The sequence below is a fragment of the Psittacula echo genome, assembly GCF_963264785.1.
Source record: "Psittacula echo genome assembly, chromosome: Z".
Taxonomy (NCBI): Eukaryota; Metazoa; Chordata; class Aves; order Psittaciformes; family Psittacidae; genus Psittacula; species Psittacula echo.
This window is the reverse complement of record NC_137742.1, coordinates 86791843-86863931: the sequence shown is the minus strand read 5'-3', so window position 1 is coordinate 86863931 and position 72089 is coordinate 86791843. Positions and strand designations below refer to the sequence as shown.

At 39.3% G+C, this 72089-nt stretch overlaps 2 protein-coding genes across 2 annotated transcripts; one reads left to right on the top strand and one right to left on the bottom strand.

Moving 5' to 3' along the window:
- Nucleotides 1-26426: 26426 nt before the first annotated feature.
- LOC308231616 (leukotriene B4 receptor 1-like) lies at nt 26427-27437 on the bottom strand (the record flags this gene model as incomplete). The annotated part of the gene is made up of 1 exon (XM_080637243.1): nt 26427-27437. The coding sequence occupies one exon, from the start codon at nt 27435-27437 to the stop codon at nt 26427-26429; it is 1011 nt and encodes a 336-aa protein (XP_080493369.1).
- Nucleotides 27438-43318: 15881 nt separating this feature from the next.
- PLA2G15 (phospholipase A2 group XV) lies at nt 43319-63694 on the top strand. Its single transcript, XM_080637713.1, has 6 exons — nt 43319-43514; nt 51417-51573; nt 52863-52981; nt 54538-54636; nt 55103-55327; nt 59011-63694. Exons 1-6 carry the CDS (start codon nt 43376-43378, stop codon nt 59520-59522), a joined length of 1251 nt encoding a protein of 416 aa, XP_080493839.1. The 5' UTR covers nt 43319-43375; the 3' UTR covers nt 59523-63694.
- Nucleotides 63695-72089: the final 8395 nt, after the last annotated feature.

Sequence of the window (72089 nt, the reverse complement as noted above, 5' to 3'; positions counted from 1 at the left end):
TGAAGAACTGCAACCATGCAACTCAAAGCGTCTCTGCTTGTGAATCTGAGCTCTCAGTCATCCTTTGAGTGAAGACAGTAGCAGACACACAGATCTAGAGATATCATCAGCCAGCTGAAGCTAGACTGGACCAGATCCTTAAACCAAGTCTTAAGGCAAAGTGAAAAACAGAACCAAGTAATTTTCTTCTCATTGTATGCTCATATGCTCTAGTTCACATGTAAAAACTAGTGATAATCACAGTGAGAAAGGAAAGCTGTATTTAAAGTATCTACTTATAATCCCTTTGGCAACCTGAAACTTAAAACTCTCAAAACCTCTAACCATTTTGTTCAGTTTGGTTAGGATTCTGACAAAAGATTTTTCAGCTGATTCTCTTAATTTACATCCTAAATTGACACAAAGGGAAGAGCCAGCTTCATCTCTAGCCTGGTTAAAATTACTGTTGAAGCAAGCACTTTCCAGCTGCAATTACTCACTGAGAAGGACATGTTTTTACTTACAACCTAAGATCCACCAACCCTGCCCCAAGGGGAAAACAGCTACTCCACCTGTCAGCATGCAAATATGTGTGGTATGTTCAGTCACATTCACTGGAAAGCATGTGATCCCACTAACAAAAAGGTGAAGGTTTCCGATTATTTTGAGACACATTTTCAAGAGATCAAAACAGTGGACCAAAGAGGTATTCTAAAACTGGGAAGCCAAATTTGCAAGATTTTACACTTCTATAAAAGATATGCGGAAGCCATATTAAAAAAAAAAAAAGAAGTCTTTTTTGAGCTTCTGAAATCCATTGTGGCCTCAGGCTGTTAATTCAGGCTCATCAAAAATACAAAACTGCCTTCAGGTGACACAAGTTTCATGTTCTTAGATTATTTCATAACATTCTGGAATAATCTTTCATCAATCTAGAATTATTAAATATCTTCAAAAATTGTATTTGTGCTAAGTTAAAGAGCATTTCTGTTGTCATTGTTTTGTTCTTCATATTTCTTGATATCCCAAGCTAGTAGGCTGGGATATTCTCCCGAGTTAGGAAGGTAAAGGAAAGTCGGCCATCCAAGATCTGGGAAACGAAATTATTAAATATCGGGACTTTCATGAAATTGTGGAATGCAAATGGGATCACAGAACAGAAAACTGTTCAACAGTCTTCTCTGCAGAGTGATGTTACCACATGTTTGCATCCTTCTAATTTGGGAAATATGAGACTTCACCCACCAGACCTGTGTGCTCCATTCTTCACTTCCATTCTTCTCCCTTTCTTCCTCAATAAAGATGCGGGGGTACAGTGGTGGCATTAAATAGCACATGCTGTGACTGTAAACATTAGCCTTGTTCTTACTATCATATAGTAATCGTGCCTCCCAACTACAGCAAAGCTTGGTTAGTGTATCAAAAGAATACAACGTAACTATAACGTATTTTTGATCCTACCTTGGAGACCTAAATAAGGAAGTTATTTTAGAAGGCATAAAATTTTCAAGGCTGAATGTGTGTACAGAGGAAATAAAACATAATCTGTAACAGTCCAGGCCAGATTCAAAATTCACATCCCTTAAGCTACAACTCTCTCTGCTGATGCTGAAAATGGAAGGGCCGGTTAAGAAAGATTTTAATTTGCAGCAAGAACATGTAAGGATAAGCATTATCTATTAAAAACTTCTAGCGGCACGCAAACCAGATTGTAATCTACTTCATATTTTAAGACGAACCAACAAATTTCCAATTAGTGAAACTCTCTCACAAGCAATGATTTGCTCTTGCAGAAAAGAACACTAAGCCTTTCAAACTGGTGAATTGTTCTTTATGATGATGGTTAAGCACTTGTTTAAACTTGTGAATGGAATAGATGTATTTTTGAAGGTCACTGAAAAGAAATAACCTGCAAAAGTACATGTGAAAATGTGTACAGTCTATTTGCAATTGTACCAAGAAAACAAGGCAAGTCATGTTCCAGTTCTACATTTTTACAATAATTACCTGACTGATCATCTTGATGTCAATTTACCAGTTACATTTACAACTGACCACTCTTGAAATAATTGCTGTAGCCAAGTCTGTTTAGAGTTCCCTACCCTACTCTGGGGTTTGGTACGGTGGTTCAAACAACTGTGGGGCTGCACGATGAAATGTATCAAGTAACTGGTCTGTGTTAAAAATAACTCTTTTCCTTAGAATGTTGAGGGTCAAAATAACCCTGAAAAAAGTTGTTATTTTTAACACAGATAATTTCCCTGGTCTGCTTAACCATGTAGGCTCACAAACAGTTGTACAATCAACACCAAAGACCACACATAAGGACACAGATTCAAGGTCAGAAAATATTGTAAACTGTCACTGACAGATGTGCATTCACGGTCCCAAATCCCAATTTCTTAAACATTGCTACATACTGACTGTGTACAATCAGCTCTTGCTTTGGCAATAAGCAGAACACCACCAAACCTAATCAGAATGCATGCAAACCAAATTCATACCCTAGCCTTACATGTATTATGTTTTAAATTAAATCTTTCATAAATGCTTTTAAAATCAGTCCAAGGTTCTGCTAACATCTTCCTTTTTTGCCCCCACCTCATCCTTACATTTACAGGCCTCAGTCAGGTTGGTCCTCCAGTTGTTTTCACCTGTCCTCCCAGTATTTCCAGCTAGACTCCAGTTTTTGATGCTTGTTTATTTACTTATGCTAAAACCCGCCTTTCTCACTAACCCTTAAACCTAGAAAGGCCCTTGCTCAAATTAATTAGTTTTCAGCTTAAAATCCGACCTCAAAATATGTATTTACTTTGATGCTTACAGTAAACTGCCAGTTAAGAGTGGAGAGGAAGACTGCATGCAGGGAATTTTGATACCATAAACACTGTTTACTTTCAGCTTTAGAAGTCTACTAAGTATGCAAATAACTAGACTTGTCGGTATGTGTTTGTCGTGGTTTAAGCCCAGGCCGTAAATTAGAACCACGCAGTCTACTTCCCCCCCCCCACTCCCCAGAGGGATGGGGAGGAGAATCGAAAGAATGTAACTCCCACGGGTTGAGATAAGAACAGTCCAGTAACTCAGGTATAACACAAATCACTACTGCTGCCACCAATAATAATAATGATAAGAGAAATAACAAGGGAAGAAAATATGATACCGCTCGCCGGAAAAGAGCCCGACCGAAAAGAGGACGTGCCCTTCCGGGTAGCTCCCAGTTACATCCCCGGGCATGACGTGCTGTGGTATGGAATACCTCTTTGGCTAGTTTGGGTCAGGCGTCCTGTCCCTGCTTCCTCCCGGCCCCTCCTCCTCCCTGGCAGAGCATGAGACTCACAAAGTCTTTGGTCAGTCTAAACATCACTGTTATCAGCTTTGTTCCGAGGCTGAAAGTCAAAAACACAGTGCTGCAACAGCTACTAAAAAGGAGAAAAACTGACTGCTACTGCTGAACCCAGGACAGTATCCACCCCTTATTCCATACCATTCACGTCATGCTCAGATCCCACATTTTCCATATACCCTCACTCTCATTTCAGTGCACTGTTATCTTAGTGCACGGACCAATTCCTATAAAGCTACTGAGTCCGTTCGGTTCATGATGTTGGGCTCCATCTCTTGTAACAGTCTTTCAGGGCAGGAGAGGCTGTGTGCAGTGTTGGATCGTTGTCTGCTGATGCTGATCGTTCCTTCACTGTAGAACTCATCCGGTTCTATCAAAGTTCATTCTCTGTTGGGATGATGGTCGGAGGGAAGTCAGGGCCAGTCGCTGGTGCCCTGCAGACTTCTAGTTGATGGCTATAGCAGGCAACAGCGTACAATTGAGTTCATTGTCTGTTTTCCCCTAAAATCAAATCCCCTTGAGGTACGCATCGGACTTCCCCATCTTCCCGCATTACCCACCAAGTATATCCAGGTCCCTGAGCAAAAGCAATCCCACGAGTGGGTTTGCCTTTACCTGAAGCAGGAATAACCCAGACTGTCTTCCCCAGCAAATTCTTCACGTGCACCACAGGAACTTTGTCCCCCTCAGGCTGGGCCAGCCCTGTTGGCAGATCCTCTGGTGTTGACCAACCAGGTGGCCTTTGGTAAGTGTATATCCCAATGCTTGAAAGTTCCCCCACCCATTGCTCTCAGTGTAGTTTTTAACAGCCCATTATACCGTTCGATTTTCCCAGAGGCTGGTGCATGGTAGGGGATGTGATATACCCACTCAATGCCATGCTCTTTGGCCCAAGTGTCTATAAGGTTATTCCGGAAATGAGTCCCATTGTCTGATTCAATTCTTTCTGGGGTGCCATGTCGCCACAAAATCTGGTTCTCAAGGCCCAGGATAGTGTTCCGGGCAGTGGCATGGGGCACAGCGTATGTTTCCAGCCATCCGGTGGTTGCTTCCACCATGGTAAGCACATGGCGCTTGCCGTGGCGGGTTGGTGGGAGTGTGATATAATCAATCTGCCAGGCCTCCCCATATTTGTACTTCAGCCATCGTCCTCCATACCAAAGAGGCTTTAACCGTTTGGCTTGTTTAATTGCAGCACATGTTTCACACTCATGAATAACCTGGGCAATAGTGTCCATTGTTAAGTCCACCCCTCGATCACGGGCCCATCTGTATGTTGCATCTCTGCCCTGATGGCCTGAAGTGTCATGGGCCCACCGAGCCAAAAATAATTCACCTTTATGTTGCCAATCTAAGTCCATCTGAGCCACTTCAATCTTAGCAGCTTTATCCACTTGTTGGTTGTTCTGGTGTTCCTCAGTGGCCCGACTCTTGGGTACATGGGCGTCTACATGGCGTACCTTCACCACCAGGTTCTGCACCCGGGCAGCGATATCTTGCCACAGTGCAGCAGCCCAGATGGGTTTACCTCTGCGTTGCCAGTTGCTCTGCTTCCATTGCTGCAACCACCCCCACAGGGCATTTGCCACCATCCATGAGTCAGTATAGAGATAAAGTACTGGCCACTTTTCTCGTTCAGCAATGTCCAAGGCCAGCTGGATGGCTTTCACCTCGGCAAACTGACTCGATTCACCCTCCCCTTCAGCAGTTTCTGCAACTTGTCGTTGAGGACTCCATACAGCTGCCTTCCATCTCCGATGTTTTCCCACAATACGGCAGGACCCATCAGTAAACAAGGCATACTGCTTTTCACTTTCTGACAGTTTATTATATGGTGGGGCCTCTTCAGCACGCATCACCTCCTCCTCTGGTGACATTCCAAAATCTTTGCCCTCTGGCCAGTCCATGATGACTTCTAGAATGCCTGGACGACTGGGATTTCCTATTCGAGCTCGTTGTGTAATTAGTGCAGCCCATTTACTCCATGTCGCATCGGTTGCATGATGTGTAGAGGAGACCCTGCCTTTGAACATCCAGCCCAGAACGGGCAACCGGGGTGCCAGGAGGAGCTGTGCTTCAGTGCCAATCACCTCCGAAGCAGCTCGAACCCCTTCATAGGCTGCCAGTATCTCTTTCTCAGTTAGGGTATAGCTGGCCTCAGATCCTTTGTATCCCCGACTCCAAAAGCCGAGGGGTCGACCTCGAGTCTCCCCTGGAGCTTTCTGCCAGAGGCTCCAGGTAGGACCATTCTCCCCGGCTGCGGTGTAGAGTATATTTTTTACATCTGGCCCGTTCCGGACTGGTCCAAGGGCCACTGCATGAACTCTCTCTTGTTTAATTTGCTCAAAGGCTTGTTGTTGCTCAGGGCCCCATTTAAAATCGTTCTTCTTCCGGGTCACATGATAGAGAGGGCTTACAATCGAACTGTAATTTGGGATGTGCATTCTCCAGAACCCCACAGCACCCAAGAAAGCTTGTGTTTCTTTCTTATTAGTTGGTGGAGACATTGCTGTTATTTTGTTGATCACATCTGTAGGGATCTGGCGACGTTCATCTTGCCATTTTATTCCCAAAAACTGAATCTCCTGTGCAGGTCCCTTGACCTTACTCCGTTTTATGGCAAAACCAGCTTTCAGCAGGATTTGGATTATTTCCCTCCCTTTCTCAAAGACTTCTTCCGCTGTATCACCCCACACAATAATGTCATCAATGTATTGCAGGTGTTCTGGAGCTTGCCCCTGTTCCAGTGCATTCTGGATCAGTCCATGGCAAATGGTAGGGCTGTGTTTCCACCCCTGGGGCAGTCGGTTCCAAGTGTACTGGACGCCCCTCCAAGTAAAAGCAAACTGTGGCCTACACTCTGCTGCCAAAGGAATTGAGAAGAATGCATTGGCAATATCAATCGTGGCATACCACTTGGCTGCCTTTGACTCCAGTTCATACTGAAGGTCTAGCATGTCCGGTACAGCAGCACTCAATGGTGGTGTGACTTCATTCAGGCCACGATAGTCTACTGTTAGTCTCCACTCTCCGTTAGACTTTCGCACTGGCCATATGGGGCTATTAAAGGGTGAGCTGGTCCTGCTGATCACTCCCTGACTCTCCAGACTGCGGATCAGCTTATGGATGGGAATCAGGGAGTCTCGATTGGTGCGATATTGCCGCCGGTGCACTGTTGCGGTCGCGATTGGCACTTGTTGTTCTTCGACCTTCAGCAACCCCACAACAGAAGGATCCTCTGAGAGACCAGGCAAGGTGGACAGCTGCTCATTTTCCTCAGTCTCCAAAGCAGCAATACCAAAAGCCCATCGGTACCCTTTTGGGTCTTTGAAGTACCCTCTCCTGAGGTAATCTATGCCGAGGATGCATGGAGCCTCTGGACCAGTCACAATGGGGTGCTTTTGCCATTTCCTTCCAGTCAGGCTGATCTCAGCCTCCAGTACAGTCAACTCTTGGGATCCCCCTGTCACTCCAGAGATATAGATGGGTTCCACCCCTTGACAGCTTGACGGCATCAGGGTACACTGTGCACCGGTATCTACGAGAGCTTTATACTTCTGTGGGACTGATGTGCCAGGCCATCTGACCCACACAGTCCAGTAAATCCGATTATCCCCTACCTCCACCTGGCTGGAGGCAGGGTCCCTCTAACAGTCATCACAACGTTGGACACCTAAGTCGTATTGAAAGGGATTATTCTTCGTTATCATAGGAGCTGGAGTAAAATCAGCTCTTCCGCTCCATCTGGGAACCTGCTCACCAGAGACTGAAGCCGCAGCTCTCATGGGATGATTAGTCTTGACCCTTGTTCCTATTTTCAATTCATGCACCTGTTCCTCCAAAGCTGAAGTAGGTTTTCCATCCCACTTCGTCATGTCTTCTCCATGATCCCGCAGGTAAAACCATAGGGTGGCCCGTGGTGTTTGCCTTCTATATCTTCTGTCTCGAACAATAGGACGTCTTTTGTTAACAGCTGAGACCTGTGTTGGTACACGTGAGGAGCTGGATAAATCAGATAGATCGTCCCTCAATTGTTTGACATCCTGGGACAGTTTTTCCACAGCTGAGATGATGGAAGGGGTGAGATTGTCTTCGAACTCTCGGAGTTTATGAATCATTTCATCCACTGTTGGTGTTACTATGTCACCCCAGGTTACTGTTGCCAATGAATGGGCATATGATGACGGTGCATTCCGTGTAAGTTTTCGCCACATGGGTCGTGTACATTCGACTTCATCTGGGTCTATGGGTATATCTCCGTTATTCGGTTTGATGTGATAAATCATCTCTACGATGGCTGATTCCCTCAGAGACTGGATGCCTTTGTCTAAAGTAGTCCACTTGGCCGAACGACTCGTAACATCGTCCTTGTATGGAAATCTTTCTTTCACAGCTGCCAAGAGCCGCCTCCAAAGACTGAGGGACTTTTTCTCTCTTGCAATTGCTTTGTCAATTCCCCCTTCTCTAGCAAGTGATCCCAGCTGCTTGGCTTCCGTACCTCCTAGTTCGTGACCATCGGCCCCATTGTCCCAGCATCGCAGCAACCAGGTGATGATGTGCTCCCCTGGTTGACGGGTAAAATCTTTTCGCATATTCCGTAGCTCGGTTGAGGTCCGAGGTCGAGAAGTCACCTCTTCTTCTTCTTCGTCATGTGATGATGACTCCTGACCAGATGCTGTCCTGAGTGGTGAATACATTGTTTCTTCATCTCGCTTCACCCTTCTTGCCTCTTTTTTGCTTTTTCTCTTGCGTAGAGGGGCAATCGATATTGGTACGAATTGGTCCTCTGGTTTAGCTGCAGTCATCACTGTGGTTTGAGTAGCAACAGTACTTGTTGCTGGGGGTGGTGTAGCTGCTGTGGTTGGAGCTGGGGTAGCTTCGCTGTCTGTTGCAGTTGAAGTTTGAGTAGCGGCTGTACTTGTCGCTGGCGGTGGTGTAGCTGCTGTGTTTGGAGCTGGGGTAGCTGCACTGTCTGTTGCAGTCGAAGTTTGAGTAGTGGCTGTACTTGTCGCTGGGGGTGGTGTAGCTGCTGTGCTCGGAGCTGGAGTAGCTGCGCTGTCTGTTGCTTCGCCCTCAGATCCAGGGACATTTTTTCCCTTTTGAAGGTGCTGGATAGTGTTGAACAAGGCCCGGTAGGCATAGGCCAAGCCCCAGCACGTTGACATGATTTGTCCCTCTCTGGTATGACCAGGATGACAGCACACCTCATTTAAGTGTTTTACTAATTCTTCTGGATTTTGCAGTTGTTCGGTGGTGAAATTCCAAAACACTGGAGGGGCCCACTGACCTAGGTACTTGCCCATACTATCCCACACACCTTGCCACTCATGGCTGTCCAGCCTCGGGGAAAATCTCTCGGTCCCCCTATTTTGTCGTCTAACCCCAGACAAGACCCAAACCCGACTCTGCTTAACTCTTGAGATCAGACGTAATGGTTGTGAACAAAACACACTCTGTATGCGTGCCAACATGGTGACCCCCATCACAATCAGCAAACAGGTCTCAACAATATTAAAAGGCCACTCAAAAATTTCAAAACTCTCAAACGATGCTGTAAACGGTCTGGGAGGGGCACTGGGAGGGTAAAAGAATGTCTCCTTCATAGGTTGACCACCCAGGAAGGAGAAAAAAGATGTATAGTTGCTAAGCATTTGTATTATATACCTCCCAAAGTATAAAGGTGGTGACCACACTGGGAACACAAGCCAGATCAGTTTCATGATCAATCCTTCTATTGTATTACAAGTCATTGCTACAAAATACAACGAGACAACAACCTTAGCCCAAGCCCCACACTTGAAAAACACCAACACAGCAAATACCGGCTCTAAGTAACCTACGGCATATTGAGACTGTGAGATCAAAAACAACAACTTTGAGAGCCAATAAATCAGCATTGTGATGAGTGACTATTAATCTAAAACACTGAATGCTTATCACAAATACGATTAGACACACTCTGGTCAGATCTGTCGTTATCTCAACCCTTCGTGGGTTCGGGCCCCACGTTGGGCGCCAAAAAGAACTGTCGTGGTTTAAGCTCAGGCCGTAAATTAGAACCACGCAGTCTACTTCCCCCCCCCCACTCCCCAGAGGGATGGGGAGGAGAATCGAAAGAATGTAACTCCCACGGGTTGAGATAAGAACAGTCCAGTAACTCAGGTATAACACAAATCACTACTGCTGCCACCAATAATAATAATGATAAGAGAAATAACAAGGGAAGAAAATATGATACCGCTCGCCGGAAAAGAGCCCGACCGAAAAGAGGACGTGCCCTTCCGGGTAGCTCCCAGTTACATCCCCGGGCATGACGTGCTGTGGTATGGAATACCTCTTTGGCTAGTTTGGGTCAGGCGTCCTGTCCCTGCTTCCTCCCGGCCCCTCCTCCTCCCTGGCAGAGCATGAGACTCACAAAGTCTTTGGTCAGTCTAAACATCACTGTTATCAGCTTTGTTCCGAGGCTGAAAGTCAAAAACACAGTGCTGCAACAGCTACTAAAAAGGAGAAAAAACTGACTGCTACTGCTGAACCCAGGACAGTGTTGTTTCTTATTTCTTCCAATAAACTAGATTGCTACAGCTATTGCAGCATACTAAATGAAATAAATCTTGAGGCATTGTATTAAGAACATGAGACAGAAAGCTGGCTATTGTTGTATCTCTTCTGGTTGATACTGTGGTTGTATTAAGTAATATCCATGTGCCAGGAGCAAAGTTACATAACATACTGTGAACATACTGTCCTGAAAAAATGACTGCTACTGCTGAACCCAGGACACACACATTTAAAGTCATGGTAATTTTTTTTTAGAGCCACACTGATTTTACCTATATTTAGAAGCAAAGTTGTTGTTTCCTTAAACCTGTTATTGAGATACAGTAAATTTTACTTTTATCTGCCTCACTCTGGAAAAGGAGTTGAAGGACCAAAGTCTGCCCTCTTACTTCAGTCCTCACTCTATACCCCAAGGGGAAAACTCACTCATCTGTAAAACAGGAAAGGAAATGTAATAGACCAAACTTTATCAGATCAACTAAGCTTCACTATAAAAAACTAAACTGATTCTATGTTACACTGTCCAAAAAAGGAAATCACCAATCCCTGAATTTTATAAGCAGAACTCAGTTTATTTCTGATTTCTAATATATTTTCTGTGCAAACAAATACATACACACAACGCGAAAGGACTGCTCCTTATCCTATGAATGTCTGCCATTTTTGCATGTTTCCAGGAGAATCTATAGACTTGCAGAGCCTGGCATGTTAGCAGATGAAAACTGTTCTGAATGGTCAGAGATCAAAATAATTTTTTTAGCACTACTCTGTTAAAGATTAACAATGTAAGCATTACCTATGTACAGGTAACTCTGGCCCCAAAGGGAAGGTAACTCTCTATGGCTTGTTAAATGAATAATACCTTGATAAATAGCCTGTTAAGAGATTTTTTTGGAATTCCTGTCTTGGTATGCCAGGGATGTACAGAGTGAATAGACATGAAAGCTTCCATAACTTTTCCAAAAGCATTTATGTTATGGTCTACTCAGCAATAGGCTGAGACATACTTTACAGATAACAAACTTCATAATTAAAGTAGTAGCTCACACAGTGTTAAAGGGCAATTCACAGACAGTCACAAAGATTAATTTTATAGTTAGACTATTCAACTGGTGTATGATGTCATGCATTTATGATGTCAAAAGGTAAGAAAATAGACATACAAAATACTGAACAGAATTAACAGCTCTGTGTCATAGTATAGCCTCTGTTGTCAAATACTATGTGAGACTGCTTTCATTTGAAAGTTCAGGTTATGACAGAAGGGAAATTTATGGGGTGGTTTTACAAGATACAGGCTTAGCAGGACTTGTATTAATGCCTCACTGATACAAGAGCTCAAACCTATCTTTTTATCCCTCTTCCAATATTTTATATTGTGAGCTTTCTTCTTTAAGCACCAATATGACAATGCTGCTATAAAACCTCTCTCAGGGGGAACTTGAATAACTGAAAGATGGAAAAAAGGGAGAGAGGAAACAAGAGAATGGATGTAGAGAAAAAAATGGTAAAAAATAATTATGTATGTTGAAAGAGAACACATTGATAGAAAGAATAAGTACACCAAAAAGTATCAGTAAAGTAGTATGATGTACCTGAGAAAGACAATCTAATGAGAAAAGTGCTGCTATGGAATCAGAAAGTCTTGATTCTATTTCTGTGGTTCTAAAAAAATCCTAAAGAGGTTACTTAATCTATTACATTTTCTGTCTGTGAAATCAGAAACAATGTGTATCTGATAGGCAACACAGGAATATATGTAAGCAATCTTTAGATCTATTAAGTTTCATGCACTGAAAATGAGATTTACACAACTGTTTCCAAATATGTGTGGTCTTACAGCCAGTCCCCCATACATTCGCTGAGCAGTGCTGCAGCTTCCCTTTTCTTCCTTCACCACACTGAAAGACAGACATCTCTCAGTCACAGTTCCAGCCTGAAACCCTCCAGCCTAGAGTCCTAGCACTTCCTCACAACATTTAAACTGAGGCACCAGTGCTATGTTATCTATGGTGTGGGGCCTGTTCATTTGAGGGGGTCTCCTGCTGTGGAGCTACAGATGTAAGACGCTATGGAACCAGAGAAATTAAAATCAAAGACGGAAGCATCTTCTGAACCAAATATTTGGCTAGATCTGTAACATCAGGAGGAAGTCAAATCTCTGACTCAGCCTCTTTGTCAGGGGTTAAACAAATGAGTGAATAAGTCTGGCTTAATTAAAGTGCTGTCTCCTACCTTTTCCTGAGGCTTTTTTCCTGTTTCCTAGAAATGTTACAACTCCCTGTGTTTTTCTGCTGGGAAGCAAAAGACTGAAATACAAAAAAACCCTCCATAATTGGAAAAACACTGCAAATTAAGTGCTATGCAGAAAGTAAGCAACTGGAGAAATACATTGTCCAACAGTAAACAGCATTGATAGCAGAAAATTCAAACGAATGTGCTCAAAGCACCTACAGAAGAATGCAAACACAGTTATATAGCTAGAATAGGAGCCATAATGAGAACAAAAGATATATTGTTCATACAAAGGATAGAGTGGGAAGAATTACAAACAAAGCCGCAAGCTGAAAGAAAACATCAAAATAAGTACTGAGTGAATGAGTTCAATAAAAAATAAAATTAAATTTAAAAAGCCTCATGCCTGGAAATGTAAATAAAAGGAGTAATGAGCGGAGAAAATGTCACCAGAAAGATGGGAGAGACGCCAAACAGAAAAGATTAACAATGGAAAAAAGTCACTGAGGGCCAAAGAGTATTTGCCAGCTTGCTCTGGAGGTTGGATTTGGAATAAGGAAGATGAAGATGGGGTATTTGTACCATGTAATGTTAAATCCTTAGCTGAAGAAGATAAGTTGGGAAAGAAATCTCCCTTTTTTTTAACCTAGTTGATACACAAATAAGCTCTTCCTCTAAATTGCTTCAGATGCCACTTACTTCTTTCTACAGGCTAACAGGTAGGCCAGAGGGTAAGATGTGACTGAGTCAAATTAACAGTTCTTGGAGGGAGGGCAGCAGTCTCCCCTTTCCAGCTTCTTTTTCTTTTCTCCCACACCTTATGTTGCCTCTGGACTTTATCTGATTGAGCTCTAGATCAGGCAATAACACTCACTAACCTGGCAAAAATGTTTACCTTTGGAAGATGGGCAAGCATAATTTCTTGCTGTTTTGTCAGGTTGAACAGCCTGTGATCAGATGAGCTCCCGAGGTGGCTCAAGGCAAGCAGTGGCATCATGTAGCCAAGAGCAGAGAGGGTTAACAAGAGAAAGGCAGAGGGAAGGGAGAAGTAATTTTTGGCAGCATCAAGCTTTTAATTTAATTTAAGACATCTCCTGAAGTCACTGGGAGCCAGTTTTGTAACTTAAACACTTTAGTTAAATACCTTCAGTTAGATGGTGAGAACTGTGCCACAACCATCATTTCTGTACACACAAGTGGGTCTATTGGTATTCTTGGGCACTCTCATGTCTTTACAATTTGTAGTCAAACCTTGCCCCTAAAAGTTTAAGCAAAGTAAAATAAGTACTATCCTCAACTGCCAGCCTTTCCTTTTCTATTTTGCTCACAGCACTGGTTTTTTTATTACAGTACTTGAAGTATTACTTGCTTTCAAGCGGAAGCTAGCATTAGATATGCACGCTTGTGGTTTTTATTGCAAATCTCATTATGCCTGTTGGGGTTTATTTTTAGCTTCAAAACCTTACATTATGCAAATAGATCAGAATCTGCATGTTCAAAATTTCATTTCTCAGTGGTGTTCACTGCTTTCTTGTTTATAGATGCTTTGGTTATATATTAAAAATTTCCCTGCTTCTTTGATATACCTTATACATACTTCAATACACTTTAGGAAGGCTTTGTGTGGTATTCAGACTAAATTTAGCCAATTTCGTAATTTTTTTTTTTCTACTTTCCTGGCTGCTTACACGCATTACATGAAGTTTGAGCTGAAGGTGAAACAAGGATTCTACTGCCTATAGGTACAGCTGTACAAACAAGCTAATACAGGGCATACTAGGGTGTGAACATGCAGCATATCACATGTTTTGCAGAAGCTCTCTGAAACCTATTCTCTCTCTAGTTTATGATATGCTATTATGACACATAAGTGGAATTTTTGATACTTTGTTAGCCAGTAGGAGCTTGAGTACAATATATATATATATATATATGTTCAGGCTGGGTGACCATGTTGGGTCCTGCTTTTTTAATACACAGAATTATTTCCTTCTGGGAGTTACAACTTTTAAATATTTTTAGATAGTAAATGCATGTCATATTTCAAACACGTGCACATGGCACTAGACTGCATATGTGAAGAAACTATTGCAGGTATCAGAAATATCATCAGGTAGAGTAAAATACATCTAAGGAAGTTCTACCAAAAAAAAAATAAAAAAATTCCTTGGAGCTAGCTTTCTGTTTAGGAAGATTTTTATACCTTGTTTCTTCTGAAAACCCCTCCTTGCCAGTGTTCAAGGCCAAGCTGGACAAAGCCTTGGGCAACACGGTCTAGTGTGGGGTGTCCTTGCCCATGGCAGTGGGGTGGGAACTAGATGATCTTAAGGTCCTTTCCAACTCAAACCATTCTATGATTCTATAACATCTAAACATTCAACACATACTTAGTTTTAAGCTTGGGAGTGGTCATATTAAAGTCAATGAGACTAAATAATTCATGCAACAGTTATGCAGGAACAAACTCCCTTGCAGCTAGGGATTTTCTTGCTTTTGTAACCAATAAATTTGATTGACTTATAACTTTAGTAAAAACAATTTATTTATCCTGTGAAAAGACATGACACTGTCCTTATACACAATCTCTCCCTATATACAACAGTGTATGCATACAAAAGCAAACTGTAACTGTACACTGACTGGGTCCTTGGGTTGCTTGAGTAAAAGGTAAAATGGCAATTCATCAGCTCATTAACCTTTTTTTTTAATATGTATTACCTTCTTCATGTTCCAGTGACTATGTGAATATTGTAGGTTATAAAAGAAACAAATGCCAGAGGCAATGACATAGGTGTGTTGCATAAACCTGCAAGCTGTGGAAGAGCTGTGTGTCATCTGCAGCATCCACCCAGGACTGGGTTTTCTAACTGCAATGATTCATAATGGGCCGTCCACCTTGGAGACAGTGTTTAAACTCCAGAAGAAAACTGTTCGTAACAAATATCTGAAACCAAGGTAATACGCAAGATAAATACACTGTAGACTGAGAAGGAAATCCATTTTAGATGGATGTATAAGGGATGTAGCCCTCACCTTATTTGGCTTCTCTAAATAAAATTATACTCATCTACAAAAAAACTGTCCTATACCATAGTGTTCATTACAGCTAAATGTAAAATATACAACCAATTTGAAACGTAATTTTAGAGGTCTGGTGTTAAAACTATAAATCAGGACAAAGTGTATCAGAAAATGTACTTTCAGAACGTAAAAATGAGGGATGATACAACAGAGGCCTTTAATTTATTAATAATTTTTTAACTGAAACTTTGTATTATTATTGAAAAATGCTAGGCTTCAGAGTGCACTTCTGATTTGTTACAAGCCTGAGTCTACAATGGATTTTTCTGGTTCTAGTCTGCAACTAGAAAAAAAACAGTCCTTTCATTCTGTGGGCTTCTAAGGCATCTTAAGGTAGCCTCTGGGCTCATTTGCAGAAGGAAGTATTATATGTGATGGACATAAACGACTATTTACATACGTTAATCTCTGTAAATGTGAGAAGTAATAACCTGGGGTTCCAGTTTGACCTCTAAGACATGTTGAAATCAAATCCCTACAGAGTAGGTATTTACTCTGAAAACTTATTTTTTAATTTCTGAAAAACAATTTCTCCAGATTAAAATTGGTGTTTGAGATGGCTTTGTGATGATTTATGCCTTGCTTTTGTTTAAAATTTCTTTAGAGACTTTTGCAATCAAAACTTAAAGCTTCTGCTTTAATTAGGATGTGGGAAACTTGTCTGTAGAGGCAATTATTTATATACTTAATATATACTCTCTATATAACTCTTTGTTCATTCTAACTATACTCTGAGAAAATTTTAATGCATTATTTTAATGTAACTTTCTCTGTTACTATTTCTCCCTTACCCTCAGTCCAGGAAGCCACTTGCAAAACCTTACTAAGTTTAATTCCATACTAGTTTAAGAAGTCTACCTTCCTGAAATACCAGTTCAATGAAAAGCCAGCAAAGTCCTTCAATAATAAAGTTAATACTAGTATTAATAATACTAATATAGTACTAATATTAATTATTATATTAATAATACTAATATATTAATAATACTAATATAATTTTTTGTACTAAAATTGTTAGTATTTTGTATTTTGCCTATCTATGCAGTATGTTGATGGTTTTGTTAGACTTATACTTAACTACGGTAATATATTATTACATTTTTCTAAGTCTTTCCCTGACCCTTGTGTAGCCTTGGGTACCTCCCTTCACTTTCCATTTTCCTGTCTGTAAACTGGGAGTGACAACAGCACAGACTAGTATCACAAATAGTACAGCCTTTATAACAGCAGATTGTGCAGGGGGCTTTTGCTTGCATGCAGGTCTTCAAGGCAGCATCCATAACCCATTCTTACCTTTGGCTTGCCTTTGGAGGCATGATGGAATTTCTAAAGAAATGTTTCATATTAAATACAAAACTGAGCTCTTTGTCCAGAATCATCAGCCCTCTAAAGTTTCTAGGAATGTGAATTCTACTCAGAAAAAAACACAAACAAAATTCTTCTGAGTTATAGGTACTGTTGGGGCATTAAAGGGAGTGCCCTCCTGACCCCCACCTTATATCCTGGGGCAGTAGATAGGGTTACTTCATATCCTTGCCTTAGCTTGTGTAACTGGCCATAAACATATAGAGTTTTCAAATTCCTGCAACACTACCTATTTCCATGAACACCTGCAGCTCTGCTTTCCACAGGCCAGTTACAGATTTAGTAGAGAAATATCTTTTTACTTTCACTGCCTTACTATGGCATCCCCCTATTTTCTTGTTGAAAGTTTTCTGTTAACCACAGCAAAGAGGCAATTTTCTATTACCTGAGCCTCTTTTTATATCAGTTAAAATCCTTTTTTCTTAAGGAAAAAATATTTTTAATCTGTGTTGGTTTATTTGCTACCATGTAATCACTAATTACACATCCAGAGTTAGTGTTTAAACAACAAATTTTAGAAATAGATAATTAACTGTTCAAAGCAGTTCATGATGTTACAGAAAAAAATCTTTAGGTTTGCTTGCCACTGGATTTTTTAGTAATTAATACAGCCCTCTGAAGAATTGAAAAAACTATAATAATCAGGTAAGTTGTTAGCTTAAGAAGCTAATCTTTATCTTCTGATTCAGACAAATCAAATTGGCTTTTTTTTTTTTTTTTCTGTTTTACAGAAAAACTGCTTTCAGGCATGTTTCCCTGCCTGTGGCAAGAGGATTGGAATGAGATGATCTTTAAGGTCCCTTCCAAACCAAAACTGTCCAGAATTCTATGATTCTATGATTCCACACCACAGTTACAGCCTATACAAGGTTCAGAGACACCCTAGTACTTCTCAAACATGAATGATGGTGAGTGACTTTGTGTGTGGAAAGGGGAAGAGTAGGAAGAAAAGAAGTGGTTTTGGCTAAAGCAGCTAACATGAAAAGTAAGCTTATGTTTATATTTAGCGTGAAAGTATGAAACTTCACTTCCTAAGCTAATTAACGCCACACTCAGTATATTTAATTTGGCCTGTAAATGTAGAAACCAAGAAGGGATTTCTTTGGTATACAAAAAGCAATAGCAAAGTTGGGACATTTGGAGGGATATCTATTTGCCATTGTCTCTTTATGCTGAAAGAAGAGCTAGAAATGGCCACATCTGCAATCAAACTCACTACCGCAGAGCAAGAAGGTCTGGCACAGGAGGAAACCACATGGGCAGGCCCCTGGCCAGGAGCAGCAGCGGCCCAGCTCCTTGAGAAATGGTGTTTCCGAGTTGTCATCAATACTTAGGAACTGAGCAACTATAACAGCAGCTGAACTAATGTAGTAACAAGGAGGAAAAGTGTATGTGAAGAAAGTGTAAAGCAAACCATGCTGTTGGGTCAGTCTGGGCTGCGGGCTTGCTCATCTCCTGCAGCTCCCTCACCTACTAATACTTGTGGATAACACCGTAATTTAAAACATTAAAATAACATCACTACCTCTCTGTGAAACTAGCAGTCTGTCTAAAATATCTATGTGTGTAAAAATTGATAGCAACAAGGAATCAAGTATTTCATTGCGAATGCAATATGAGTTTAAGGCTTGGGAAATGCATCATTATGTTTTTAAAAAAATACCAAGCATTTCTTCTTTTTTGATTTTGTGCTCAGGATACTAAATATTTAACTTTATTCAGTCAACGCCATCCATCTAAATGAAATGAAAGATCATATCACATGGCAATCTGACAGGTACATTGGGCTACTTAATCATCTGATTAACCCCAGTCAAAGTTCAGTGACCCAAAGTAGGGGAAATTCCCTGACAACACCTTTGTGATCAGAACAGTGTATGCTTTCCTAGCTCCTTCACTCACAGAATTTCATCTATTTCCAACTTCGAAATGGTGAAAAGTTAAGACTTAATGTTCTGTATGTGAGGGGAAGCAAAGTATCTTTGTGTGTTTCCTTATGTCAGAAACTGAAGGAAAGAAAAAGGGTTAGATGTAAGGAAAAGGTTCTGAAGATCTTAGGTTAAAATTCTTCTTCAGATATAATGTTAAATTTACAAGGAACATAAATATCACTGAAAAAGCAGCAACCTTGATGTTTTAAATAGCAAACCCAACATAATTTTTATTTTTGAAAATCCCTCTCTTTATACAAAGTTCCCCAACTTAAGCCATTACACAAAATGGCAATTAGGGTTTGCGAGCATTATTCCATGAATAATTTGCATTATGCTGCTCTTATTTTTTTGTGTTTCCCTTGCTGCTGAGAATCCATCAGGTCTCTGAGATCACTAATAACCCTTGATGACCTTGACTACCTCTATCTGAGGTTTTTATGCCACAGACTCTGCCTGTAGGTCTTAGAGTCCATATAAACTCAGATCTAGACTCTGCCTTGACTAAGTTGTTAGAATGTCTGTAATGAGTTCTGCTACAGCCATGATTGTGCTTGGCCATGTACCTTGTTAATATAGGCACTTACCTATGGACTGACTTCCTGGCTTGACCTCTGTGGTCCTGACTGGTGATCACTGGGCTGTATCTGGTTATTTTTCAAGGACCCAATCCTGACTGTGACATACAGATTGACTTCCTGGCTTGACCCTTGGACCAGTCCTGGCTACATAACAACAAACAACAGGAGCCTTGAGTGAACGCTCAGAGAAAGAAAATCTTCAATTTTCATGTTACTTCAACCATCACAGAGCAAAGTAAGGTGTGTAATGTAAAACGGCTGGGTTTTAGCACAAAACACAATGCAAGTCTTAGGGTGGAATGGATAATTAAGTAAAGACTTCAATTCATGAGCTCTTCTTCCTAGAAGCACTTCAGCAAAATAATTTTTTTTCCAATTATTTTTAAAAGTAGGATTAACCAATTAGTGTAATGCTATTCAGTGTGACAAATGTAAGAAGATTAAGCCAAGCCTTGCGCATAGACAGACTCTAAAAGCATTATATACAGATAATAAATACTGCAATAGAGAGAAAGGGAACTTGGAATAAAACCTCAGTTTCTGTTCTCTGCTGTGCTCTAACACTTCTCTTAAGGGCAAAGGCAAAGCTTTTGTGATTTTCTTATCATGGACATCTTTAAGACTATTCCTAATTTTATCACAATGAAGTTAAGGCCTTTTGAAAGTTTTTGAGAGCATCTCAAAACTACCAAGCACCTTGAAATCAATACTATCACCTGGGATGACAGGTGAGCTACTCAGGTTCAAGAGTCAGGGTGTAGCTCAACACGCTTATTGAAGGTTGTGCTTGAGAAAAAAAGTAGTTTTCAACATAGGCTTTTCACAAACTGCCATGGGCAGGAGGTAATTACATAAATGAATATTCTCAGCCTGCCTTACTTATGCAATGTTTGAAATAATGTGGGCTTGCATTCTATAAGAGATCAATAGGACTTAGACGCTTAATATGCTGTTGTGCTTTGTGGTGGTTTTTTTTTTTTTTTTTTTTTTTTTTTTTTTTTTTTTGAACCTTTCTGTTTCAATTATCTGAACTATAAAATATGGTTCATGATTGAAACAGTGAACAAAATACCCCACCAGTGGTTTCATTGACTTTAGTACTATAATTAGGCCGAACTTCTTTAAACGGGAGAGCCACACGGTGGCAGGAGAGAACAAGGCATGCAAAAAAAGCTGCTCTGCTAAAAGCTTCCCTCATTTTTAACTACATAATGCTCTCTTCTAAGGGGCAACTGAAGGTTTGTGGCTATATTTTTAAACCTAATGGGCACAAACATAATTCATTAGTCACAAAGTCTAAAAAAAAAGTCTATTTTAAAATTTCTGATACTACTCACCAAGTTCAATAGGGAATTTTATACAGCAAATGTTCATATTACAATAACTGTTGAAGTTCCATAGTACAGTTAGGATATGGAATCTGCAACACATTAATTCCATCACTTAAATCACTGACTTCACACATTCTATAAAAATTATTTTCTTCTAATCTGAACCTTTTATCAAATGTTTATCTATCTAGTTTAAAATGTCGAATCCTTACTATGAACCACCAACGCAATTTTTAAAGTAATAGATTTAAGGGGAAACAAGACATGAAGGAATCCAATAGCATAGGACTCTATTATCTCCATACTTATCAGTGCAAGAATTTTCTTAGTACTGTAAACAATGTTGTAAAGTTCTTGGAATTCTAGTGGCCATCACCATAGTCTTGGTCACATCCAACTCTTAATGCTCCCTGGAGCAGCATAAGCTCCTCACCTTCTCAGAGGACACAGTTATGTCGCTCTGTGTTTTATTGTTGTGGGGTTTTTTTCCCTTTAACATATTTACAACTAGTAAAGACCTAGCTGAGGAGTTTTCTAATGAACTGTTTTAGTGATTAAGCGATCTGACAACAAAGCCTCTACAAAACCCTGAAACAGCCTTGCAAAAGAACAGTTCTCACTTCCCTCTCTGTTTGCTTTGTATGCTCAGCTTTCATAGCTGAACTTGTCAATTTCATTCTAAGGTCATATTCTTCTTAATAATCTTAACTGACTTGTTTCTCACTTTTCACTCAAATATATTTTTTCATTACTCTTAATTTTTCCCTACATATGCAGAAAAGGGAGTAATACAAATGTTGTTGGATGCAAAACCAGAGAGAAACTTCACCATTGTTCATTTTCTCTAATTCTGCATCTTCTAAAATATTTATTATGGATCAGACTCTTGCTTGAATGTGAAAGAATTTTCATGCCCATGTAGTCTTCATGCTATTAGTTTCCAGTTCCATAACTGCAGTCTTTACTGTATTTAAAATGTCTCTTAACTTTTGCTCCTTCCTGGTTTCGTTAAAAAAAGAAATAAAAAAAAAAAATCTTTAGTATTATGTAGTCCCCCTATTTCTGCCTGCAAATAAGGATCTCTCTGATTTCCCTTGTATTAGATCTCAAATTACAAGTTGTCTCTAAGTATTCACAAAGCTCCACTGTTTTACTCCAGGCCTCTGTAATAGCTATTTTACCATGATACAGAAAACTTTTGATGTCAGCAAGCAACAAAAGGTGGAAGACTGACTGATACTTTTTCTTTGTGTTCTTTTTTTATCCTTGAAGTATATTGGATATGTATGCACTAAAATTACTTCAGATTCTCCTTCAATTCTGTTAATAAAGCGTGAAGCAGGTTAAGGAAGGTGATTCTCCCTCTCTTCTCCGATCTCATGAGACCCGACCTACAGTCTTGTGTCCAGCTCTTGGACAACAACACGAGGGACAAGGAGCTCTTGGAGTGAATCCAGAGAAGGCCACAGAGATGCCGCAAGGGCTGGAGCAACTCTGCTTGGAGACAGGCTGAGACAGCTGGGTTTGTCCAGCCTGGAGAAAAGAAGGCTCCAGGGAGATCCTAGAGCAGCTTCAAGGGCTTAAAGGGCCTGACAAGAAACAGGAAGAGGGGCTTTTGACAAGGGCCTGTAAGGACAGGAGAAGAGAGAATGGCTTTAAACTGACAGAGGGGAGATTTAAATTAGACATTAGGAAGAAGTTCTTCCCTGTGAGGTTGCTGAGGCACTGTCTCAAGTTGGCCAGAGAAGCTGTGGCTGCCCCATCCCTGGCAGTGTTCAAGGCCAGGTTGGATGGGGCTTGGAGCAACCTGCTGTAGCGGAAGGTGTCCCAGCCTGTGGCAGGGGTTGGAACTGGATGAGCTTTGAGGTCCCTTCCAATCCAAATCATTCTAGGATTCTGTGAATTTACTTTATTCAGCTTGATCCTAGTATTGAAATGTCATAAATGCTTGATGGGCATACCCATGAAATGCTACGGTAAATTTCTGCCTGGGTAAGAATTTAATGTTAGATTATTACTTTATACAAACATGCGAAATTCAAACCAGCTGGTCACCTCCTAGTACTCAGTGTTCTAAGCAGCGTTTTACTGATTCCATGTAATGTTCCCTGTGCTTCAGTGTAACCTGAGGTAATTTGGCTCAGGTGACTGAAGCAGCCTTCTCAGCTCACCCTTCTTTGCTGTGTCATGAGAAAACAGCTGGATACTGAAGCAGAGACAGACTTCATAAACAAGGACAGAAGATTTAAGAAATAAGAAAAATAAGAGGAACTCAAATGAGATGAAACCTCATTGTCCTCAGGAGGGTCTGAGTGACTCAAGAGTTACTAGTAGGACTGCTCCCACCTCTGAGCCACAGCTTTGAACTAGCTTGAGAAACCAGGGAGAGTCTTTGTTTTCTGTCAATTTTCTAATATAATCCATAAGATGTGTGAGGTAGTTAACAAGAAGCATGAACTATCACGTTGTAAGATGCAGCATTTTGGACCAAATCTACGCTAGGTCTTAGGTTTGGCTGGGATTCAGTACTTTCGAAGACAAGAATAGCCACTGTCCACTGGCTGAATGGGCCTTTTGGAATCCATGTGGTTTTATGATAGAGCACGTTAGCATAGATTAAGTGGTAATTCTTGCTACATTGAGATGCCTGGCATACCTGCTAAAGGAAGAAGAGTCAAACGTATCATTGGCTCATACTTCTACACTCTCTCTTATGGATAGATTACATCATGGCTGTGTTGCCTAAAATATTAAATCAGTGATTTTTTTTATCAGTGCATACCCACGTATGCAAGAACTAACTCTATTTGCTGTGTAAAAAAGTGAAATTACCCTTCAAAAGAAACATAGTTCTTAAAGATGGCTGACTACTGGAGGCAGCCATCTAAGGCCATTAATATGAACATAAGAAGATGGTTCTAGCTCTTTGATGGACTGCATGTTTTGCAAGTACTTCAGTACTGCAGTTGTGAGTAAAAAGCAGTGGAGAAAATGTGAGAACTGAACACTGAAACAGAAAACCCATGCTATCTACTGCCAAAGCACAGAAGTAGGATCTAGCTATTGTGCTGCTTTGTGGTCTGTTGACCATAAGAAACATTATAATTGTTTAGTTAACTTAGCTTAGGTCCCTATACTAAGCACTGTAATTTCAGTGGAAGTGCAGCACTTGGTAGTAAATGATTCTGAATCCTCAGAGTAACAGCTTTCAGTTCAAAACTGCCTTAACTAGTCATTTCATTGTTCCCTTGATCATATTACCTGATCTGTGCATGTCATTAGTTCCCTTTTTAAGATTCCTAGCTTCTGGACATGATGCAGCCTGAGCAGTGAGGTTCACTCATCTGTGAGCGATAGGATCAAAAGAAAATAATAGGTCTGACTCACTATTCCTTACTCACTGATTTTAAAAAAAAACCTAAACAAAACTGAAACACTGCTGCAGTATGCAGTATTGCATAGACCATATATTTGGCCACTTTTAGAGTCTGTTCTAGGTTAGGCGTTGCTGGCCATATGGCACTTAATATGCATTAAATACTCCCAAAAGCTTGTTGAATAGCAAATGGCACAAAAACCCCCATTGGTTCATTCATGAGTTGGATGATACACACAGGGAGATGCTTAGGAGGTTAACCCAATTCTTAATAAGAAGACTGTTTATAGCTAGGCATAGGCACAGACTGATAAAAAGGGAAATTCTGGTCAGGTAGCTTGTACCAAAGTTTATCATAGTCTTTTCTCAACCTGTAAATTGTGAAATCCTTAGCTCCTTATGGGCTAGAACTCCATTTCAGTTGCAGTGCTCATGTGCTTATTATCTCCTCGTCTGTTCTCTGCTGTTGTTGAGCAGTGAGTGACTCCTATCTCAAGAACATACTGGGAAACTCAGCTTCACTTTTTAGTGCAGTAGATAACTGAAGTTGCTGCTTTAACTCTGAGATAACGCCACACTGGATACAGTAATATATATTGGATATACTAATAGCAATTAAACAGTCATTAGTGGGGTGGAAAAAGAACAGTAGGTGGATGGGGTAAAGTCTTACAGGATTTCATTTGCTAACTCTCTGCTGCAAATAAAGTCTTACCAAAGTTTTGTTTACTTGAATTTCAGTGAAGCAGTCCTATTGATGGAAAGTCCTCTGTGGTGTGGACTTCCCTCCTATTGAGAAGGAAAAAATTACTTTTTCATAACAAGCAAGAATAACAAATATGTATGCAAAGCTTAGAGAAATATTCATCCATTAACAGGTAAGGATTTTACTTCCGCATGTTTATTTATGAGTTAAATTAATACAATTTAAATATCCTTGGCTACTACATAATCAGATTTTGAAAATTAAGTTCTAGTTAGTATTTGTGATTTCTTTGTAAAGACTAGTAACAGGTACTTAGCAGCTGTCCAGAACAATGTACAGGAAATTACAATGTTTCTTAGGAATCACTAGTTATATTTACCTAACTACAAGTTACTGCCTTAAAAATAAGCAAGAGTAAGCATAAAGAATGCTAGGCACAACTGAAATTAAAACAAATCTTCAAAAGCCATAACTTGATGCCATGTTTTTCCACAGTGAGCTTGCACACATTCACAAAACTAAAACAAGGTCCTCACCAGTGCTAAATTTATTGGTTTCTTATTCACTCTTGTCCTGGTTTAGCAGTAGCAGTCATTTTTTTCTCCTCCTTAGTAGCTGGTGCAGCACTGTGTTTTTGACTTTTGGCCTGGGAACAGAGCTGATAACACAGATGTTTAGACCGACCAAGGACTTTGTGAGTCTCATGCTCTGCCAGGGAGGAGGGGAAGCCGGGAGGAAGCAGAGACAGGACACCTGACCCAAACTAGCCAAAGAGGTATTCCATACCACAGCACGTCATGCCCAGGATGTAACGGAGAGTTACCGGAAGGGCTGGATCACTGATGGGTGGGGGAGTTATCAGTCGGCAGGTGGTGAGGTGTTGTGTTCTCTTGCCTTGTTATTTCCTTTATCATTATTATTATTGTTGGTAGCAGTAGTGATTTGTGTTATACCTTAGTTACTAAATTATTCTTATCTCAACCTGTGGGAGTTACATTCTTTCAATTCTCCTCCCCGTCCCTCCAGGAGTGGGGGGAAGAAAGGGTGTGTGTGGGGGGGAAGTAGACTGCGTGGTTCTAATTTATGGCCTGGGCTTAAACCATGACAACTCTATTTCACAAGAGAAGAAAAAATAATGCTTTTATTTGGAAGGTGAAGTTCGTATGATATTTGACACTTTGTGCTGCTGCCATAATTTTGTGACCCATAAAAAATAATATCATGAAGTCTGTAAATCTGTTTGCCATCCAACACAGAATTCTTGCACCTGTTTTGTTTTTTTTTTCTGAAAAGTCACATCACAATTCACATTATACTTGTTAAAACCTATTAAGACAACATAATTCAGTAAATGAGCTTGACTGTGTAAATAATCCTTACTACTTTCAAACCTAAATTAAGCAATGAATAAAAATAACTTTATTTTCCATCTACCCAAAAGTTTTGTGTGCCATTAATATACTCTAAAACCATTCTCAACCATAACAGGAATTTAAGTATGGCCTTTTAAAACTTTAGATTATATAAGCATTTTTGATGATCTAACAGGTTTTTTTCAGAAAGAAAACTTAGGTTTAAACTTTCAAAGGTTCTGTTTTCCACACACAGTCCTTTTGTTTCCTGCACACAGGCTTTCTAGAAATCACAGATAATTTTAATGGAAAGTAAAAATACTGTATTCCTTATACTCTGAGCTTATAGCCACCTTGCTGAGATTCTCAGCACCAGTGCTAATTTCAGGATGCAGATATTAATTTAAGAACAGAACTAGGTTGTCAACGGCAGTTCTTTCATAACACACAAAAAAACCTCTAATAACTTTTACCTATCTCTAGCTTTGCCTGGACTGCTTAGTAAAGGAAACAGAGTATGAGAAGAAAGGACTCCTGAGGAAAGGACACAGAATCACATTATTCATTAAGGCTCTATGTTCCTTGTTAGAGATTTTCTGTGCTTACTAAAGCATCTTCTTGCCTGGTTAAAACCACACTTTTTCTCTTGTCTTCCTCCGTTACAGTCTGATTTATCTGTTCAAACAGCTTTGCTATCTTGACAAATCTCAGGTGATTCTGAAATCTTTGTGCAGCAAAAGCATAAAGTAGAGGGTTAATACAGCTACTGATGAATACAAGTGCTCCAGAGATGTACACTCCTCTGTCTACAATTTCATCCAATGCCAAAGACATTTCCTTATTAGAGAGTTCTATGTGAATTGAAACAATATCTAGGATGTTAAAGAGATGATGAGGGAACCAGCATAAAATGAATGCCACCACAATGCTGGCAATGAGCCGCTCTGATCGCTGCTTAGATTGGTAAGTCATTCTGCTTATTCTTCTTGCAACACACATGTAACAAGTGCAAATAATTAAAAAAGGGATTACAAAACCTGCAAGAGTCTCCAGCAAAAGATATGACACTTTCTGTCCATTAGAAGAGTAGTTGCGACATGTGCATACTAGTTGACCATTCATTTCTTCTGTTTCTTGAAATGGAATGACAGAAATGCCAAAAGTAATAGACAGGAACCAAACAAGGAACACGCTTAAAGCAATCTTTTGTTTTGTTTTGCATCTTTGAATGGTGAAAGGGTAGAAGACAGCCATAAACCGCTCCAAGCTCAGTGCTGTAATTAGAAATATACTAGCATACATGCTGCAGTAAATAATGAAAACCAGTATTTTGCAGATGACGACTCCAAAAACCCATGAGTCAGCGAAGGAGTAAATCCAAATTGGTAAAGTAATCAGTACAAGGACATCTGCAATGGCCAGGTTCAAGATCAGCAGGACTGAAGGAGATGCTTGCTTCATTTTGGTACAAACAGTCCAGATGACGATACAATTTCCAGGGGTCCCAATAATAAACGACAAGCTCAGTATTACACAGACTACTGACCTCACAATATTCCACATCGAGTGCATACTGCTTTCCTCAGCTTGATTCATGCTGGAAATTCTTCAGTTCTTCTTGGTTGCTAATATCTTTGGTACTTTGTGCCCTGCTTTTATTCTGTAAGTGTTAGTGAACTACTTGAAAGTTCTCTAACTGGTCTTCTGAAGACTAATACAGCACATGAGCTCACGTCCTAATGCTCACACTTGCAGACATCTGACTGCATATGGCAGTTCCTGTTGTTCAGGAAGACTGTGCACTTCCGCATACAAAGCGAAAATAAAGATACAGTGCTGCACCTGACTTTGTTTTTAGTTATACACCCATCATACTTCAGCAGATTTTACAGCACGCCAGTGGTCTTCCAAAAGAAGCTTGCTACTTTTTTCAACTTACTGATCCAAGCAACAGCTATGAGGAGAAAGCAACCCTCTTTATGCTGTTCTACTCATTCATATGAATGAATAAAACTTCATAAAAGTCAGAAAAGAGGGGTGGCAGATAAATCACGAATGTGCGTTATGTTTGACACGAAATTCTATCCCAAAGCACAATTGTGCTTACTGCTTTCATGTAATCTTTTTTAATTCAGCAGGAAAGAGTTGAACATGCTTTAGAAATATGCTGGCATAAAGGAAATTAACATTTTCTTACACTGAGACACTGCTGGTAACAATAAAGCGGGTGGGAGTTGTATCTCTAAAGCTCTGGGAAACTGCAGTCATTTAGCCAAACACTAACCATCAGAATAGTCTGGATATAGGGTTATAGGAGGAAATGCTCTGTCTGAGAAAAAACGCATTATTATGTTCTCCTCCTCCTGCACCAGCAATGGGCTACGGCTTTACATCCAAAGTAACTTGATAAGCCCTGTGTGAATCCTAAATTCTTCAGTGTCTGGCCAGAGAAAATGAAAATATTTTGTTATCCTGATGTCAAAACATCGTCTTCTGAAGTTCATTTCTAAAAAGTTAAAGGAGGAACTAGATGAGCAGCACACACAGGAAAGGTCAAGAGTCACAGAAGTGAAACTGGATGGGTATTTTCCATAAACAAGATTCACAGAAGAAGTTATGTGTAGTGCTCTTAAATTTAAGATTGAGTTACAGATTATTTCCCCAAGTGCTGAGGTAGAATTTTACAAAGCTGGCAAACGTAGAGTATGATATTAAGTTGAAAAGTATCTTTCACCATGGAAAAAGAGTTGCACCACCCCCACCCCCAAATCAGCTTAGCTGGTTTTGATCTCATAAGAGCATAATGAGATCAAAAGCAAATCCAGAATAACCCCACTAAAGTCAAGTATTATCTCTTCAAAATGCTATTTGTGTAACAGATATTTTAATTTGGATTTAATCTGTTACACGATTCCAGTTCCTTTTATTTTTAACTACATTTAATACAGATTGGGTGGGGGAAAAAACCCAAACCAGTAGTTCGTACTCTAAAGGGGATTTCTGAAAACCACTTGTGAAAATCAACTAATGAAGGGAAGTGATAGGCAATGTCCTTTCTTCTAAGGAAAATACCTTTATACATTTCATTATTTCTCCAGAAGTAACTTTGGAAGAGCTCTGTATTCATTTATTGGCAGTGGCAAGTAGAGACTGAAACTAAGCTACAGATCTTTATTAGAAAAAAATTAAATCAAGGAGAGATGCCCAGTATCTCAGTAGCCCCAGTGCCACAGGACAGGCAGGTTCTTTTAGGTAAATTCTCAATCTAGATTATTATTATTATTATTGTATCACACACTTGTTATTAAGAATTTGACCTTGTTTGCAGAGGGCCTTGGTAACTCTAGATTGTAAAAAAGTTGTACTGATTATTAGACATTTTGCTTAACTTAAAGCCATAATTGCTCAAAATTCTGTGTAGCAGTAAGCTGTGCTATCTGCTAGAAATTGTAGATAACAATCAGCTATTATGTAATTAAATTTTTTATGTCATAGTTACTCTTTAATTGTAACTACAACCCTCATGCTACCAAGGATCCCTAAGAAAACTTGTACTTTCCTGGGACACCTCTTAGATTTTCCTTTTAAAAACTTCTTTTTTTGGTGGCAAAGAGCATTTGTCTGTACACTTATTGGTGCCAGTATTAGCATAGTTCTAATTCAGTGGTGTATGGATCTGGTTGAACTTTTGAAGCATCTATCCTTCCATTTTTCAGAAACGTGTTTCTCCACTTCATCAAAGTTTGCTTGCCAGATGACCTCTGCTTCTGGCTGTATCTTTCAAAAAAAAAAATCCCAGACAGGTGTTGAAATGCTAAGACTTCCTTGTGTAAGACTCTGAAGACAGGCTATTAGGCTTAATATCACAGGTATTAGAGTTAATATTAGCTAGAGAGCATGTCTCTGAAGAGCTCTGACTGTTGGATCTCTGTGAAAACTCTGGACTGTTTGTAAACTGTCCTTAATATTCTCTAGAAGTGCCTGACCATTACTTGTCAAATTTACACTAATAGTACATGAATGTCATGGCAAATTTAGCAAATATTTCCATTAACAGTGGGAGCAGTGTAGTATGCTCAGTAACATGCTGAACATGCCAGTGGCTGACAACTCAGTGTGTTCCTCATTCTAGTGAGCAAATGTGGGTGGAGCTTTTAATGCATGAACATACAGTTGGACTTTTTGACCACATAAGCTCTGATCTAATTCTATTAACAGCAGTGAAATTAGGCTGTATGTCTGTGTTTATAAACAAAAAGGTCTAAACCTGAAGTTTTTTGTGTGCATATGTATGTGTAGTGTGACAATTCAGCCATTAACATACCAAACTTTGAGTTTGTTACCTTGAGATTGGTGAATAACTTCTGAAAACTTTCCAAGCTCAAGAAGTTGGTGCTACTGGTAACAAAACATTTAAAACAGAATTTGATTTTTATATATTAGGGGTGTGTTTCAGTCATCCTTTTAATGATTTATTTTTCTTTGTTATGCACACATGAGCTTCCCCCTAGTGGATGATCTGTAATTTACACTACTACTAAGCATATTCAGACAGCTGTGTTCGGACCACTAAATGTAAATTACAACTGATATTTCCAGCTCTTGCATATTTACTTTGAGAATCAGAATTTCACTTCAAGATGCTAAGAATCTTTGGGCTATCAGCCTCTGCTGAAATTGCATCATCCCTCCCTGCAGTAAGAGCATACCTGTAACAATTTACAGAGTAGCTGATGCATTGGAAACCTGTGTTGCATACCTTGTGTGAATAGCTGTACCAAAAAGACTTTATAAATCCTCTCCAATTTCTTCTTCAGAAGGATCTCCTGGATGTTTGTGAATGTAGGATAATGATCACCAAGTATCACTTATCTGCTGAGATGCTGGAAACTAATGTTACTAACCTTGTTTGCCTGCTAATGCTGAAGGGAGGAAGCGACTAGTCTCAACCCCTTTGTTCTTCAGCCATTGAAACAAAGTAGTATCTGCAGAATTGGCAGAGCTGGCTTACAATGAACTCGATTCAATGGTGCTATTAATGACAGTGTGAAAGTGGCACACTTTACTCTCATCTGAAAATTATGGTCTAGTACATAGCCCATGTAAATGTTGCTTTCTTGACTATACGAAGGTCTCCTGTATACATGGGATCTCATGGTGTTTCGCAGCAGCTAATAATGTCTTTGCTCTGTGACTATTGAGAAGGAAAGTGCAGTGTGGGAAAAGGCATGTACCAGACATTTCTAAGATCTTGCAAACACTGCTTGTGACACCAGTTCATGAGGCAGCAAGTACAAATGAAAACACCCTCAGCGCTGCTTTATCACCAGAGAAAATAACTTAGTGAAGAGCTACCCTGGGATCAGTTCCAGCACGTAATAAAAGATGTGTACCTTGCACTATAAATAGAAAGTTTGGAAGATTCTGTCCCACATGCGTTATTGTTAATCAGTCATCTAATATTACAAAATTATTCCCCTTAGTCAGCTCAGCAGCAAACACTGATAGCTTTATAGTTTATAGACTGGCCAGAGAAAAGATCTCCTGTTTGTTATGTTCAGGGAAAACTGCTTTAGAACTTGTGATAGGAGGAGTGCTTACAAGGCACCTGAGGTACGTGCATCAGCACATGATTACATAATGGTATCTTTCTTACCCTAACAGAATGATCACAGACAACCAGAACAGGTTTCCAGCAGCTGTGAAACTACTTAAGTGTATGGTGAAATATTCTCCTTGTGCAGACATACCAGGTTCATGAGAGGTGCTAATTATGATAGTGGAAAAATGTATTTACAACTCTGACTATAGGCAGGAATATGAACAATGATGCAGAGGTTATAGGAAAATTTAAATATCTTCTCAACATTATTATGAATGTATATAGTTTAGATTTCCTTTTATTTATAGTTCAAACAGTAAATGCACAGATTTGTTACAATTTAAGGAAAGACTCTGGTCTTTCTAAATTAGCTATCACTAAGTTATTATCTGTATATATACAAGCTATTGCTAGTCAATACCCTTATCTACACAAGCATATCTGGCATCACAATTGCTACTAGGTAAATCAAATACATTGTTTACATACTCTTCCTTTTGAGTAATAAATTATTGATGATAAATACTGCTTGGATGATTTGCTAACAAATGTTACTTGCTTTTTCCTTATTCTTTAGCTAAACCTCCTGCCATTTCTACCTCATTTGCTGGGATTGCATGTAAATATCATAGTACTATAGGATCAACATCTCTTTTTGTAATCCAGCAGTGTAATGAAAGTTTTTAGCAGTGTATCTCTTCGTGAAGAACCTGTGATTAAAAAAACCCAAACCCATACTTTGCTGTGCATGAACGGCAGCAATAGATGGTAGCTGTCATTTTGCATGTAAACCAAGCGTACACTATTTCCTACGACATACCCTTACGTAACAGGATTTGTCCATGTAGTTATGTGTTTTCAACACAGGGTGGCACTGGATAACCATCTGTAGGGTTTTTGCCAAGTTCGTAGGCTAGGGAGGCACAGCCTTTCTACGCACATTGTGCAGTGTTCAAGGCTGAGACCTTTTGAATAAGAAGTTTCGAAGTTTGTGACTTAGATTTCAGTATTTTTCCTGATTTATTGCTAACTTCATAGATAAAAATCACAATGTCTTTTCTGTCTTGTAGATCATGTTATTTTCCACATACTCATATTTGTAGCTTTTTTAGTACTGTTTTGATATATGTACATTTCCAGTGTTACATTTGGCTGCAACTAATACAGTAACAGCAGCTCCCTGTGGAAGAAAAGTGATGTGGAATCTGATTTAATTTTCTACACCCTTGAAGTACCAAAATTTGGAAAGTTTGGCAATGATACGAACAATCGGTCCTTCAGTGTAGTTTCCATTAGTGTGTTCTTGTAGTCTCTTTGAAAAGCAGATCAAGTTGCAAACACCCATGTTGTGAAACAACCCTGCTCAGCAGATTAGAGCTGCTTCTGAATCTTATTTAATTCCTTTAATACATGAGCATAAAGCTTGGGCCCTATTGTGACACAAAGTCTTGGTTTTGTGTCCTTAAACATAACGCCAGTTAACTGTGCTGAAAATTGAAAGACTGTACTAATTTCATGAGGAATACAGAGATTTTCTTCTGCTCTGCAGCAGCCACATAGGTGTGTTAGCTAAAGAAACTTGTAGGCAAATGCTTCCACCCTCAGTCACCCAGTAATTACCATACTTGGTATGTTGTTCTACACAGCTGGAGAAGCTTTCAAGTTGTACCATGTTGGTCTTCAGAATGATCTTGTCTAAGCATTGTTAATCTGAAATAAAAAGTAATCAGAATTGGTTCTGTGATGTCACCCACAGCTACAGTAACAGCTATTTACTTAACACATAATACATTTTATGGGAAAAGTGTAAGACATGCAGTCTTCAGGCACAGGTAACTTTCTATCATTATGTAAAGTGAGCTATTGCTTCTGTAGAATTTATATGTAATATTAAAAATGGCTGTGAAAAATGGTAACTTCATTAAATGAAGCAAGTGTTTTCACTGGCGAAAAGTGCTAGCACCATTTTCTCAGGTAAAAATCTTGCTATTTAAGATTTTAACAGAATATAAAGCTAATAAACAGTAAAGTAAAGCGATCTCATATTATTCCTACATTTGAATCTTGCACCAAACAAAATGATTTGGGTTTAGGCATTCTTATTTTCTATGTGATTGAGTCAGAGCAGAAAGTCCTTGTAGCCCAGTGTCTTGTCTCTCCTGAAAGCCTAGGAGTGAACAAGCTATGTGTGACCATACTTGCCACACACACTCCCTGACATTTAGCCAATTACAGCTGAGGAGTTTCCTGAGCTAGGTATGGTCCCTGTGCACTTAATAAAGCTTTGCGCACATTCACTGTGTAGACTTCCTAAGTCTATCCTTGAACTCATGTAAACTTACAGCACTGCAGCTTTACTACATGCTGTGTGAAGAACCACCTCCTCTTGTTCACTAGTCTCCTGTCAGCTTCATCTGGCTTCCCACAATTCATATGTTGGAAGAAACAGTGAACAGTTGATGCCTGTTCATCCCTTCCTAGTATTTATTTGATTAAACCCTACCTGATCTGTCAGACACTTTTTATTTCCAGACTGAAGAGTTCTCGCATACATGATCAATCCCTACATAGAAGCCATTCCACAACTTTCATCACCACTGCTGCCTTCTTTCTTCATTTAGTTCTTTTATATTCTCTGAGATGGAAAAACAGACAAGTTCTGAAGTTCTCAGTTAAAATGCAGCCTGCTGCACAGGGATAATGAGAGAAATCAAGTCACAGGGAGGTCTCAAGTCTGTTTCATCCTGCTACAGTGTAAAAAAGAGAACAGCTTGGTTGTCTCCTTAAACTGCTGTCAAAAATGTCCTTATTTTTTTTTTAAAAAAAAGGATTAATTTAGTTTACATTCGAGCCCCCAAAATAATAATTAGGGTTGTCTTTTTTTTTTTCTCAGTGCCAGTCTATGCTTTAGAACTTAGAAGATGTTTCAAAGGTCACTGTGCCATTCTTCCTTCATTTACTCCAGATGCTCCACAATCATAGAAATCCTCATGTGATGCAATTACCTTGTAATCCTTGAACCACAGGTTGTCCTCTGTCTGATAAAGCTTTGTATCTGCCTGCTGTGTGTTGTATTCTGTGCATAAACCATTAAAAGTCAAGTATCATTTAAATATGCTGTTATTTGGTATTGTATGAAAGGCAGGTTTAACTGTGTACGTTAATTCTTTTTCTTGCTATCTTTGTGTCTTGTTTTGCTCATCTGTGTGGGCAGCATTTAGTCTCCGATGGTGTTGAATGGTATCTCTTTCAACATCTGTTCTTTCCCTAGACAGTAACTCTATGACTGGTTTTTTCATGATTGCTGTTTTCCTGTCCTTTCAGTTGCTACATATTGGCCAAGTTGTGTGGTATCTGACCACAATGTTAATAAAACTATTGCTATAGCTTTAGTGCCTTGGTTCCCCTCTGCCGTAGCTGGATGTACTTCATGTTGGCATTACAAAATGTTTGCGGTGTGCAATATATCCTGATAGAGTGCTGGCTTTGGGCACATTTTGAAGTCTGTTACTGGGTGAAAACCAGACTACACTGAAGAGAAAACATGGCTAGGGCTCTTGCTAGGCACTGCTGCTGAGAATCAGTTGATCATATTATTAGGGGTCCTCCTCCATGACAAATCACAGATCCAGTCACAAGCCTTACCCAAATTCCAGTCCTCTGGATCAGGTTTTGAACAATGCTAGGCCAAATTTCTAGTTTAGGATGTTTACTAGGTTATTGCTTATCATCCTGTAATACCATATTCTACACAAGGTTATACAGATATCAAGAAGACAACTGTAAATCACATAAACCCAGAACTGAAACAGACATCTAAACAGAAGTTCAATTTCAAAAATTAGCCTTTCTATGTTATCTGAGAAGAGTTATCTTCTGTAAGCATAACAGAAAAAAATCAGCTTGCCAAAATAAGGAAATTAAGTAAGATAGAAGCTTTGAGAGAATTCTTTTCTCCAGCTAATCAAGGCATCTTTGTAGCCCACAAACACAGCAAAACTATTTTCACAACCTATGTTAGGATGAGGTCCAAGCAGAAGAGTTGAAAATTGCCTCATGATGGTATATCCTTTAACAGGAAATCATGAGACCAATTCATCTGCCACATGAAAGCTCATAGATTTCTTGCTTTCAGCAGAAAACTGTTTTTTCGCATGATAGCAGTACCCCTTCCCTACCACTTCTTCAGCTTGTAATCTGAGCAGCTTCCCTTCCAGCTGCCAAATTACTTTCACCATATCATGAAGAAACTCTTAATAGTGTTAGTCTAGTAACATACTGGCAACGTAGCATGGTAGCAATATTTTCATAATCTCAAGGTGTTTATAGTATATTAAAGAAAAAAAAAAAAAAAAGAAAAAATTGTTCCACTGAATCAATTTTCTCAAGAGTACTATGTCCAGCCAGTGTTTGGCAAGTTTTCGCTTTCTAAAATGTATACAAATTACTCTAAATTACCACTTTTTTTAGTTTAAAACATGACAGGTTAGTTAATTGCCCCCTGTTCAAAATGCTCTTCACTCAGTGTTAATCCCACAAATGGGGTTAATGAAATGGTGGAATTTTAGTAGAATCGTCACTTTATATTTTTCTTACATCATTTGCACAATAGAACTATCAGAATAACTGTTTTAAGTTTGATCCTAGCTATGATTTGAACAAACGGATTAGAATAATGGCCTTCAAAAGTCCCTTCCAACCTTAATTTTCCTGTAATTATATTTTTGCACTGACATGTTTGACACAGCCTGACACAATGCTACTCATGATGCTGCTGATTAAAAGCATTTTCCCGTGACATTATTTCCCATTAACCATTCCCAACTGCCTCTGTCCCTCAGCCTAGAAAGGAACTATGTCCTTACAGGAATGATCAAGCAATACTTTCTAACTTAATGCGCCAAGTGGATGGGATAGTAAATGTCTGTACACAATTTTAGATGCATTTGTAGGCTATCTCTTTCTTTGGAAAGTGGTATCAGCCAAACAGCAGATGAGGCTTTTATTCTTACATGCACTGACAGTTGAAACTCAGATTTGACTGGGTCTTTCTTATTTGGTTCTTAGCTGTAGTCAGTTTTCCTACTCACATTTAATTTTAATGGGATAATCTAAATTTAGAAATTAGAAAATAAATAGGGGGTCTATGTACATTACAGCTCCACCTCCAAGAACACCGTTTGCTTTACAGATGAATCTTCTAGTGGGATTGAATGTTTCAGATCCAAAGAGCCATAATCATAAAATGAGGAAAAAAAAAATCTCCATATTCCTTAAACTCAGTTGAACTGTCCTCAGCTCTTGTTTAAATGCACTCAGTAAAGAGGAACTCTCAGATTGTTTATCGACTGAAGTCTCCCAACAAATATGATCTGTCAGATGTTTTTCCATCCTTCTGTGTTGGAACAATCTAGCAGCAGTTTCAGTTCTGAACACACTTGTGTTTCTATAAATGGGTTTGCTCTTGCCAGTGATCAGCTGGATCTAGTAGTAGCAGTGTTGTGTCTTTTCACAAGTAACTCTGAGCTAGCAAATTTCTTAATCCCTGTATTTCTCAGCAACTTCCCTGACAGTCTGCCCAACCGGGATACCAAACAGGTGTGACACTGAATGGAATTGCTTATTAAGCAGAAGACTAGTGGTCTGTTTGCCTTTTCATTATATGTGTGCTAGAATCCTGAAATGCTGCTGTTTGACTCATGCCATATGACAAACAAAATTTCTTTTGTTTTTTTTGACAAGTATGTCACTTTGTCTTTAACACTCTGGCATTCTTGTAAGACAAGTTAGCCTTACAATACCAGCATGCTGAATTCTGCTTTTCCTCCAAAACTTCTCTCCACCTGAATACTACCTTGTCTGCAGGTCAAAACCTCCTTGTTAGCTTTCTGCCTCAGAGGGTGCAAACAGTTGCTCCGCACAGCAAAAAAACGTCAGGTTCTACCACTCACGCAATGTGCTGGGAAGTTGCTGTAATTTACGGTAACTTGTGCAAGACTAAAGTTGTCCCTGAGGGTTCAACCTACCCAGTTTTCATCACAACACAGATTATATTTTCAACTCTTTTCCTCATATATTCATCTTACACAAAATTGCATCTCTCCTTTCCATCTTCCTGAATGGTCTTTTATTACTAATTCCGTATTTTGCCTAGCTTCAATTTTTAAATTCTTCAGTGGTCCAACTCAGAACACCAACCCTCTTGAATAAAACTCCACGTACCTTAAGTATCAGCATTCTTGCTAAGAATTTTGCATTCCCACAGTTGAACAAAATTCTCTTTGAAGCAATTCAGCTTGTTAGCTATTAGTTCTTCATAATTTACTACAAAGCTCTATTATGTCGATAGTTTACAAGGATGAATTGATTTGCTTTAGCAAAACATGAGCCAAAGGAGTCATATGATCTCTATTATACAGATTAAAGTTTTGAAGATAGGAGAGATGACTATGGCAGGATCTGTTAATTGTCCTATCCTACCTTAGCAAATGGCTAGGTTCTGCTCTTCTAGGTTGATGTTCACGTAAGGCTGCACTTCCATACTCCCACTAGCCAACTGCCCTCTTCCCTTCCTTCTGGCCCTGTTCTGCACTGTAATCAAACTTAGCCTGAAAGACACCGAGTTTTGGTTACTGTCCTAATGCCACTGAGCATTTCCTCACCCTAAGCAGTGTGAAGAACAATATGGAAGTGAATGTGAAGTACTGAGGAAGCAGGGAGAAGAGAATGGAAGGGAAAGGGAAGCCTTGCCTCAGCCTGTCAAAGTCTGTTTTGGGACTGGGCTGCTGTGCTTACATGCAAGTACAGCTGGAGCATTAACAAGTGTTGTTTAGCAAGTGCAGTGACTTTTTAGAACATCTGCCAATCTGTCAACAGTGGACTTAACAAAAACATAAAATATCATCTTTGTTAAAGGTAAAAATCAATACCTTCTTCAGGCAGTCCAGAAGTGGAACCGTTCTCTGGCTAGTTTAACAAAACTGGGCTATAAATTGAACTGAATCTCTGGTATATTTATGGAATCTTCTATATGTAAACTTTTACTCTGAAGAAATACTATTACATAACCTTGTGCTGCTATTTAAAAGAAAAAAAGGGCAAAAAAAGCCTTCTTCCAATGCACACTCAGCTTTTAAGAAAAACGTATGTTCATGACTGTCCTCCTTTCAGGTCAGCTGCCAAGTGCGTTATTACAGGTCAGTCACAACTGTACTAAAGCAGATTGTACAGGTATGACTGACTTCAACTGGGCCTTAAACAATTCTTGAGAAGGAAGGGATTAAACTTGCTTTTTGCCTCCTGAGTTGAGTTTTCAGAGCTGGTATTTGTTGCTCAAAAACCCCTGAACAATTATCTTGATCTGTAGACAGTGAAGAAAGATCATACTGATGCTGCATGATTCTAGTGCTGCTTTTTCAACAGAAAGTCATGCTTAAACAATGGCCAGGATTCCTACTGATGTAGGAAAACTTAGAACAGTAGAGCTGCTGTCAAGGAGCACTGGAAACCCTTGTGGTACAGGTAGAAGAATTATTGGGGGTGGGTGTGGGGGGAAATCCCAGCTTCTTCAAAAAAATCTATATTCTCTAATGAAGCTTAAAACTGAACAAGTGGACTATTCTGAATCTGAACTTTATGGAATTGGACTACTTGTGGCAAACTAAAAATGTATCATTCCAGTCTTCCTAAGTTCCTTACACCTCTGTATATGTTCTTTTTTATCAATGCATAGGTTTATGGAGATTCCTGGATAGGCTGGACTTCTCACCCATTGATTCCTTCCTGGCCTTGGGAACGAGTTACAAATTGTGCATACGAACATAACTTATTTAAAGCTGAACACAGGCTTGCCTGTGATGTTTGGGGTTTGGAAGTCACAGGTTTGGTTTATAAAATTTTCCAAAGACAAAGAGAATTCTGGGGAATTCAAGAGGAGGTGTCATATTGACATGTCCAGGAAAAAATGAAATGGGCAGCAGAAGCTGTCTATACACTCAGAAACAAGAAAGATGATGAAAACAAATCACTGGAATTCAACCCAAATATTATTTTTGTATACATAATAACAAACATCTTACTAAATCTTTTACCTTCTTTCTTGTTTAAGAGGCTCCTGCAAATGTCTGCATTTCACTGTTCTCATTTTTATTAAGGTTGGATTTTGGGTCTCAGGGATAATTTTATTGGTGCAAATTCAAATGCAAAAACTGGGATGGCTGGTAAAGTCTTGTGAGGTGGTGAAGACAAGATAGCACACTTCTGAAAGATATGACTGGTGATGATTGTGTTAACATATTCTGAACTTGGAAAATTCCTGAATGAAACACAGGAACAGTGGGAAAAGTGCTGACATGGGCTTTTGCCCACACTGTAGATCTGTGCCAAGGCTTGGGTTCTCTTCTCATCTTTCTTTGAAACTTGCTGGTTTTCTACTAGTGTGTCCAGATCAGCACAGTCATGTTGGGGGATACTTGAGCCAATACAAACACTACTTAAATGACTAGGATCAGAAGCAAACAGAGAACTCGGTTCAACCAAATAAAAGATGTTTAAGCAAATAGTGATTTCTGGAAAAGATTGTTTCTTTTAAATAACAAGTGTGTAAACTCATACCCAATTCATGGGTTTTGTCAAGGTGCCAGTGCAAGCACCCAAGGAGTCTTGAACAAGAGTCTTAAACAGTTAGTTCAAATCCAGAAACTATCCAACTACTGATATTATAATTTCAGGTGTTTAGAAATAGTTTATTTCTGGTCCACTTTTTTGAAAGAATAATATTATTTTAGAAGACTCTTTATACCTATTAAAGAACTTCTCCACAGTGGTAACAAACTGGCCTCTGGAGTATGGATAATGATTTTTTTCACTTCATACGTAACTGAAAAAGGAGTAGTACTGCTTTCATCAGCAGTTTCAACTTTTGTAACTTCCTTTTTCATTTCTAGCCAGCTTTGGATACAAAACATGTGGAGGAAGCAGCACACAGCATAATAAGCTTGCTGGCATTTTACTGGTAGTTCAGACCTGTAGTTGTTTCTGTTATTTCCTGAATTTGCATTGGAAGATGACTAGGAGAAAGAATTGTCATGTGGCTACACATAGTCATGTTCCCAAATTGCTGTCCTGCTGTCAAGTCATTCTTTGTGGAGAAAGAGTTGGATTGCCCTTCTGACAAAACACCACTTAGAAGTTACACTGACAGTATTAATGGCAGGATATCTACTGTAAAGTGATGCTAAGGAACTCTTCAGTGTGTCAAGGTTCCTGGTGTTTGTTGGTGTAAGTAGTAACAGGCACTCAGCATCAAAACAGACATTTGTTGTGCATATTTAAACAACCTTATGAAGGAAAAGAGCTTAATTTACTTTAGTTTTGAATGTGAATGGTCTTGATCTCAAAAGGAGACAACAAAAGAAATAACTTACACTACTTGATTTATCACCTGAATGACAGTTACCTAAAATGCCTGGACTTGCAGAGCAGGAGGAATAGCAATTACCTGCTTAGCAGGCTTTTCCTGGAGAAGCATAAGATGGAAAAGCTTCTCTTGAAGTGTGAAGATATTTCCAGATGTCAGAACAGCAGAGAAACTTGTAAAAGAAATATTAAGATTGCTTTGAATTGAGTATGGAAATGTCTCTGTGTTGTATCTTGAGTAGGACCAATAAGGCAATGCTTACAAAAAAGACATGATAATAAAGGATACAAAGAAGGGCAAACTGGTAAACACTGAAAAATGCAGGGCTTACACTAAGACAAACAGGCCTGTGCTCCAAGAGCCTTACAGCAGAAACACCTGTAAGCAGAAGACCTGCCTTCTGGTCCAGGAAGATGAAAGTTACACAGGCCATTCCTCTTTCTGTTAGCTAAGTTGGAAGAAAGACAGATTATTTTGAAAGGAGGAACAAAGACAACAGGCGGTGAACCTGCCCAAGATTTACAGAAGGTGAAATAAAAGACTGTGACAAAAAAAAAAAAAAAAAAAAAAAAAAAAAAGGTATCATAATAACTCATTCCAAAAAGGCACAGAATATCTGTCCAAAACCTGTTTTGATGTTACCCAGAGGAACCCACAAGATGTAGTTAGGACTTGACAGTTGTCATTCCTTGAATCTTGTGTTATAGCACAAGTGATCCTGGCCTTTGGACAAGTGGATTTTGAGGCTTTTGAGTACAGGGGTATAACAGAATGACTGTGACTGAAATCAGTTTTCTTTAAATATAGTTCTACCCTTCCATAACGTCTTTTGCTGCATTTTGTAATACTTAATTTGTACACCAGGATCAATGTTGCAACCACTTTTATTCAGTCATACTTGCACAGCCTGTAGTTTGTTTCAGTAGGAGATCATTTCAAGTCAACACTTGTGTGGTGACTAAGCACCTGTCTTTGGGGCAGGCCTTTGGGTCTAGTGGATGTCAACACCTTTCCACTAATTGTAAGTATACAAGGTGTGGCAGCTGCCTTGAAAAAGGCAAGTGTAGGTGTAGCCTTAGCTGTCTGGTGTAATTTGTTGCATCTTCTTCCTACGTAGTATTTCAGGAGGAAGATGTGTCCTCCTCCTCCTTCCATGTCAATGCCAAACACTCCCATCATGTTTCTGAACTCCTGTCAACAGGTTGTGTATCTGTTCTACCAGATTCTGCCCTCATGCACAGACCTTTTTGACATGTCCTTCTCTAGGAATTACAAATGTTGTTGAATACTCTATTCAGAGAGGCAGGCACAGCTTCCACTTTATATCTTACAGTGTGTATAGCTAAGTCAATGAGTAGTCTTCTACTTGTCTCCCTCACCCAGGCCTTCATTTGTGATCATGTTCATTCTAGTGTATTAACCATTCAAGGTAGGAATATTTCCGAAAATGAGTAAATGGGAGATGCGAGAAGCTGTGTCCTTGTTGCAAAGTAGCCTTATCAGAAATAGCAGGGATTGATAAGACCTGGCACAGTCCGTGTCCACTGAAAGAGTGAACCAAGGAAATCTTGTCTTCGCCCATCAGCACAATCATGACTGATCACAGGACATGATGACACTCGTACCAAGTACCATTTTCTTCTCTGTTTAGTGTCTGATTCTTCTTCCCCTTCAGAACCAGGCACACACCAAACAACATGTACTTCAACTGAGCACGTAACTCCTAGTAGCCAGTATAAAGGCTTATATCCCTTTTGGTTTTAAATTACTGTAATTACAAGTCTACCTGTTCCTGTAACATGCATAAAGGTCTAATGACTTTTTCTTAGCATTGACAAATTCCTGACCTCAATGATACTCTGTACCAATTAGCTGTCACATTAGTCAGACATTGCTGAAGTACAGCTATGCCTATAAGCTTTTATATCAGATGCCCTTGACTGTGTAATACCGTATTTCCCAGCTCTGCTTAGTATCGTTTTTCTTTAAGCCATTCTGACCACAGCCCTTGTGTGCTACCAATTTTGATGCATGACTTTTGCAGCAAACGCTCCTTACTTCATTTTGAGAAGTCATCACGGTCCCACAGCTGTAGGTGCAGCGATGCGCCGGCGAACGCGCTCCTCCCACAGCACTCTGCCTCCCTCCCCGAACGCCAGCCGGGACCAGAGGCCCCGGGCCGGCCTGCGGGGTGCCCTACCTGTCCGCTTTGCCTCACGGCTTGTGCCGAGGCCGCGGCAGCCGGAGGACTCCCGAAGTTGGGAGAAGTTGGGGTCCAGCACATTTACAGAGGTTTCTGCGGGGCTGCTGAGGAGAGCACACACTCCCACCGCCGTACCCCGCCCGAGCTCAGCTGCTCGGATTCTCCGCAATCGGCTGGCGACGCCTGCGGGGCGGGGCCGGCTGCCGACGGGGCGGACCGGGCCGTTTTCTGGCCGGGCCGGGCGGCGGGGGCGTACTCCGGCGTCTCTGACGGAGCGCGGTGTCCGGCTACCGGGGTTATGCGCTGGGGTGATGGTCCCGCCGGCTGGCGCCAGGCTCCTCCCGCGCTCGGGAGGGAACCCCTTCCTCAGCCTCCTGCTCCTGCTGCTGCTCTGCCCCGGCGGTGGGTCACTGCCTCGCCGCCGGTTCGCGGGGCCGCCCGTGGTGCTGGGTAAGAGCCGGGAGGTGGCGGTTGCGTGCATCTGGCGCCGCAGAACCGGGTCACAGCCGCCGTGCCCGCTGTCGCGCCGTGGGTGGGGAGGCCCGGGCGCCTGCAAAGCGCGGCGGGCACGGCCGTGGGGGGCGCTGCCCGCCCGGCTGCAGCCGCAGCTGCCCGGAGTGCTTCGTAGAGCGAACCCGCGCAGGGAGCGCTCGCGTCGCTGCGGATACCGCTGGGCGCCGCCAGTGGGCACGGAGCGTCTCCTCCGTAACTGTCCTGGCCCGGCCGCCAACGGCGAGAATCGCGGGCCCGGGCCGCGTAGGGGGCCGGGGGCAAATGTGCTGCAAATGTTGGGTTTTCTTCCGTTGTCAGCGACTACGGGGAAGATAAGGCTCACGTAAACACTTGTTTAGCTCATTAACTACAAGCAGACCCTCGGCTCTCAAGTTTTTACGACTCTTCTGTCAAGGGGGTTGGAACGAGATATGGGAAGAGCAGCATGTGCGTGTGCTAGCAGCTAAGCCACAACCGTTTATAAATATCACAGGCCTATTTCATTGGGCAGCATGCAAAATGAATATTACTGGCGTGTGGTCTCACTGTTAAAACAAAATAACTTGCGATGAATATGTAGACGTATTTCTATAATGATTACTATGTACTGTTTGTTGCCTGCGGTTTGTATGAATTGATGAGAAAAATTGTAAATAAATTCTAAATGTTTTAATAACATCTTTCTAAATTGTAAATCTTAAGGGTTCTAATACATTAAGTGTATTTGGTGACATTAATGTCAGCAGTCAGTCCTGTGAGCATATTCCCTATGTTTTTATGCAGTTAACTTTGTTGATAAAGGGAGAAGAAAGGAGGAACATGGGGAAAATAGCGGGAAAAGGTTAATCAGTGGCATGTTCTTCAGTTTATATGTAATAATTCAGGCTCTGTTGTTGGCTTGTCTGTTAGAAACTTCTGACCTGAAAATGTCATGGGGACTTTTGTAAGATGCTGTGTATCTTGGGACCACCATGAACAAACTCACCATCCTCAACAGACAGCTGAACTGGGAGGATGTAGAGGTGGAGACAGAACTGCAGAAGGCTGTTCTGACAGGCTGGAGTTGAAGCTTGCTCAAAAGTTCTGTGCGTTCTGCCTGTGGTGATTAGAAGTGATCTTTTCATCCCATCTTCCCACTCTGTAGTGCTGGGGCTTAGCAATAAGCTTTGGTGCTTATTCCAGTGCAAGCTTCTTGATGGCAAGGTGATAGTGTTTTATAGTTGCTGAGCTGCTGTTGAACTCTAGTGATGAAGGAATCAAAGAAGATTTAAAAGCAATAGGGATAAAAGGATACTGATTATAGAAGTGTGGAGTTACTACTTCTGGATTTACTGCAAGTATGTATGCTCCCTGAGGATGCTTTTAGAAACCAAGGCTGACCTACATTTAGTTTTCCTAACAGATTTCTGGTAAACACTGCCTGCCTGAGCGCATGCTTATCAGCGGGAGCTTTAAAACACAGACTTCCTTGCCATTACAATGAATCTTCTTTGAACGCCACAGAACTTGCATCTCTTCCCATTCTAGTCAGTGTCTGTGTTTTAAAACTTGAAGTTTCCTCTGCCCCACCCTGAGCTTGCCAGAAAGTAAGGATTGAATGGGTCTGAACATATACAGACTACCCCCAAAAAAAAGCTGTTTGAAAAAGTAGGTGCCCTTAGGAAGTAATTTGCTGTAACTTCCCATTGTAAAATACCATTGGTTTTTGATGTATAGAAATGTCTGTTGTCTTAAAAATCATCTGCACTAAGAGCTTAGCTTCAGTTAGACATGACATGGGCAGTGAAGGTTGAACAAATAAAGGGGAGGAAGGAGTGACTGTTGGTCACTTGCTGGTTCTGTATGAAAAGTTCTGATCTTGATTCTAGTTAACTTTTCATGACCTTTTCTTCACCCTTCTTGCATATGTGACATGTTAAGATAAGATTTTTAGGAATGAGTGCGATGAGGATGGTAGAAGGGTTTAAGAGAATCATTTAGGGAGGCATTCTAAGTGCTGGCTTAACACAGGTGTTCGGGAGAGGGGAGAAAAACAGAGCTCACTGAAGTGCTCACAAATGCAAGGGGATGTTGAGAGGTGGGTGCAAGACTGCAGTATACAGGCCTCTCTACAGCTGTAAGGTAGGTTTGGAGCCCCTGTAAGAGGGGGATACAGTTGATTCTCCCGATTTAGCAGGCTGGCATCTATACCTGTAATTCCTCATATGTGTTCAGTTTTCAGATATGCCTTTTATCTTGTGGCAAATGTGGTCTCGTGATCTAAAGATTCACTCTTGGTCTGTTCCAAAGTTAAAGCTCTTAAGTAGAGTTAATAAGTTTGGTCTTACTGTGTACCTGGCAGGTTGGGCATCTGATCTTAAGGAATGAACAAAGAAGGAACACTGTTTAAAGGAATGTTGTCAACATAATGATCACTTCGTAAATGTTTTTGAGCAGTGATGGTCACAAGACCCAGGGTAACTTGCTCTCAATTTTTTTTTTAATGACCTCACTGGCAGTTGCAACCTGTGCTTACCCAAGTAACGGCAGAGGAAGTAGAGCAGTAGTTTGCAAATATGGGGAGTTACTTATACAAGGGTAACTGTGTTCTGTTCCCCAGGTACTACTCAATATACTGCTTTTAGGAATCTCAAATCTGAAAACAGATGAGCTGCAACTATTGGCTGTAGTTGTGGTGGCAGCAGATCTGGTACTTGGAGAGCCCCTTAACTGGTTTGGTGAGATGGCTAAGTCAATCTAATAGCTCATTAGTGCTCCCCCAGCTTGCCCTGTGACTGCTTATTGAACACTTTGTGGAGTCTTGTTCTTCCTAAAGTATGAGAAAATCAACCTGAGGAAGAAGTAATTAATTTTGAGGTTGAACTACCTTAACAAAGGAGCTAGCATAAGGAATGTGGAGAGAAGCACTGGTCCATTTGGATTAGGTTATATTCTAAGATGGTGTGTGCATCATCATATGGTGCCTTAGTAGCAGGAGCTACTATTCCCAAAGATTGTGTCTGTACATACCAAGGAAGCAAGACCAGGAACCAAGCCAACGTGGGTAATAACTCACAGCAAAATACTGCACTGCAATTCCTCAGTTCTCCCTGAGCATTAAATAAGAAAGCATCAAAGTGTATTCATGTAATAGTTGTACTAAAGAAGAGAAAACATGAGGCATAAGTCAAAACCTGACTTCCAGAGTCCTGCCTGAAGGCCTGATATCAAAGATGCAGTGCTTATTAAAATGTAAGGTGATTGACCTGGAGTTCCTCTCTCATGAGTTTTTTTGGGAAAAGGAGCTACTTAAGGCATTAAAAAAAAACCAAAAACAAAAAACCCCAAAAACCCAAACTCAAAACTTCCTGTTCAGCCGGAACAGTATACTTGTGGAGGAAAATCTCCTTTAAGAATCTCAATAACCTACTTAATTAATACCTCTGCTCTACTGAGAATACCTATTAAAAATAGAGCTCTATATATTCTGTGCAAGTGCTTCTGGATATCTGCATGTTTACGCAAATCATAATATTTTTGTACTTCTCTTATCAGCTGGTTGAATATTCAACACTTTTGTCTTCTAATGCTCACAATAATAAGTTATTTTGTGTCTGATCTTCCTCCTTCATTTTCTCATATAGTCCATCAGTAATTACTATGTGCTATCTCATGTCTTATCAATTTTGGGAGCTGATAACCTGTCTTTATAAGATCAGCAGTGGATTCACTGAACTCTTAACCTTTTAGAGCTGACTCAATGCATTTATTATATCAATGTTCTGATATCTTCTGCAAACAGTTTGTTAGGTACTTAGCTAAAGTTTTCTAGAAAGACACCTAAGTGAAGTTTGTTAATAATTGATTTACATGCAAAAGAGGTTTGTCTGTGAATTCCTGCTGACTGCCAGTTGAGGTGTGTTTGTACGGTCAGGTGGCTAGATGTCAAGAGTGATTTAAATGTTTATGCCTCGTGATCTGAGGTATCTAGAAGTATCATGTGAGGTGTTGTTTGCTTTCTTGTTCCTAATTTTAAACACAAGCGTTTTCCATGGCAGTCTGTTACTGAGTCTATGAGCTACTTTGAGACATTCTCCTTAGAGAACTGTGGTCAGAGTTTAAAATTAATTTTTCAGAAAACTTGGTTCATTCTGCAGGAAGGCTAATTTATAGAACCCAAAAGATGACACGTATCTGCGGAAATTATGCCAGTTAAAAAGTTATGGTAGTTGATATATAGCCAAAGGCATTTGCATTTAAAATAAAAGTGGTAAAAAAGCAATTGATGGCCTCTTTCCACAAAGACTATAGTTTTTCCTCTCCCTACTTATTGTATAGGGAGTATTTTTTTTTTTTTTTTTCCCCAAATGAAATTTAAGTTCCCCCTATTCAGGGCTGTTGTTGAGTGTTCTTTTCTATTTATTTCCTGAGTGTTATTAAGGCCAGTCACTTTCCAGGGTGCAATTTGCTTATTGTCTTCTGCTGAGAACTGTGCATTGGTCATTAAGACTTAAAGATAGTGATAAGCAGGAGTATCAATGTATCCTAAAGGTAGGTATTGCAGTTCTCAGACTTAGAAAAGTCTGTAACCACTTTTAAATAAGCTCTCAAATGAAACTTGTAAATGTGCTTACCATAAAGTTTAATCAAACAAAAACACATCCCAGAAGAAGATATAGTTTTGTCAGGGTAGTTCATGAAAAAAAAACCCTGCAAAGGATGCTATAATATTTGAAGTGAATTGGGCTCACCGATGTATTAGAATGAGTTCTTCTGGGATTACTGCCTTTGTGAAAAAAGAGAATATGCTAGAACTAAGAGATCATCAAATCTGTTGGAAGCACTTTTTTCTGCTGAATATGAAATCTCATTTTATGTCCAAATGTTGCAGTTCAGAAGTCAATTCATGTATTGCACAACTGTGTATTGGGGAAGTAAGGGTACTGCTTGAGGTCTTGTCTTGGACATCCAGTTTTAACTAGTGCTGTTGTATTTTGCAGAGCTTCGCTTGCCCGTTTATTTTGTGCATTTATGGGGTCAGTCTGGAGGCTTTAGAAAGTTTTTGTTTCCAGCAAAAAGGCTTAGAAACTACAGATATTGGTAGGTGAGAGGATGAGGACAAAAACTGCTTACAGATTATTCTGCCCACAGATGCTTTCTGTGTATGGCCTGCAATCAAAGGGAAATGTGTTTTTATTACTGCTTTCAAATTCATCACAGAAAATTTAGAAAGGTATGTCCTTACCCTACAGAATTAATCTTCAGTATGATCTTTTTTAACCTGTCACTTATCAAAAAGCCACAAAGTAGTTCTCCAGCCAAAACGTAAATCATTAACACTGTTAAATTCTGTGGAGTGAGAACTGAAACTTGCATGCTTCTTTCCATAATCTGAAAAATCAAAATTTGCGTTTTGTTCCCTGTAGCTGCAACCTTAGCCCTTTTCAGCTTGCAGAATATACGTTAGAAAAGAAGTTGTGAATTACAGTGATTAGCAGCTTCACTGTTAGTATAGAAATGTAAACCTAAAAAAAAAGTCCCTTTTTGTTAGACCTGCTTTATGCTTTATAAACAAAGGCATCACACCTTCATGAGACTTCATATTTTAACTCCACTATTGTATCTTGGCACAGGTGCAACTTCCCTCTTACCTTTTTTTTAGAATTACATAAAATTATCACTTTTCAATTTGTTCCTGATCAGCCCTTGAGTAAAAATTAGTATGTAATGTTTCTCATCTTCTACTCTGAATTGCTGCAGAAGCCTCTATCCTCAAGAAGCTTGAGAATAAGATATCTTAACCAAATTAAACTTGCAGTTAACTAAGCTCACTCCATTACGTTCAAGTAAGACTTTGTACAGCTTTCTGCTTTCATTACTCTTCTCGATAAATGTATCTTGATGATAATCTTCAGTTGTGAGTCTTTCTACTGTAAGTAGGAGTGCTTATGATTATTAGAGTGCTATTTGGAAACCTCAGCAAATTCTTAAAACATCTGGTACTCTGGATGTTTGTAAGTCTTTTGAAAGATGTCTTCGCTGGAAGAACTTTATTTTTCACAAGGAAATGAGATTGCAGAATAGAACAGAATGTCACTCTCCTACTTTGTTTTGCATTGAAACTAAAGACAAAATTAACCTTCTGTCCTTGGCAGGTTTGCTGTTGAAACTGGCTAGTCATGAATGATTGATATAAATAGAATTACGTTCTGTTCTTTTTCTAATTAAAAGCACTGATACAGCTCAGGCATGAGACTGTGGAGCAAGCTGTTGGCTTATAGTACAATAAGCAATATCTAAACATCATTTTGTGAGGTTACAAGACTGAACTGCAGTAAACTCTTTTCTAGGGCATGATGCAATACTGTAATCTCCCTTACTATGCTTTCCAATATATCAAGAGTCCTTGAAGTATGACCTTAAATAAACTGTGGTCAGCTACTGGGTCTTTTTAACGTTTCACTTCAGACTGCAGATATAAAAGCACTACAAAGAAGGGACAGTTAATAAGGGAATCCTGAGGTGTATCTTTTGTGGTGGTGCATAACCTGCAGTGGTTAAAGTTGCAAGAGTGTGGTTGTCCAGGTCTATGTTCTGAAGTCCTGTCCTTTTTCAGATCTGCAGTATTTCTCTGAAAGCATCTCCAGCTTTCTGGTTAAATTAAATGTTCCACTAAAAAGTATTATCTCTTTCTTTAAACCATTACTAAGAATCAGTGTTCTGTAACACTTCAGCTCTTTTAATTAAATAATTTACTGAAGTAGGGAAAAAAAGCAACTCTGTGGGTAGGCCTGCATTAAAAAACTTCAAAATGAAACATTGACAAGTAAATAGGATGAAGTGATGCACACCTCAAAAAGGCAGGGGGTTGTGGAGCTGAAGGGAGTGGGGGGAGCCCTTAAGAAGTACCTCACTGCTGAATTTTTTCTAATACTTCAGTAACTGAAAAGGTTCTCTGTATCTTTGTCTTTTTGGTTCTTGAGGGAAAAAATTATTAACCATAACAGAATGTAGGAAATTTCTCTGGAAACTTGCTGCTGAAATAAGAGCATTTTTTAAGCTTAGTTCTAATACAGAAATGATATTCCTATCTTAATCTATTTTTTAAAATAAATAAAGGAAAATAAAACTTTATCAAAAGAATACTGGCATTTAGTACATCGCTGAAGCAGTGCACTTCAGAGAAGGTGCAGATAACAAGATCCTTCCCTCCAAGTATTACTAATATAAAGTATTAAAAAGAAGTGAAGACTGAAACCAGTGATGTATCCAAACCTGAATGGAAAAGATACGAAACTATGTATTTGGGTTAAATGCTAGCCAAATAAATTTTGTGTAGCACACACACAGTTGGAGCTGAAGAAGTAAAAATAAAAAGCATAAATGGAGCTGATCTCTCTCACTTTTGACTTTTTTGACTGTCAGATTGATAGTTTGTAGGCAGCTGTTTAAAGAGAACAGAAGGAGTTGCATGTGCAGTTGCAAAACTCTGAAGAAAAAAGTCTTTCAGAAAGACTGAGTTTGCACTTTAAAACACAGATAACTTTGATAACATCTGAGACCACCTGTTTTCATACCCATGGCCTAACATGACCTGACACTACATGGTCTGCTCTTTGAAGTTACAACTGTTGATCCAGGATTATTCTACATCGTAGTTCCTCAGCTGCTGATTTTTGAAAACCTAAATATTTTCAATATATGGAAAATGTGCATGCAGTATATTGTTTTTATGTAATATGTTTTTTCCTTTTTCATCCAGTTATGAAGCTTTATGGTATTTCTGAAGTCAATGTTACCACGAGGGCTACAGTATTAAGATGTATATATTATAATGTAAAATGTCATAAAGTTAAAATGTCTCCTTTTTATATCTTTCAGTTCCAGGAGACTTAGGCAATCAGTTGGAAGCAAAGTTAGATAAACCATCAGTAGTGCACTATCTCTGCTCTAAGAAGACAGACAGTTATTTTACACTCTGGCTGAATTTAGAATTGCTTCTTCCTGTCATCATAGACTGCTGGATTGATAATATCAGGTAAGACCAGAAATGTTGCTCTTTGCAGTTATCTGCTTTCCTTAGACTGACGTGCTTCGTATAGAATGGCTGCCTAAAACTTCCTTTTCTCATTCAAGACCAGTGAAAAAACGTGGTTGGAATTCTGCTAGGTGGAGTGACAGGATGCATTAGAAGATATGGCTCTGTTGCACCTAAGGTAGCTGTTCACTGACGAAAAACAGAAGTTCTCCACAACTGGTTTCTGCTGCTTTCTCTCCTGCTAGTTAACTGATGTTGGTTTGAGCACATACCAGATGCTTCTACAGGCTTATCTAAAGCAGAAAGTTTTCTGCTGTTTTGATAAGTACTTACATTTTGATGAGGCAAGGAGAAGGAGGTTCATTGAGCAGCTGAGAGGGACAGGCAGGGGGAATGGGAGCTCGCACTTGTGCTGGCAACATGTCATTAGAGAGCAGTCTCATGGGCAGCTGAGACACATGAGTTTCTTTAAGGGCAGTCTGGAAGTCTCTCCAGAATTATTTTGGTTTTAAAAAATTTGCTAACTTAAGGCTTCCAGACTGTTTCATCATTCAGTCTACTTCTCCAAGGTTCCTGTAAAAATCATAAATACTCTATGAAAACATGAAAAACTTAGCTTGTGCAATTTAAAAACATTGTATTTTATGTGAATGTACTGAGCTGTTATGTAGCTGTACCTCTGCTTTAAGTCTTGCCATAAGCCTTATAGACTAGAGATTTTTCATATGTGCAGGTTTGAGTATCAGTTCAGATTCTAAGATTCCATCAGGTACCAACTGTTACTGGTCAAGAAATAGAGTACTCCCTTATGCTGATGGGAGTGTTCTAGTTAAATAGCAATGAATTATTTTTATCTTGGCGATTTTTTTCTGGTATCTAATTTTACAGGTATTTTATCTTCTACGGTCACATTTTTCTGTTTCTGACAAGTTTTCTCCATTGTGTGGCTTGATGCAAAGTGAAATTGTATAGAACTGTGTAAAGTAGCTTATATTCTGAAGGTCAGCCACAATTCTGCGTACACAGTTTTGTAGAGAAGTCTTAGATTCTGCATGTAAAGTACTAAACTAATCAAAATAACTGCTTACATTGTATAACGTCATATCTAGAGCTGGAGTACTCTTATCATGTCTACCTGTTTGTGGTTTTTCTTTTTATTTCTTCCTGGTAATAGCTCTTAAAGTTCTTGTTACTGCACTCAAAATGTAAGACCCAATGTAGTTGAGAGTTGTCATGTGGTAATACAACGTGTTTCATGTGTTTTCTCTCTCTTTTCTTTCTCCCCCCAGGCTGGTATACAATCGAACAAGTAAGATTACAGAACCACCAGATGGTGTGGATATCAGAGTCCCAGGTTTTGGGCAGACATTTTCTTTGGAGTTCCTTGACCCAAGTAAAAGAAGCGTTGGTATGTACAAGCTGTATCTGAAGTGCTGTGTCACTTTCAGGATTTTTCTAGTGTGTCTACAAGCTACTGATAAGTGATTTCAAATTACAGTTCTGTTTAGAAGTAGAAAAACTGGTGTTTTCTTGGTGGTAGGGTAGCATATGGCTTACTCTGCTTTTAAGAGTTTTCATTGCATTATGTCATTTTGTTTGTTGTTTGGCCTTATGGATTGAGACAAGAAGATTCCATATTATTTTTTCTTGTGCCAAATTTAAGTTCTCTGTATGAAACTCAAATAGGCACTTTGAAAATAGACAGTTTTGGAAAATGAGATGGGTCGAGTAGAAAATTCTATGACTGAAGCTTAACGAACAAAACTAAAATATAACCACTTCATTTAAGCTTGGTTCTGATTAAGATCCTTTTTGGCCTTAGGAATGAGTTAATAGGCTTGTTAGATGTAGTACCATACTCTGTAGTTCCCTGTCTTTCGTCAGTGTCAGAATAATTCCATAATTACATTTGTGCTGCAGAAGGTTTTTGCAGTAATGTGTTTGCATGGATTTTTTTTTTATTTTTGTATACTGCTTTTATAGAAATTGTCTTTTGGAAATTGCTGAATCTGATTAGCTTTTGTGAGTTGTTAGCTGTTGCTGAAGAGTAATTTAAATCAGTAATGCACTGAGCTTTATGTACTTCATAGATTTCTTTTTCTTTAGGAAGCAATCTCCAAAGGGGTAGTAATGTGCTTACTGATCTTCACTAGATAACTCTCGTAACTAGAATAGGCCCATATTTAAAATTGTCTCTGTTCACTTCAGGGTTTATATGATAAGTATTCAAGACTAACGAGGTTCTGCTCAAAACTTGGTTATGACTATGATCAACAGGATGTTTTGACTCTTAATTTTTTAAACTGTTACTAGATGCATTTAACTGTGCTAATACTTTAATCGTATGCGCCAAAGCTTGTAATATGTAACATCTTCCAGTATCTAACATGAGCCGGTCTGCGGATGTTTCTCTTCTTTCCTATTAAAGCATTATGTTCGGTCACTTAAATCTTAGCCCACTACCTGATAGATAGAAAAACATTCTTACTGTAGTTGCTGTAACTTTGCCTTGGAGGTATGCTGTAAGCATTTGCTTCCAAGAATAGATGTTGGCCAATCTTATGAATATATTATCTATGCTACCTGAAGTTAATCTGCAATCAACAAAAGCTAGGACTCTTAACATGGTAACTTCCATGATGTATTCTTTACAGTTCAAGGGTAAGACACTTCTGCCAAAGAGAATTTATCCGTTTTGTGTATACTACATTTTTCTGCCAAATTTGCTTGATAGATCAGCCAACTAGTAAAAAGTTTTAATAATATTCTCTCACTTTCGGGGGATAGTGAGCATAACTCATTTTGTTTGATATACAGCTTTCTGGATTGCCAAAGGCTACAGTTTTAATGTCTGTATATATGGTATCAGAGATAATGCTTCAGACACTGTTCCACAACAAAGTTCTGGATAGCTGCTTCTAATGCTAATCTTTTCACTGTTGCATTTCTGTCTTCTGTCTACAGGCAGTTACTTTTATATGCTGGTGCAGAGTTTAGTAGACTGGGGCTATAAACGTGATGAAGATGTAAGAGGAGCACCTTATGACTGGCGAAAGGCACCAAGTAAATAACATTGTTACTTGAACACAACTTTGACTCTCCCAGGCAGCAAATACTGGTTTTGGTCTCTTCTCCTCTCTCACCTTTACAATTATACCTAATTTTGAGTAGTTCTTGTGGCCTGGGTATGCCTGGACCCAGATGCAAGCTCTGTGGTGTAGTTTCTTTTTTGCTTTAAACAACTTGCCTAACTTGCTACTTAAGACTTGCTTAAAAAAACAAATCAACAGCAAAAAAACCCGCACCAGCAAAATATGTTCCGACAAAAACACCCACCTCTCCCACTGGGATTTCTAAGCTCTGCATTATTAATTCCACAGACAGTGGAATTTGCACATCTTTTCATCGAAAACACAATTCTTAAAAGTTGTTTGGTTGGGTTTTTTTGTTTGGTTGGTTGGTTGGTTTTTTAAGTTAAGCATTTACACTTTATTATTATACCTGTGTAACCCATATATGTTTATTTTAGATGAGAACAGAGACTATTTTGTGGCTCTTCGTAAGATGATAGAGTTAATGTATGAGCAATATGGAAGTCCGGTTGTCTTAATTGCCCACAGTATGGGTAACATGTACACCCTCTACTTCCTCAACAATCAGACTCAAGATTGGAAAGACAAGTACATAAAGGATTATGTGTCATTAGGTGCTCCATGGGGAGGAGTGGCTAAAACTCTCCGTGTACTGGCTTCAGGTAGGTAATTGAGAGTTTACGATGTATGTTGTTAGTAGTACAAGATACTAACTAGGCTGTTAATCTCTTAAGACTGGAGGATGAGAGTTTAAGATAATATGAAGGTAAAAATAATTTTTTTCATAAGTGAGGGCAACTTTATGTTGCAGTCACTGTGACCGGATCGTCATTCTCTATGTTCATGGAAGTAGACTGAATTTTTTTGCATCCCTTAACAGGGAGCTGCGTCCCTTCTTGACTTCTCCTAACCCTTTTTCAGCAGATCACTGTGTCATCTGCTGTTTAGTGCGGTGTCTTCTACTTCTGACACTTCTGCCTCCAGCCTGCTTGCTCTCTGTTCAGTATTGCAAAACTAACAAGGAGTCCAGAGCATTCGGTAGTTTCCTTTGATTAAAGATAACATGGCTGCTTCAGGTTAACATTAAGGAAAACTTGCAGACATGGGGATGAAGTGGTGCCTGCCGCACAAATGTGTGTCCAAAGTTATAACTCTACAGATAAGAAAAGTGAATCTTTGACATCTTGTGTTTAGCATATTGGATAGGCCCAAGTCTAAACAAAATTGAATAAAGAAGCATAATATATTTCACTAAATAGCTGCAAATGACTGATAGAAAAAGCATTTTACTCCATCATGTGATACCATGATTATTTCATGTGCTTTGGCATATACTACATGATGTTTCTGGCTTGGTTTTTTTAGTTTGTTTTCGACTTGTTCACTTTGGATATCGCTATTTTCTTCAACAAAGCTGACATCCAAAACTGGATTTCATCAAAATGCAGAACACACAGCAAGTGCCAGCCATGCATGGACAGATCAAAGAATGCTTTGCTTAGGGAAGGCGTTTAATTCTGAATAGCAGTGCACAGCTCAGTTAATAATTAGAGAACTTGAACTGGATGTTTGTATTGAGTTATACACTGTTAAATCTATTGCATTGTAAAAATTCCCTTTTCTCATAGGCTTCATCTAACAAGTTTGCATGCTACAGAAAAGGCAGGAAGTGAGCAATGCTAGTATCACCTTCATAAAATTCCACATGATTATGTAAAATTCCACAGTCCCAGATTTCTATTGGATTAAACTTTCTTGTATCACATCTTTTATCCTTTATAATGCATCTCATCCAAAGTGATTATTTATACAAATGCATAATGAATAGTTAAATTTCTACCAAAATATGAATCACAAAGAATCATGTAAGAAAGTTAAATGGGCAGAATACAACATCAGAATGTACATTTTTTTTAGGCTAGTTCTGTCTCAAATATCTGTAGTAAATCAACACTGTCAGGCATTAACACTGGGATTACATGTGTTAGAAACTACATGGAGTTTTAAAATTGGCCTTATCAGGGTGTTCATATGCAGAAGAACTGTTGCTTTAAAGAAAAATACTACATTGCTGCAGGAAAGACAAGGCAAGCTGTGAGTGCATTCTTTCTGCTCCTGTTTATAATATGATTATGGCTAGGAACTTCATGTCAAAACCCCAGTTGTGTTATCAAAGTGGTAAACAGTACACAGGTGGCATTGCTTTCTCTAGATCATATGTGATACTTTCTGCTACTTACTCATGCACTTTGGAAGATCAACACAATCATTGCAAAGCCAGTGCAAATAAAGTAAGGATGTTGTTCCCACTGCAGTGAGCTAAGATCCAAAGTTTACTGTGGAGGTTGATTTGTTGTTTTTTTTTTTCAACTTGGGATGCTAGCAGGGTCTTCCTTAGACTTAATATTTTATTCACTATAATGTCAGTGAGTGTTGTGCCTGCTAACTTGAGCATGGTCTTGGCCATACAGTACTTCTGCACTTCAGAGAAAAGTAAAGGATTTGATAATCACTTTATGACAGTTCTGTGAGAGAAGGCTGGAACAGTCAGGTTCTGTGTTTGGTTATTCTACTGAAAATAAATATTGTACACATCCCTTTCATTGTTCAATTCAAAGCTCAGGGTTTCTTTGCTGAAAGCCGCCAAGTCGTATTCAGTAGCTTAGTGGTGAGTGTACGCAGTTCAGTATTTATACCACACAGTAATATGAAACACGTTTCAGGACTTTTGTGATTCTTGCTGTGCTCTTTGGAGTCTCCTTTTTATCTTTTTCAGAGTTAATGCTAGTCAGTGTTTCCATGCAGTCTTCCTTAAGATGGCATTAAAGACTGTGCTTTAGGTCTCCGTGCTGAAGCAACAGTGCCACCTTATGGAACTGAAAGTTCTACTTCAGGGCTATTACAGAAATAGCGTTTTTGGTTCCAGTATTTCACTTTTTATGGTGTGGCTGACCTGGATCGCTATGTGTTGAAACCACCGGAACCAAATAAAGGCAAATTCGAAGTTCAGCTGACAAAAGAATTGCAATGTGCCAGCCGTTGTGATTACGGAAAATAGATCTGATGAGATGGTCGCTGTGAAAACAAACTCTGATCCCAGGGCTTTCTTTTTTTTTTTTACAATTGTATGTATTGTTTTCTAGTAATGACTATATCTACCATTTATTAAGCAGCTTCTAGTTTTGTGGAGATGCAAGAACAGTAATTAAAATATGAAGAAAGGTGCATATAAATTATAACATAGTCATGTGTGAGAGCCATCTCTATAACATACTGCTAAGAAAACAATGGATTTGATGTCTCAAAAAAATTTCTTGAAATGTTTTGGTCAAACACTAGTTCTGTAATAACAGTAAGTATAAACTTGGTAAAATGTAACAATAGTGTGGGGGTTTGGGTATCTGATAATTTAAGACCTGTATTGATAATAAGTTCTAGCTTTCCAGATTTGTTCTGAGCAACACAATTACTTCAGCAGTCTGGAAATGCTTACTGGAAGGGAATATGCTGATGCTAGCAATTTTTCATGGTTCAAGCATCAACATACCTTTTGCTGAAGTACTATGCTTGGAGACTAAATAGGTTACAGAGTGCAGCATTGTTATTTGATAACATAAGCAGAGACAGTTACACTTGCTTTGCTTCTCTTGCCTTGTATGATGGTTAATTTTTTTAGGTACCTTTCAACAGTCTGCCGTTTTCTCTCAGTGGTAGGCATGTTCTGATAGGTTTCATTACAAAGGGAGCACATAAACTGGTAAAACATTATGTCAAATGGTAAATAAACTGTATATTAATTTTTATGGCTATTCTGAATGAAATACTGCTGCTCTGCTTGTTTTGAACATGCAAAACTTCAAATATTTTGTTCCCATAAAGGCTCTTCATGAGTTCTTAAATATGTATGTATAGTAGTATTTATCTGTTCTTTCAGCAAAAACCTCATCTAGGTACTGAAATCACTGTAAAACAGGTTTCCAGAAGAGCATGTAAGACAAAACTTGCAAGTGGTACAAATAATGCTTAATAAAAGCTGATTTCTTCCTTTACTCAGGTAGGAAATACTTGCTTCTTTCACAAGGAACATGGTGGAAAGGCAGCAGTGTTCTCAGTTTGTCAGTCATTCATCAACCTGTATTTACGTTTTAAAGTAATAAGGTACTTTACAGAAGTTAATTAGCAAGATTAAATAAATGAAGAAAAACTTTTCAAACTGTCACTAAGCAAAAGGAATGATCTTCTTTCCATGTTATCACTGTGAGTGGTAGTAATTGCTGGTGGTTGAGAATCCTGCTTTGCATTGTGTATAATGAAATTCCACTTTTTTTTTTTTTTTTTTTTTTAGGTGACAACAACAGAATACCTGTAATCAGTTCACTCAAAATCAGAGACCAGCAGAGATCAGCGGTTTCCACTAATTGGATGCTCCCGTACAACTACACATGGCCTCCAGATAAGGTCTTTGTAAGAACACCTACAGCTAATTACACTCTTAGAGATTACCAGAAATTCTACAGGGACATCAATTTTGAAGATGGCTGGCTCATGAGACAAGACACTGAACCCTTGGTCTACCGGATGACACCACCTGGTGTGCGCATACATTGTCTTTACGGTACTGGCGTGGAAACACCTGATTCCTTCGATTATGAAAGTTTTCCAGACAAAGAACCCAAGATCTTTTACAGCGATGGGGATGGTACAGTAAACTTACAGAGTGCCTTGCAATGTCAAAAGTGGGTGAACATGCAAAAACAGAAAGTGGTGGTATTTGAGCTTTCAGGAAATGAGCATATTCAAATGCTATCCAATGATACTACTATCTCCTATGTGAAAAAGCTGCTTTTTGATTTGTGACACCTTGTGTTATTTTCCTCACCTGTGATGCCTTCCCTTAAATATGGGGAAAATGCCTTTTACTCTCTTGGTATTTAGATATTTGAATTATTTATTTTGTGGGGATTTTTTTAAGGCTGTGTTTGAGAAGTTTTTTGGTGTCCTAAATGATTGTTTGTCTCTGATTTGTGTTTATGACGCTTCATGGTATTTTCACATTCTGCAGATTTGGTCAAATAAGCATTTGGTGCCTCTGGTGTTTGTGTCCAGTATTATACAGCCTTTCACTTGGAGATTGTGCAGCCCGTGCGCATACTACATAGTATCAGATGCCTGAGTTCCTTTGTGTGACTGTATTTGCAGGGTTTGGAGTGAGAGGGCTAGGAAAGGTTGCAGGTTCAGATGCCCATAAAACAAGGTAAGGATACTAACAATTGAGAAGCACAGTAAACTTTTTAAAAGGTCTTCCATATTCTCATTCACAGTTTCCAATACTTTAGTTGGTAAATGTGCACATCTACTAGGTAAAATAGGGAAGACCTCTGCCTGGTACTGTACTACCTTTGTCATAATCCAGACTTGCTTTTATTACAGCTTTTGGGAAGAGAGAGAGATGCGTGAATTACTTCAATTTCTTAAATACCTTTAATTTATTTTTTTTTTCTTTTTAAGAAGGAGAAATTGTTTGCTTGTGAACTTCTAGAACCTGATTACATAAAATCTGGAACCTGAGGAATTCTCACCTTGTGCTTATTTATCATTGAGGGAAAGAAGCTGAACAGGGGTTGGTGCTTGCAATAGCTTTAGCTGTGTGGAGTAGTAGATAAATTAAAGCTAATTGAATGCTGTCAAACAATCCCTGTGGTGCAGAATTGCATTTCTGGGTGAAAGATGATCTCCTGCAGTGGAAATGATAATGGATGGTGGGCATTAGTTCAAAAAGAAAAGTGAACTTCCTGAAATGGGGTGAGGAATGGAAGCCAGCATAATAAAGAATGAAGTGTGTAAACCTTATTCTCAGTCAAATACTTAGGCTCTGATCCCCTTATTGACCAAGTAGTAATTGGACCAACGTTGCATTCAGCTGAAAGTGAACTTTACATTTTAAGACTGAGATTCATTTCCCATAGGTTACAAGTTTCATTGTTGCTGCTTCAAGAAGTTGGGATACACTGTTTCCTAAATTATAGAATCATAGACTAGTTAGGGTTGAAAAGGACCTCAACAATCATCTATTTCCAACCCCCCTGCCTTGGGCAGGGACACCTCACACTAGACCGTGTTGCCCAAGGCTCTCTCCAGCCTGGCCTTGAACATGGCCAGGGATGGAGCGTTCACCACTTTTTTAGGCAACCTGTTCTAGTGCCTCACCACCCTCACAGTAAAGAACTTCTTCATTGTATCTAACCTGAACTTCCCCTGGTTAAGTTTAAACCCATTACCCCATGTTATTGGCATTGTTCCACCTCTCAAATGTGTCAAGGCCCCTCTGAATGGTATCCCTTCCCTCCAGCTATCAGCCAAACCACACAGCTTAGTGTCATTGTCAAATGTTTCTATAAATTGCTGAACATGCAGTTCTGGTAATTCTTACAGTACAATTTCACTAAATATTAAAAAAAGAAAGGGAAAAAAAAAAAAAGAAATGCAACCTGAACTCCACAGAAATTATAGCCTAAAGGCCATCATGTTTGCAGGCTTGATTACAGAAGTCCTATCGGAGAAATAGTGCATTAAAAGATTCTCTTTTGCTTGCTTTAAAACCAGTCAGCCAGATAGACTGTGCTTAGTTTTCTGAAAACACAATTCTGAATGCTTCCAAAATGCTAGGTCCTCTAAGGAAGATGTTCTAAGAGTTTTAGAAACTCATCAGAACTATTGAGTATTTCTTACTTAAGAAACTGAAGTTGTCTAAATGGTAAATATTTTAACTATTTTAGTAACATGCATTAAATGTTTGCTGCTATTAAATGCATGATATGTTGAAATGACAGGCTTGAAATTCTGTTATTGCAGACTGCAAACACTTTAGTGCAGGAAGGAGGATTAAGGCTTTATGTTTTAATTCAGAAATGACTTGTAAATCCAGAGCAACCTGAACTAGGATCATTGATAAGCTAATTATCTTCTTAGGTTTTTAACTTCCTTTGTTTTCCCCCTGCATTTTTCCTATTACTTTTGTTTATCTTGTCCTCAGTTGCCCAGGAACTTACAGTTCAGTAGCAATATTACCCAGACTTTTCCAGAACTTGGCTGCCATAAGCCATTTGTAATTGGTTACTGTTGAAAACAAAAACAACCCCCTGAAACCCCCAAACTGAAAAGCACAACAACAGAAAACCCACAAAGTTTTTAGCCAAGTATTCTGTTTTATGTAGGGCTGTCAGCTGCATATGCATCAAGCTTGTGTTCTAAAACTGCTCAAAGATGATAAACTTCCTCCTGTGGTCTGACTCAATTGTTAAATACATTGCTATGTTACTGGTTTGCAATGGGAAAAAATTACAGAAGACAGCTCATCACAATCTCTATTTCTTGCTGAAGGAGAATGCCTGTTAATAAGCACTGGAATGAATGGAACTGGAGGCTGTGTAGCAGGATACTAACATGGACATGAAGGGCTGAGAAAATGAGAACAAAATGTAAATAGTTCTTAACCTGATCTGGAGACTGTTTTCTAAGCTTCCCTTAATCAGTGTCATTTTCAATTTTATATTGAGAGTTTAGCTTCAGGGTTTTTTGTGATTTGAAGTTCCAAAATACATGATTCCAAAAGATGCTTTTTCTTTTCTAATTTTCTTTTTAACTACTTTTTAATGTTACTTGCATACCAAAAGAGGTAGGGAAAAAAAAAAATCTTCTTACCAATTCTGTCATCCTAGTACAGTGTTTCTGAGATCGGTTGACTACATCTTTTAACCTGAAGATTTATAAATCAGCATTCCATTAGTGGACAAGCCCTGAATTGTGTCTCTGAAAATAAACTTGTGTTAGTTAACCTGGTAAAATTAAGCTGAAAGTTTTACAGGGTGGGGGTTTTTGTGTGTGTCTGTTTTGGGGTTTTTTTGTGGGTTTTGGTTTTTTTTTTTTTTTTTTGGTGGGTTTTTTGTTTGTTTTGTGGAATTTTGGGGGGTGTTTTGGTTTTGTTTTTTGTTTTGGTTTTTGGGTGGGTTTTTTGTGTGTGGTTTTTTTGTTTTGTTTTTAATGTCGTTTGTAACTATATAACCTTGTTGCGCAAGAGTATGTGTACCTAAGTACTGTGTTAGAGCAAGCATGGTGCTTCTGGTGAGATATGGTTTGTATGTGAAGGTGTTGCAGTTTTATGTCCATAAGTTGTGATTCTTCTACCAAATCATCTTCAGCCTTTTAATTTTCAGTTTCTTGCATATTAGGATGAAGTTCTCATTGAAAAGTGAATGCAGCAAGTAAACTCCAATTCTAGTAATTGAAAATGAACCACTTCACTCAGCATGTTGGGAAGTACTTACTCACTATGGCATGTTCCTCTACAAGGCAAGAGTCTTTAGCATTACTGTTACAGGCCTGCTAGAGCTATGTGCACTTGAGCACTCTAGATTCTTACGGGGAAGAGATCTAAAGAAGTAAATCTTTATGAGAGGAGAATGTCTTCCTTAAGAGAAGTAACTCGGGTGCTTTGCCACACTACACAGCTGAAATGTTTGAATTTACTGACATTTCTTTGTTATACCTAACATATATTGATGATGTGTCTCTCTCTTTCCATAGTTTTTACTTGGTTTTATTCTTCCAGGATATTTTCAGAAACCAAAAATAGTCTTGAGGACCAAATGTATTTCTTATTTTTGACTAAATGTATAGAAAATACTGAGGAAGCTTTTGTTGTAACATTTCTGAGGAGATTCGGAGTCACTATGTGATTCTGTTTAAAAACAGAAGGCTTCAATAACTAGCAATAATTGCAAAGGACTTGCAGACCAAAGGAAGGAATGTTTAGTGTTAAGGTAGTTCTTGGAGCACAGTGTGTTTAAGGCCCTCTTAAATTCAGGGAATGTTTGGCAATGACTTTGCTGCTCTACACTTAACAGTATTTTGTATGGAACGTATTCTGAGACCTAGCATTTTATATGCTCTTTTTGTGTATGAATGTGTTCAATAGATTTTGAATATTTTATTGTCAAACTTTGATAACATAATAAAGTTGATCTGATATAGTTTGTCTCCTGTTGTGAGTAACATGTTGTCTCACTGCTTGGATGGAATGTCAACTTGCTGGTATTCTTCCCTCACAGATTTTTAGTGTCTCACTTTTCTCACAGTAGTTGCTTCTTGGTTCATCTTCCAAAAGCATCTACTGTCTTGTGATACATTTGGAGTTTTCTGTTAATTGTTCTTGAATTTATGGAGATGTGGGACTGCGATTATTTCTTTTGTTTGCTTCTTTCTTGCTCATCTGATGGAGAAAAAAAGAGTTCTTGAGATGCCTCACACTTCTGTTCAGGTAATAATTTTGAAATTAGTCACTCAATCCTGAAGTGCCCCAGATGCTTACAGTTGCCTTTGTACTGTTGGTTTCCAGACTGATCCACAAGCCCATGCATGTAGACATACAGTTTTATGATTGTATTAAACAATCTTTCTGCAATTAAAAATAGTGCATTGTGGCTCTGAAGAAACTCTTTAACTGTAGACAGTTATTCTGTAGGGGAAAAAAAAAAAAAAAAAGCCTGGATGTGATCTCCCTTATCACAGCAATCTAAAGGCCTGTTGGGCAAGTGTAAGTCCTCTTGTGGCTGGCCTGGATGCTTCACTACCTTTGAGAACAAATGATTGCGTATGACTTTCGAGAAAGAAGAAAAAGTAGCAAGGCTGAAACTTGCCTTGTGGGAGTTTCCCTCCCCCGGCTTCCATGTTATAAAGACTGTAATACAAGATGAGTTTTGGTGGCTGCTGCTCCTCTCTGTGACCTAGATCCCTATTAATTGGACACCTTGTCCCAGTACAGTTCTTGTTTATGCATTTCTCAAGGTTCATTGACCCCTTACGATTGCAGGAGAAAAGGGAATGTGGCCCTCTTCCAGCTCCTACTAAACTGGGGAAAGTGCTGCACCAAAGTAAATTAGTCCTGTACTGTGCCAACTCTTGGAAGAAGCTGGGAAGGCTGAGAGCATAGGGAAGGTGGGACAGAATGATAATGAAACCTGGCTAGAGTGATGCCAAGCCTTGTGAAAGACTGCTGTCCTGTGCAATCCTAGAATACTGATGTAATTAATGTTGGTGCTAGCTTGGGTTGTGCATCTTTCAAATAACATTACAGTTGCATATTGTCTGATGCTATTTTGCTGTGCCATCTTAAATTCTTTCCTTAATTATGGGATCACAGTTTTGAGAAATGATGATGACTTTCTCTTTAGCTTGAATTAGTTTTCCTCCAAACTTCTAGCTTAATAGTTTCCTTTGAAGATTAATTTACTTTGTGTTCATTCAGACCAACAAACAAGAATCAAATGCAATGTTTAGTTCCCAAATCAACATTCTTCAGGCAAAAGCAGAATGTAATACAAGCCCAGGGAATCAAGGAAATTAATACACAGTGTTTTCCTCAAAATATTGATGCTAAGTTTGTCTAAACGGTTTGTTTGCATTGTTGTTGCTTTCCAACTTCCTGTCCTATACTACGCAGTATCCGAGCAGAATATCCTAATCCTGAACTCTTTTCCTTCTCGGAACATGTGATAACTGATTTGTGTGAATAGTTTAGCAAGGTACCGTCATTTCAGTTTTTAGGGCCTATTTTGTAAATAGTTGAAGTTTCAGTTATTACCCCTGCCTCAGTAGATTTAGAAGCAATAGTACTTGGTAATCTTGAATCTTCAATTTTTTACCAGTACTGCATGCACTTAAAAAGTGCTTGATGTGGATAATTTTCATTCTCAGCTAACAATCAAAAAAAAATAATCTATTATTTCTACAATCATCTCTGTGGACTGGAGCAAATTTTTAAATTCAGGTTTTAACCAAAAACTGCACAACATGTTATCAGGCAGAGCTACTGCTGAAAATCCAGAAAGCAGATAATTTTAAATGCTAAGGTATTGGACAGCCAAAGTATAAATAAAATATTTCTGTAGCCTTGTAAACTACCTAGTGAGCTAATGAACCTCTGTACTTGTGTTACCTGGATACATAAATCCTTGGCCTAGTTACAAAATTACTTCTTTTATGTGAAGGAAAGCAATTTTGTGATGCAGAAGAAAATGAGCCTGTCTCTTTTTGTAGAAAGAATGTTTAGCATCAAAAACATGAAAAAAGGCTCAGAAGCTGGAAAAGTACAGTAAGGTAAAATAAGATGAACAGCAGTAACATGCAGTTTTTAATGAAATTTAAAAACTGAATCACTTTAGAAGATTAAAACTGCAAATAGAAAATATAATGTGATGCCTTTGAGAAAGACTCTAACTAGAAACTCTCTCTGATGATTCTTCAACAGCCCAGTTTATGCAGTGACTAATTAGTTTCAATGGACTTAATGAATTTGAAGAAGTCACATACGACACGCTTTATGTATCAGCCTGAGATTGCCTGCTGTTACTTGAAGAACTTGGAAATCTGGGCTTTTGCTAAGCAGGACTATCTGACAGAGTTAGCTTGTGTTTGTGTGTGCACCATTGAGCCTTGATAGTGAAAACCACTCAATTGTTCTGCTACTCTCTGACAACCAAAACTGGTAAAACCCCCAAAACCATAAAACATGCCCCTGCCCTGTTCCTCAACATCTGACCACATTTTGAATGTTTTTGGTACGTGTTAAGAGAATCAGAAATGAGTTATAATTTTCCTATCTGTTGCACTTCAACACTCTTCCTATCATATGCACCAAAGTCTAGCTGCCTCAGTGGAAAAAGTGCTGAAGGCAGTTGCTGTTTCTTACCCAGGCTTCACAGCCACTATGAACCCCACGCTCCCGCAGTGCAGTAACGATGGCTGAGCCTGTGTGACTCTGTCTAGGAGATCTTTTCTTTGTGTTCAGTTATTTCTGTTCCTCATCCTCCCTTGACAGCAAGCTACTCTATGTCAAACATGGATATGGAGGTAACTAATGCAGTGGATGGCCAAAGGCACAAACTTTCAAGACAAACAGGTTTTATGAACCTATATAAATATTAATGTTCACCTGGACCTTCAGACGGTATGGCTCTGATTGATAGCTATCAAAGAACAAAAAATAACTATTTTGAACATTAAAGCCAAATCAAAACAATCCTTGATTTTTTTTGCCTGTAATCAAAGCTCGAGGGCAGAGGGTGCAAAATGTTACTTCTAGCACTTTTCATAGTGTTTGTAATCCTGTCTTTCTGGTAACTTGCTGCATTGCCTTGAGCAGAACTTTATAATCAAGTTTACTTTTTTCTGCCTTCTGTTAATTCCAGGGCTACATTCTTAGCGGTCAGCGACTTCTAAGCTTTATGTTTGTTCATTTAAATCTGTCTCAAAAGGTGAGGTCTTGGAAGGTAATGGACTTTTAATGGGGAGGAATTACTGAAGACTCAGTGGCATCATGATCTTGAGGCTGCAACTCCTTCATCAATTTCTTACGGAAGTTTTTAGACAGCATACATTGACTCTGTCTAGAAATACCTAGACAAATAGGTATATAGGGAAGTTTGGAATTCAAACACTGGCAACAGTAGCTAAAATCATAGCTTCCTTCCTGGGACACGCTGCTGTTTGGGTTAGAATTCTGTGTGCCAGGGGCTCTTATTGCCATTGAAATCAGTATTTATTTAACTTCTGGGAAACAACCATAGGACTGTAAGCACATTTTTGTAAAAAGGAGCACTGTTTCACGCAAACTTTTGCTCTGGCTTTGCGGTACAACTAACAAAGGATCCACTAGAGGGAGGAAGATCTCAACAAATGCTCAGGTGTGGTGCCCTGACAATGAATGGCAAAGCTTGGTCGTGGCAGTGAAGGTCAACGGGGAAGAAAACCGTACCTTAGCACGGTGGCATCAAGGAAATTTATTTACCGGACCTTAATCCAATATATTTCAATGACAAATACGCTGCACTGTTTGTCTACTTCAGTCTGCCCAATCTCCATTAGAAAGGGGTGATTTAGAGTATGCAGAACGATTTGTAAATGGGACTAAGTTAAGTCTGAAGTGCCTTATGTCCTGCAGAAATCTCTTTGCTGAAACAAAACATGAGTTCCTGGGGAGCTAAATTAAGAGGATTAACATCTAGTTTGTTCTGATGCCATTTATTCTGAGACATATCCTGGATGTGAAAAAAAAACAATAATAAAAACCCCTCTACTTTTTGGGCAAGAAATATGTTTGTGTAGTCTTTTGTACTAGCAGAGATCTTCAGCAGCCCACAGCATCAGAGATTTGTGAACCTCAGACAATTTGAAGGCATTAATATTACGTGTTTCACATCTTCTATAGGTTTTGTCTTTGGGTTGTTGGGTTTTTTTTTTTTTCGAGTTGTATGTGAGCAGCTAGAACTAACTGGAGGGTCCTCTTAATTCTGCAATGACTGTGATGCTGTATTTGTCTTGGGAGATGAAAAATGGGAGACTTAATGAATACAAGTATACAAACCCTTATCATGTCTTTGGTTCTCCTTGTTCAGATATACTATGATTTTCTTCCCCAAAACTCTGAATACTTTTTGGTTTATAGCTCTGCTGTGTGAGTGAGCTGGTTAAACAATGACACCAATGACTCTCATAAACCTGACAAGAACTGACAAGAACAATGGTTTCAGTTGACATAGTGCATACTTTAACACTCTATATTAAAAACGCAGTAGGGGGCAATAGTATGTAAGTTAGAGTTGGGTTTTTTTGTAATACTGAATGGTGTCTGTGTTAATTTCACTCGAGAAATCCAGGATTATAAGTAAATTAAGACCTAATGTTGATATCCACAAAATGTTTCCTGTCCTGAAGCAATTGTTCATATGCAGATTCTGCTTTTGGAGGAACTTTAAATAGTAAGGCAAAGATTGTTCTATCTGACATAAATAGCAAGCAACATCAGCTTAATTCAAACTCTGAGTAAAAGAATCAGAAGCGTGAATTATATATCCACTCCCCCCCCATGCTCAGGTTAAAGTACATATTGGATGTTGGTATCTGAAGTCTGAGCATTAAGTGCAGTGACTGGGTACCAACAATGAAGCATGTATCTACACTTGAATTTTACAGGTCTGTAACGTTCAGTCTGTAACAGGTCTGTAATTCAAACTTGTTATTTAACAATTTCATAGGGTCGACGTATAAATATACTCAGTGTACAGTACTATGATGTACAAAACAAATCATGTATTTTTATAAAAGTACTGCAAATGCTGCTGCATCTGTGTTTTTAACTGCACTGCTGAACAAGGGACAAATCTTGTCTCTCAAAGTTTTCACTTTGCTGTAACCACTGACTTAGACCTAGTAACCTTTCTGGGAAGACAGAATTATTGATCATGCTTCAATTGCATGTAAAACTGCAAAGGTCACCTTATGTGAGTAAAGTATAAGTATCCACAGTAATCAAGCCAGATGATAAATTCAGCTGCATGAAAATACTGTGCCTACAGGCTAAGTATTTTCATCAGTACTATTATTATTGAAATTGTGCTGTGTCTGAGGTAGTCAAAGAGATTCTAGCACAAGTCTAAGCAGTATGATTAAGATGAGCCAGGAATACTGCAGTTATTTCAGCTGTGCCAACAGATTCTTTGTACCTGTATGAAAAAAGTCAAGATAAGAGTACAGGAAATCTCACTAGATACTTAAACTATCATGACCAGAGCAGATTAAAGAGGACAGTGTGTCCTGGGTTCAGCTGTAATGGTTATTTTCCTCCTTCCTGGTAGCTGGTGCAGTGCTGTGTTTCGGCTTTAGTCTGAGAACAATGCTGATAACACACCAATGTTTTAGTTATTGTGAAGTGATGCTTAATCTGAAAAAGGACTTCTCAGTCTCTCATGCTCTGCCAGTGATGCAGGCCAGAGTGTCTGGGGTGCCATGTCACCATAAGACTTGTTTCTCAAGGCCCATGGTAGTGTTCTGGCAGTGGTGTGGGGCACAGCGTATGTTTCCAGCCATCCGGTGGTTGCTTCCACCATGGTAAGCACATGACGCTTGCCTTGGCGGGTTGGTGGGAGTGTGATATAATCAATCTGCCAGGCCTCCCCATATTTGTACTTCAGCCATCGTCCTCCATATCAAAGAGGCTTTAACCCCTTGGCTTGCTTAATTGCGGCACATTTCACATTCATGAATAACCTGGGCAATAGTGTCCATTGTTAAGTCCACCCCTCGCTCACAAGCCCATCTGTATGTTGCATCTGCCTTGACGGCCCAAGGTGTTACAGGTGTTACCAGGGCCCAAGGTGTTACCAGGCTAAAAATAATTCACCTTTTTGTTGCCAATCTAAGTCCACCTGAGCTACTTCAAGCTTAGCAGCTTTATCCACCTGTTGGTTGTTCTGATGTTCCTCAGTGGCCCAACTCTTAAGTATACGAGCATCTACACTGTGTACCTTCACCACCAGGTTCTGCACTCAGGCAGTGATAGCTTGCCACAATGCAGCAGCCCAGATAGATGGGCTCTGCATTGCCAGTTGCTCTGCTTCCGTTGCTGCTACCACCGCTACAGGACATTTGCCACCATCCATGAGTCAGTATAAAGTACTGGCCGTTTCTCTCATTCAGCAATGTCCAAGGCCAGCTGGATGGCTTTCACCTCTGCAAACTGGCTTGACTTGCCTTCTCCTTCAACAGTTTCTGTAACTTGTCATAGGTGACTCCATACATATAAGTCATAGTGTTATATATGAATTTCAGTAGAATCTGAAAACAGATCTGAGAAAAAAGGCTGGCAAGGGGCAGTAATAAGGGATACCTGCCTATCCACATGGGAACAGCATACTTTCACAGATCAAACCAAAACATGTACCTGTAGGTTCCAAAACATGGATTGGTCACCACTGCTTTATATAGTTCAGGTGTTTGGAAGGATCTTTGCAAGTTGAAATTGTGTGGTGGAGAGTTTTAAGAAGGTTTTGGTGAGGATAAAATTATAAAACAAAGAATGTAATAATCTATGGTATGTGTGTGAAATCCTCTCTTTCTTTGTACCTGCTTCAGTCTTGAGCTCTTGCAGTATTTCTAGATGAAGGCAACTACTGTTCCCCTATTTGACATAAAGACACAGATAACTTGTTTAAATTCCTTTAGGCAGAATCTAATTGTGTACCTTTAACTCCAAAGTCAATGACAAGAGCGCTAAACCATCTTCAATCTACAGTAGAAACTATTTTCTAGTGAGTAAGGGCAAAGCTGGCAGGCTACTCTTTGAGAGAGGAAAGTGTCATGTGTGAATGAATGCATTTTCCACATAACACATTCCTTGTCAGTAATTTCACCTTCTGAATGAACTCTGGGTTCCAAAGCAGTTCCTCCCCTGCTTCATCTTTGTGTGTGAATACAGCACACCCTTGATTTCTCATCTACTGGTAAGTATTGTAGTGTATGCCACTTCACATTTTCTATGTTTCTATTATGTCCGTTTGTACTTCTATGCTAGACTATCACACAATGAAGAAAACCATAATTAAAATATAATATGCAAAACAAAAGATAAAACAAGCAAAAAGCATTCAATTAAAAATCCCTCAGTCTAGTTTTCATTTCTAATCCAATGACGCAAACTCTCCTCCCAGCTTTTGAATCAAGTCTCTCAAGGTTTGTTCCTGTCACTGAGCCCAGGCTTTTTTCCCCTTGCTTAAATGATTAGCAAAATTTCAGGATTTTAGCTAAATACCTTAAGCTGTAATAAACCTTCCAAAGCCAAACACTGCATGAAAATCTTTCACACACACAGAAGCAAATCGATAACAATCAAATGTTATGCACAGTTTCTTTTTGGAAAGAGGCCAAATGCTTCAATGAGGGTAAGTGAAGTTGAAGAAACCTATGTTTCTTAGCAGGGATGCCTGTGTAAAGACAGAATTTAGCTCAGAGCTTAACAGTGTCAGGAAAGCGGAGAACAAAGAACTGAAATGTGAAAAAGGCAGCAGGAGGAAGTTGGAGGCTGGGCTGTTAGAATAATGTCTGTCATGCTATCTTGTATTTGTATTTGTTTTTCTAGCAAATCTACTTCAAAGCGGAAGAAAAATTCTGACTCTGGGGGAGATGAGATAAAACCAAGCAGCTTGCTGGACTATCCTGCATCAAAATCTGCTTAGCAAGTGCAAATTTAAAGTTCCCTGGGCTCTCAACTAGAGAGGTCTGGCCAGCAGAAATTGATGTTGGATTGCTGAACAGTAAAGACTGCAGCTATCTGGAAATCTTGAAGTTATCAAGTATTTGCACAAGATACTTGCACAGATAATGTGTCGTAATAGCATGTTTCCTGTGAGAAGCAGCAAAGAATCTGGATTTGCATATGGAGAAAGACAAACTTAATGAAACATAATGTTTGCTCTCTCCACCTACCTAAAAGTAATTTTAATAGAAGGCCCTGAACTGTGCATGACCTCCATATTTCAGAGACCTCTGGCATTCATAGGTGCTAACTTGCCTAGCTCTAGTCTCTAGGCTTCA

What these genes read in the sequence shown, in the direction of transcription:
- PLA2G15 (XM_080637713.1), top strand. Translation starts at nt 43,376, where the DNA reads ATGGTCCCGCCGGCTGGCGCCAGGCTCCTCCCGCGCTCGGGAGGGAAC. An exon ending in GGGGCCGCCCGTGGTGCTGG is followed by an intron (nt 43,515 to 51,416) that starts GTAAGAGCCGGG and finishes TATATCTTTCAG; the next exon opens with TTCCAGGAGACTTAGGCAAT. An exon ending in TGACTGGCGAAAGGCACCAA is followed by an intron (nt 54,637 to 55,102) that starts GTAAATAACATT and finishes TGTTTATTTTAG; the next exon opens with ATGAGAACAGAGACTATTTT.